Genomic DNA, 70,775 nt, shown 5'->3' with positions numbered 1-70,775 from the left:
GTACAGGGGGTTTGAAGGTTTGATTAAGTAGAGACCATGGGTAGAATTATCCAGGACCTTTACAAAGGACAGGCCTGGCTTTCCCTGTACCCTCACTGTGATCCTGAGAGGGATGGCCAGAGATAGAGACACAGAAGATGCTAGCAATGGACACAGAGACAGAGAGAGAGACAGGGAGAGATAGGGAGAGTCAGAAAGATGCAGAAAGAAAAGAGGAACAGGCTAATGTACATGCAGAGAGAGGAGAGAGGGGTGAAGGGAGAGAGAGGAGAGAGAGAAAGTAAAATTTGAAGATGTTTCTGTCTTTGAAACAGATGATCCAATTCTAATCAAATCTAAAATACTCAGCGACCCTACTGTGTTCTAACTTTACCATGAAGGAGAGCACAGCTCATAGCTCATAGACGCTTCCATCCTTAAACACATCCTTCCTGGCCCTGGAAATGATGAGACTATTACTAGTTTGTGAAGCAATGAATTTGTCCCTTCTCCCCAGCCAACACTAGCTTTGTTACTAATCACTAATAATTACTTTGTTTGCATGGTTCTTATAGACTTTCAGAATGTTTCTCTTTTCTTACTGAGAGACATTTGAAGGGGAGAAAGATATGAACATTTATTTTATTGTAAAAGACTAAAGATGTCACATTCTTCTGGCTTGGAGGATGGAGGAAGAGGCCACGAGCCCAGGGATGCAGGAGGCTTCTTGGAACTAAAAAGAAAAAAAATCAAGGAAGCAGATTACCAGGCTTGCTTTGGACCACAGTCATGACAGTGTGTGTTGGGGGTGACTATCAAGTATTGTAGGGCTCCCTAAAAAGTTTTAATTGGGAATTTTCATGAAAATCTTAGCTCTGTGTGTGTGTGTGTGTGTGTGTGTGTGTGTGTGTGTGTGTGTGTGTGTGTGTCTTCTATTTATAATGTGACTGCCTGGAAAATTCTGGAGTTCTGACAGTGGGCAGACATGAAGTCTGTCCCTGGTCTCCCGGGACAGGGGAGGAGGGTGGACGTCTTTGTGTTTCATACTTGATGGAGGAGCTGGCAAAGGATGGAAGAGAAATCTCGCAACCATCTTCTTAGCTTTGCCCTCGGCGCTGGGCGCCCGGCCTCCGGAGGCCGGGGAACTCTTTTCTGACGTTTTCTTTCATGATGGAGGAGGCGGCAGGTGGCAGGGGGAGGCAGCGAGGGTCGGGCCTGGAGGACTCTTGTGCATGTACACAAGTGGCTGGGAGGAAATGGGACCAAGTGACAAGGGTCCTAGTCATTGGCAGGATGGCCAGGGCAGTGGAGACCATTCTAGCACATTCTTTCCCCCACTCTGGGCCGCTTCCTCGGCTGGGAAGAAGGGGCCTCTCCAGGGGAAGCTCTGATGGGATCAGAAGGGAGATAATAACTCTCCAGGGTCCATAGGCAACCAGCAAAGGCCCCTTCCCCGTGGACTTGGGATCCTGGCTGCCGAGTCCTAGCTCCAAGATGGCCGTGGGGCTCTGAAGGCAGGATCTGTCCTTGGACGCCTCTGCTGTCTCCTCTCTGGTCCACTGTGTCCTGCCAGGGTGGAAGCCACCACACCGGGCAGCTGCTCCGAGGCCGCCCTGGTTCTGCTCGGCTTCCTCAACAGAGGATTGTTCTAGAGCGGACATGGGAGAGGCGGGGAGGGCTCTGTCCTCCCGACAACAGTGCCAGGAGCTGCAGGACACGGAGCGGCTGCCGGGACAGAGCTCAGCTGGGAATCAGAGCCGTCTCTGTCTGTGAGTCTAGTTCTGCCCCTGCCAGCTGTCGATCACCAGCCTTGTTCCCCTGTGCCTCAGTTTCCCTCTCTGTGAAGACAGGACTCTGACTTCCTGGGAAGGGAGATTTCCCTGCCTCATAGAGGCTTGGGCACAGCTGGAGTGAACTTTTGCCTTAGTCCCTACCCTCGGTGCTGCTGCTCAAACCAGCCTTTCCTGACTCTGTACGCACAGGCATTGGTGATTTCCTGTGTTAAAAACACAAATGTGCATTTAAATTTTCTGGCATCTTCTTATCCTTCCCTTCTGTGTCTGCTTGGTACCTTTGATGTGTTTGGGGGGGGACAGGGACAAATCACCTGTCACAAGAAGGACTATCTAAAGTCCCTTCTTAGTGGCAATCTCCTCCACCTTTCCCATGATCCCCTGCATCTGGGGGGAGGGCACTGACCCCTGCTGCCAGCGCATCCTTATCCCTTGGGCCCCTCAAGATGACATCTAACATAGTAAGTGGCTCCGATTTGTCCCTGACTGGCCCCATCTCCACCCTACCATCTCTTCCTGACTCCCTGCTGCCTTCAGCAAGTCTGGTGTGTGAGCAAAAACCACGAGGGATCTTCCCTGCATGTTTTCAGGTCTCCTTTGCTCCATGCCTCAGGAGCTTCCCAGGCTGCTGTGGCTCCAAGGGAAGCGCCTGGGGTACTGCAGGACCACAGTCTAGCTAGGGCCGCCATAGGCAAGCGAGGGGCCACTCGGCCCTGATGGTTGAACTATCTTTGTGTCATGGAGGTGGTGTCATTTGGGGTCACAGAGAGAATGCCACTAGCCCTTCTCTTCCCCCCTTCCCCCATCAGTCATGGCTCTTGAACTCAGGGCCTGGGCACCATCTATGAGCTTTTTTCCCTAAGGTTAAACACACCCTACCACTTTGAGCTACTGCTCCACTTGCATTTTCTGGTGGTTCATTGGAGATAAGATTCTCACAGACTTTGCTGCCTGGGCTGGCTTTGAGCTGTGATCCTCAGATCTCAGCCTCCTGAGCAGCTAGTATTACAGACATGAGCACCAGCCCAGATTAGTCCTCCTGTTAGAGCAGTGTCTCTTTTGTTGTTGGTGGTGGTGGTCATAGGACCTGAACTCTGGGCCTGGGCGTTGTCCCTCAGCTCTTCAGCTCAAAGCTAGCACTCTACCACTTGAGCCACAGCGCCGCTTCTGGCTTTTTCTGCTTATGTGGTGCTGAGGAATCGAACCCAGGGCCTTATGCATGCAAGGCAAGCGCTCTACCACTGAGCCACCTTCCCAGCCCCAGTGTCTCTTATTCTGTGCTGTCAGTGGAAGAGGAGAGGGTGGAAGGGAGAGGAGAAAACCATCCCTTCTCCCAGGTATGGGAGGGCACAGCTTGGCAGGATTTGGGGGAATTCCTTGCCAAACATTTCGACACAAAGCTGTCCTCTAGATCAAATAGATCAACAGACATCCCCACAGAAACGCCTAGTTTTCCCCACTGGCTGGTGTAGGGAAAGACCAGAGCACCATGGGTGTGTCACCCCCGTGCTGGCCTGTCACCGCATCGTCCTGTGGTTTGCTTCTTCAGAGCTGGAGAAGCTCTTTCCCTTGTGGGAAAGCCACCCCTCACCCCCAAAACAGAAAGTGAGCTTCAGCACTGAGTCAAGAGCCAGGGATTTGGAGTTTATTCCCAGGTCACCAGTAATAAAGACCCTGGCTCATCTCTAGGGCAGGGACCACCATGTCAGGTGCCATGTGGACTTTTTACCCCCCCCCCCCCCATCTTTCCATCTTCCCTTTACCATCAGCCACAACAGGGGTCTGCCTGGAAGAATGCTCTTGGTTCTCTGTAAATCGATTGCTCTCTGTGCCTCCAACCGCGGCCCCACGAGAGGCCATAATGAAGATCCCACTCACCCACAGGCCAGCCTGGGGTTTCTTCTTGAGACTCAATCCTCTGGGCCTGGAAGCCGTGCACAGCTGCCGCGTTCAGGTGGTCTGCCAGGCACATCACCAACCACCAGGCGGGAGGTCAATCCATTCGCCGGAAGTGAGCGGATGAGTGTGAGGCTGAGGCCGAGCTGGAGCAGCGCGCTTTCTTTATATGATCCCCACACTGGTTGGGACACACTCACGGAAGCTAAGGTAAGTTCTTGGTACACCTGCCAGGCTTGGGGGGGGGGGCATGGGGCATTCTACGGTCTCTCCACCTGTCTGCTGCTCTCAGAGCTGGGCCAGAGGGCGGGGGAATAGGCCCTGAGTCCATATCAAGGAAGGACCGACACAGTGAACCACTGCAGAATGCCCCTGCTTCTCTCCAGTTTGGGGCCGCAGATCTGTGGCCTCTTCACCCCAACCCCCACCGGGAACCAGTGGGCAGATCGCTGATTTGGAGTTCACAGGTGAAGCCCTGAGTGATTCCAAGACCACCTCGCGCCTCTGGGGGCTGCTACAGAGGACCTGGGCCTCTTTCGTCCCTCTTGCGGGTCCCCTGTGCTCAGCCAGGCTCTGTGTGGGGCAGGGGCAGGCCTGCGCTGGGGGAGCCCTGTCCTAGCTAGCCTGCTGGGAGCCTGCTCCCCACTCCCCGGGCTCCAACGAGAGCTGGAATCCAAAGCTATTTTTATTTATGAGGGTGTCGGGGGCCAGCCTCTGTCTAGACAGCTGGTTATCATTCGAGGCCATCCTGGAGTGTGCAGCCCCGTTTATTGAGAACAGAGGACAGTGTGCCGATGAGGCTCGTAAAAACAAGCTGGCAGAGAAGACTAGCGCGACCCGGGCGGGTGGTGGACACGGGATGTTTTCAGAGAAAACAGGAGAGAGGGGCCCTGGCGGCCGTGGTGGCCGACGGAGTCTGCACTCGGGGAGGGGGAGGCGGCAGAGCGCAGGCACTGCTGGGGACCACGGGGCCACCTTGTGTGGAGCAGGCCTTCTAGAACGGCTGGGACTCTGCAGAAAGCGTGGCTTCCTGGGCCTGGGAGCAAGTTCACACAGCCACTGGGTGCCCAGCTGCCTTGACCAAGTCCAGCCTAGGTCACCCCAGCTATCTGGGCTCCCCGGGAGAGCCATCAGAGCATAGGCACCCCAGTGGCTCGTGTACAGACTTGTGTGTTTGCCTAGTTGATCTATTTTGGGGTTTGTTGGCTCCATGGGGCCCCAGATCAGTATCAGGAACTCATAACGTGCTAGACAGCGGCTTGGTCTTTGAGAAGCTTCCAGATGGACAGAGGTGAGACAGACAGACATGAAAATGCAGACTGAGGGGCCAAGGGAAATGCCAACACTCCATAGAGTCTGCTTTGGGTGAGCCGTTGGCACGGAGGCTCAGCTCTCCCCAGGCCCCGCCCCGCCCACCGAGCGCAGGCCCCTCCCCCCAGGGCCCTCCAGCCCTCCCCGGAGTCCAGGCTAACTCACCCCATACCGACGCCCAGGGCGTCTATTGTAGATGTCTTCCAGCCAGCATCCTAGGTGGGGTCCTAAAAGCCCGAGGGTGGTAGAGACTTGGGGTCTCCCTCCTTTGCTTGGAGGTCTTGGGAGGGAGGTCCTGGGAGGCTGTGGCCTATGCAGGAGTCCAGTGAACTTGAGGTTGGCCCTGCCGTCCCTATCTGGGTACCCCAAGCTCTAGTCTTTTTTTTTTGGTCGTGGGGCTTGAACTCTGGGCCTGGGCGCTGTCCCTCAGCTCTTCAGCTCAAGGCGAGCGCTCTATCACTTGAGCCATAGTGCCGCTTCCAGTTTTCTGGTGGTTAATTGGAGATAAGAGTCTCACGGCCTTTCCTGCCAGGCTGACTTTGAACCGCGATCCTCAAATCTCAACCTCCTGAGTGGTTAGGATGACAGGTGTGAGCCACCAGCACCCTACTTCAGAATCCTTTTCTATGGTGGATGATTGAGGCGCACAGTGGGCTTCCTCAGCATTATGGCGGTCACTGCTGGTCGTTAGCAATCTTCTTTCTAGCTCAGAATGCTTTCAAACTGTTTGCACAAAGTTGGTGGAAGAGGTTTGGGAGAAGTTTCTCCATCAGAGGTAACGTACTTTCCTCCCTTGGCAAGCTTCTACACATCCTTCAATACCCCACTAGGGTAAGTCATGTCCCAACTGCATGGTGGAGTCCATCACGCCTTCCTCTGACTCACTTGAGGCCCTATCTCTCCTATTTGCTGTCTGTGACCACCCACCCAGTCCTTTCTCAGGTTTGCTCAACCTGGCGCCCATTTGCGCCTGGCACAGACACGGGGTCAAGACTTGTTTGCCAAGTGGGCTCGTACCGGCTGGGGTTTGCAGTGGCTCCTTCACGTCCACTCTCCAGCAGGGGCCTGGGGGGGTGCTGCCCCCCCCCCCAGCCCCCATCGTAGGCGGCCAGTGCGTCCTCAGGGCCCATCCTGCGGAGGTGAGCCTGGGCTGGGCTGCTGCCTGACCCCGGCTGCCCTCGGAGGAGGAACCTGGGAGGAGGGAGCCTCGACGGGGCGGCTGGCTTCCAGACCACCGCAGCTGACTGAGCAGAACATGCTGGGCCGGAGGCAGGGGCTCTGGGAAGGCGGGTGCTGATCCCGTTGCGTCACACATACATGGAGAGGCAGGGCTGGGGCATGGGGGCTGCGCAGCCGCACGGGGCACGCCCCCTGCTCTTGTCTCTTCGGATCTTGCAAGTCCATGCAGCCAGCTGGATGCCATCTGGACTCTGTGAAAGGCGCAGCCAGGCCCGAGGGGGCCCAGCCTGGGGCTGCCCGCTGACCTGGGCTCCTGGAGAGGCTGACCTGCCCAGGCCTGCACTGTTTTGGATTCTCTGGAGGGAAAATGGGAGCGGGGTGGGGGCCAAATGGCGTGGCAGAAGGCAGAGTTCCTTAGAGCTGCCTAGGGGCTCCTGTCACGCCCAGGGCTGAGGGCAGGGCCCCCCACTGGTGGCCCCATAGGGGCTCATCTCCAGAAATGAGGAGCCGAATGCTACCACACAGGCAGAGGCCTCTTCCTTCCTAGCGGATAAAACATGGCCAGGGCTGGCAGGGGACAGCGTAGCCATGGTCCGGATTCCTGAGCAGACTGGAGTGCCCCCAGATCCATCCCAGCTCCTCCCGCCTCCCCGCAGCCCTGTCACCCACACTGTCCACAGCCAGCGCCCTGGGAAAACCATTCCCAGCGGCCTCAGACAGGCACCACGCACCCCGAGTCATGCGACTCCCCTGCAGGGTGAAGGGGGGCTGAGCAACACCCCAAGATCCGGTGAAACTGGTCCTGCTGGTGCACCTCTGTCCCCTGGGACTTCCCTGATTCCCAGAGTTAGGAACTTTCTAGAAGCTCTGGGCTAAGCTATAATCCCAGCCCTGGACCCCGAAAGGCCTGTGTGTGGGAGGGGGAGGAGGGTCCTGTGTGTCTGTGTGCCAGTCTTGGGGTTTGAACTCAGGGCCTGAGTGCTGTTCCCAGAGCTCAAGGTTAGTACTCTACCACTTGAGCCACACCTCCACTTCTGGCTTTTTGGTGGTTAATCCGAAATGAGTCTCATGGACTTCTGTGTCAGGGTTGGCTTTGAACTGTGATCCTGCTGAGTAGCTCTGAGTACAGCACCCAAGGTAGCTCCAAGGTAGCATGAAGCAGCCAAAGGGAACTGAGAGGGAGGGGGGCATGGTAAGCACTGGGGGACCAGGCTCCTGCTCTGGCTTTGCTTGAGGCTGTCCAGGCTCTGTCCAAGCAGGAGGGCGCTGGAGGCGGCTGAGCACAGGCCCATGGGTCTGCGCCAGGGTCCTGAACCCGCCAGGGCAAGCCAAACTCCAGCGGGAAGCAAGTGAGCACCAGTAAGCAAGTTGTAAACCCCAGCGCAGACACAACATCTGGCAGCTGCTTCAAATAGTTCTCTGTCTGCAGTTGGAGCAGCTCTCGGTCTCCTGTAAATCAAACCATGTGCACAGACGAGCCCTGTGCTAGAGACGCAGGCACCCCCAGCCTCCCGAGAGCTTTAAATAGCCTCAAGGCTCACATTCCATGTCCTCGTAGCGTCCACTCGCCACAGCCCTGCGGAAGCTGCATTCCCCCAGGCCCAAGGTCAGATAACCCCGACTCCATGGGTCACATGATGCCCTGGGCCAGGTCTCTATTCCAGTGACTCCTGAGCACTAGCCACTGAGCTGTAGCTCCTCAGAGACGACAATCAGGACCACTGTGTATTAAGACTCATCGGAGTGGACGTTGGTGGCTCACGCCTGAAATCCTAGCTACACAGGAGGCTGAGATCTGAGGATCCTAGATCTGGGAGATTCTAATCTCCAATTAAACGGCAAAGAGCTCCAGCCTCGAGCGAAAAAGCCAAACAAGAGTGAGAGGCCCTGGACTGGGATTTGTACTTGTCTCCTGCTGTAAATCCTCCAGGTCCCGCCCCTCCCCCCCACCCTGGGTCAGAGATGTGAGGACAGGGCTGTATGAAAGTCTAGAAGGGTCCATGCCCTGATGTGGCATCTGTAGGTGTCACCTGCTTTTAGGAAAGCTAAGGACCTTTTGCTAAGGTTATCCTGGATTATGTGGGTAGGTCCTCAATCCAATGCCAAGTGGACAACCCCTGAGAACAGGAGGAAGAGGCCTCATGGAGACGGGCAGGAGCCACAGGAGCCCCAGAAGCTCAGGAGGGGGGCAGCCTGCACAGTTCTGGTGTCCAGTACTGTAGTTTGATGTCACCCAGCAAACGAATGTAACACGTTACATGAACACTGAGGAACAGCGAGGTCAAGCGAGGCCTCCCAGCTCCTACCTGCCGTCCGCCCCTGTCAGACTGATTTGGAGAAACGAAGTCTCTTTTCCATGCAGAAGGACAGAGGGCTCGAGCAATTGTCCTGCAGAGATGCTCTCCTGGGGAAGGGCTGGGAGGTCCTGCTAAACTCAGCACGCATGTGCACATGTGCACACACACGCATGCATGAATGCACGCACATGCGCAGGAGGGACTCCAGAGCTCAGAGGTGGCAGGGAGGCATCCCAGCTGCTTTTGGGGTTGTCAGTGCACTGTAGACATTGGCTCACGAATCCCCAAACCTTCTGAGGAAGAGGAAACTTTGTTCTCCCCGTTTTGACAAAGGCAGAAATGAAGACCAGGGGAGGGTGTCAGAGAATAGCTCCTTAAAAGGCCAATGGAAATAAAAAAAAAAGGCCAGACACAAAGGGCCCTTGGCAGAACAGACAAATTCACTGAGGCAGAAAGTTGCTTTGTGATTGCCAGGGGGTACACAAGGGGCCGGCGGGACCTCCCAGGTCCTGGAGGGGATAAGCACATGACATTGTGAACATGTCAAAGTGGATACAAGTTGTACATTATTATTATTATTATTTTAGTAGAACAGGGGTTTGAACTCAGGGCCTGGTGCTTGCTAGACAAGCACTGTACAATGTGAAACTCTTTTGCTTTATTTTCCAAGTAGGGTCTCACATTTTTGTGGGGCTGGATTCAGAGAGAGACTTCCTGAGTAGTTAGGATTCTAGCCATGGACCACTGAGCCCAGCTTCGTGATTGAGATAGAGTCTCAGTAACTTTTTGTTTAGGTTGGCCTAGAACTGCGCTCTCTCTCCGATTTCCACCTCTGGAGCAGCTAGAATGATAGGTGTTCACAGGCTGCCCCTGGCACTTAACTATGTGCTTTAAAATGGTGAAGCTGATATCATAGGAATTTCACCCTCACTCTAAATAAAAGGGAAGCTTCTGAGTGGACTTCCCAGCTAGGACAGCCGCATTGCCTGGGCAGTGGCTTGAGGATCTGATGACACTGTCTAGCTTCTGGTCCATCTTTTTAGGAACTAATCTCCTTGGGGAAACTGAGGCTCAGGGGAAGTGCCCCAGGCTGAGGTTTCCCAATCATCTGTCAGCTTGACCTTCCCTCCACCCCCCTCTGTTTGTTCCTAAGACCAGCTCTTTTGTGCCCTATGAGATGCCAGCATTGTGACAATGACCCTCCCACCCCAGAGCTCTGAGACCGTGATGGGCATTAGCTGGCTGAGATGGGTCACCCTGACCTTTCCAGTGTCTTTACCAAGAGACTTCAAGCTTCTCCAGGCCTTAGATCCCTGTAGGTCTCTAAAGGAAAGAGGGGTCTGCCCAGGTGCACCTAACTCCAGAACCTTGGGGGTCCCCCAGAGCAATGGGAAGATGCAGATTCCCAGACCCCACTTCGGGTCTACCAGGCTTCCTGAGATTTTGCTTCCTCCCCGAGTTCTTCTGGTGGTTTTAGATGTGGGGGCAGCAGTGACCCACAGGTGAGCCTCCACCTAGGCCCTCTGCTCATGGAAGAGTCTCTCTCTGAATCCAGCCCCCAGGCAAAAGTGTGAGACCCTACCTGAAAGAATAAAGCAAAACGGGTTCACGCAGGTCCCACCTCAGACACCATCTGGGGAAGGGAGGAAGGGGGCTGAGGAACACTGTCTCACACAGAAGACCTTGAAGGGGGCTAGGTCCAGGAGAGAGACCCAGAGGTCAGAGGTCAGAGGTCAGAGCCACTTTCCAGCCAGCCAGCCAGCCAGCCCTTGGCTTGGGTTTTCTACTGAGAACATTCTCTCTGCCTAGAAACTCATGATCAGCCCAGTAGAGACAGTAGCTACATTCTCTCTGCCTAGAAACTCATGATCAGCCCAGTAGAGACAGTAGCTGTTTTTCTGTGGCATGGGAAGAAAGGTCCAGGGAAAAGTTCCTTTACTCTTTTCTTCCCAAAAATTCAATGAAAAACAACAACAACAACAAAAAAAGAGTCTAAAAGAAGATCTCACTTTGGAGGCCCAAAGATCAGGAGGATGGGCAGACTGAGACCTGGCTTCTAGCAGCTTCTCAGTCCCGAGAAACCCTAGGAGAGCTCTGAGCTGCTTCCTCTGGCTTGCTCGCTCGGCCAGGACATCATTTGCTCATGATTTCCTCCCTGGTTACCATAGCCTTCCAGAAAACACAGCAAACTCCTGGCTCTGGGCAGCTCTTCATTTCAAATATTCCTTGTAGCTGGAGTCCAACCATGTTTGGGTGTCTGGATCGGAGCATGAACTAATTGCTCTGTCCTCGGCCCCCTCCCCAGCTCCCCGAAGCATAGTTTATGGTTCAGTAAAGTCCCGCCGAAGAGCAGGAGGGAGGCTGCTTAGGAGGATGGAGGCTGAGCTCTCTTCCCATCTATGGCCAAGCCCCACGGCCGCTACCTGCTCAAAGGCAGGGACTAATTACAATCACATGCGCCAAGTCTGCACAGATGGTTTTATTAATACTGCGCCCTTCAACACAAACCCTGCTCCCCTAGAAGTCTCTGGCAGTACAAAGGCCCTCATTTTCCCCAAGCCTCCCCTGCCGCCCCTTCAAAGGAGCCAGAGTTCCAACTGCAACCCAGACATGAACTCCAACCTAAAAATAATTCGAGACCACCCTTTTCCTCCGCCTGCGTCCAGGGCAGGATCCATCTAACACCCACTGGATCGTTGAGACCACCTGGGGGGGAAAAGAACATTTATCAAGGAGCCGCTTTATTTGCTCCCCCTTCCAATACTAACCCCCAATCATGGAAGTGCCGTTTTCCAGAAGTGCATCCATTTTTTTTTTTAATTTTTATTTTTGGCGGTTGTGGGGTTTGAACCTAGAGACTCATGCTTACTAGTCAGGTGCTCTACCACTTAAGCCACACCATCGGCCTTTTGGGAGACTGGTACTGGGGCTTGAACTGGGCCTCATGCTCTCGCTTGGCTTTTTGCTCAAAGCTGGTGCTCTACCACTTGGGCCACATCTTCACTCCAGCTTTTTGCTGGGAGTCTCACAGATGCTTCTGCCTGGGCTGGCTTTGAACCATGATCCTTAGATCTCAGTCTCCTGAGCAGCTAGGATGAAAGGTATTGAGCCACGGCTGCTCAGCACCATCGGACATCTTACACCCTAGCTGTGCTTTAGATGGCTAGCCTCTGACCCTCATCCTCAGATATAGTCAGGGCCACAGATTTATGCCTAGCTACTTGGTTTTTTTGTTGTTGTTTTTGGTTATAAGGCTTGAACTCTGGGCCTGGGCGCTGTCCCTCAGCTCTTCAGCTCAAGGCGAGCGCTCTACCACTTGAGCCACAGCGCCACTTCCGGTTTTCTGGCAATTTATTGGAGATAAGAGTGTCACAGACTTTCCTGTCCTGGCTGGCTTTCAACCTCGACCCTCAAATCTCAGCCTCCAGAGCAGTAGCTACTTGTCGAAATGAAGCCTTGATATTTTTTTTTCCCTAAGCTGACCTTGAACTTTGATCCTCTCAATCTCTGCCTTCTGACTAGCTGGGATCACAGATGGGAGCCACCATGCTCAGCTGAGTTTTCAAGACATTTGCTGACACGCTTACTTATTGAGATGTGGGGCCCAGCTCTGGGAGCCTCATGTCCCCTTGTTACTCTCCTACTACACAGACACATTCATGACCGGAGTGTCATAGAGGCTTGTCTAAGACCACAGCATGAATATTTGAACCCAGGTCTGACTCAGGAGTCCATGTGCTTGCGTCTGGGCCGACCTACACCACACTGAAATCATTCCCGTTACTCAGCAACTCTGAGAGGCAAAGAGCTGGCGCAGTCACAAATGGCGTGTCCAAGTCTCTCAGGGACTGGGCCACCGACAGTAGTGGGGAGATCCCTGGGCCAGGCCCCAGAATGCCGATTCTGTCTGTCTCAGATTCCAGGGGCCTGGTATCTACCTGTTAATGAACACCTCCGGGTGCTCCCAGAACCAGGGTGTGAGGACGCTGATCGGCAGGCACTCAGAGACACCAGCACCCTGGTCCTAGAAGCCTTGGGTCCCCAGGACAGGTGCTTCTCACTGTACCCCCACATTCTGACATGTCTCAGGACAAGTTCTCATAGGCAGCTGCACGTGTGCTGATGGAGTCTTTAGATGAACAGGGATCTGCTCCTTCTGGCAAGGGCTGAACCTGGCTCTGCTCTTAAAAAGCCAAAGGCAATGCAAGCACTGTGTGTGTGTGTGTGTATGTGTGTATGCGTGTGCACACACAGGAGCACACGTGCCAGTACTGGGGTTTGAACTCAGAACCTCACCTTCTCACTTGGCCTATTCCACTCAATGCTGATGCTCTTACCACTTGAACCACACCTTCACTTCCATCTTTTTGCTGGCTAATTGGAGATAAGAGCTTCATGAACTTTTCTGCCTGGACTGACTTTGAACTGTGATCCCAGGATCTCAGCCTTCCGAGTCGCTAGGATGACAGATGTGAGCTACCAGCACCCAGGCCAACACAAATTTTTGAATGAGGTCAATGACCAATGGTCTCGAGTGTGTAGAATCATGTTCTATGAGGCTCGGCGAGTTATCTTCATTAGGCTGCTGGGGTAACAGACTTCCCAAACCAGGAGGTGCTTCTGGAGCGTCTCCACCTGAGGTTCTGGTGGGCACCATGGGCAGTGTTGCTGGCTGGACTGGAGCGGGCCCGGCCACGCCTCTGTGCCCGCCCCTACGGCACAAAGAAAGGACTCCAAAGTGGTTTCATATTTTAACAAACTTTCCTTTATTATGTTACTATTATGAACCATCATAAAATAGAACTGGAGTTTCAAAACTGTACATGCCACAAGGCTCTGGGCTTAGGAAAGGGGGGGGGGGCTGAGGACCCCCGGGGTCAAAGTGACAAGTAGGGGGCTAGACAAGTGAACCCCTCCCTTGTGCAACATTTTGCTAGAAAATGACCCACCCTGAAAGTAGAACAATGGGATGAATCTTCAAGCGTCTGACAGGTGAGGCCTCCTCCCCGAAGGGAAGCAAAATCCCCAAATACAAAGGGGTACTATACATTCCTCACCCAGTCTTGGCACCAATTGTGTGCTTTAAAAAATATACTTCACTGGAAGAAAGAAAAAAATTTTAATGGTACCCTACAGCAGCTGCTTAAAACATAATTCTTACGGACAAATATAAATGCATATATATTAAACATTTCAAACAAATAAAGACATCTATTGTACCTGTGCAGGAATGAGCAGACCTCAGATCCTAAGAGAGTTGATTTCAAGATAAAGGAAACGGCGGGGCAGTGGCAGGAGCTGGGAGCTACGGGGGAAGGGGGCACTGCTGGGGGCTGGGACCCTTCCTGCTGGCAGCCCCTCCTGAGGCTCTGCGGGGGATGCACTTGGGGTGATGGTTTCTGTAAGGCTCAGCTCTGGTCTCCCCTGCGCAAGCTGAGTGTGGCTTCTGGAGCCCAGAGATCAACTCCTTTCTCTGCCTGATATTCTGGGCACAGAGCTTCTGAGGCCGCCCTGGGGAATCTCAGCAAGAAAAGCAGATGGAAATTTAAACTCACACCAAAAAAAAAAGAACCCCAAACAAACAAACAAACCCTAAAAAACAAAAAACAGAAAGCTGGCACAAAGAACAAAAGAAACTCAAACCGGTGCAAGGATGCATGACCTCCAGAGGTAAGGGGCGACCCCGAGACCCTGGGGCTGCAGCCGGCACGGGAGCTCAGTGACAGCCCCTGGAAAGCAGGTCAAGGGATGTGCACACAGACACCGGCCCCCATGCAGGCGGGCGGCCCCAGGAAGGACAGGTGTGGCACACAAGCCCTGGGAGGCGACAGGTGGGAGAAAAGCAAGCGCACACACCAGCGGAGGAGACTGAACACGCTTTCCTTTCTAAATGGAATAAATAAATGGCCTTCGTTATTGTTAAGAGAATAAATACAGGGTATGGGGCATGAGCAGCCAGAGTCAAGCCCGAGTGCTACCGCCTTGGGGAGATCCAACTTGGGGCTCTGTCTTGGTGTCCGTGGGGCAGACATCCTGAGCCTCACCTGGGCGGCCTGCCCCCCCCCGCCCCCTCCCTGCCCACTGCTGGCATTGCTGGCAAGCTCCAGTACCTCCCACTGGTCCCATTGCCTCAGAGCCCCCTCCCCGGCTGACTGACCCCAGCCTTTCCCCAGAGTGCTCACCGCAGCCCGCCCACCCAACAGCACACTGCGCCCATGGAGGCTTTCGTAGGAGTTTATTCTCCCTCTGGTTGGCGGAGGGGCGGTGACTCGGCAGGGGGCTGCTCCGGCCAGCATCAGGGAAGGAGAAGGGCCTGGCCATCCTGGCACCAGTCCTAGGGCAGAGGCAGCAGGGAGGATGAGTAGGAAGCGCAGGCTGCTTCTGCCCATGTCTGGGGCGGGCATCAAGTGCAGGGTGCAGTGGCGGTGGCTCCGTGAGCTGGCACCAGGGGGCGTCCTGGAGCGCGTCACTGGTAGAGGAGGTAGGCCTTGAGGGAGGCAGGCAACGGCAGTGTGGGGATGGCGCCCAGGCGCTCCTTCCCCAGGGCCAGGCGCACCGAGCGTCGGCAGAGGTCCATGAGCGGCAGGGGCTCCGCTGGGGAAACCAGGGGAGAGAGGGAGAGAGTGTCAGCTCCGCTCAGGATGGCTCCAGAACCACAGCCCTCACCAAGTGCACAAGGTTACCTTTGATTCATGCGGAGCTGAGCAGATCATTAAGGAATGTGATGCTCTTTTGGCTTTAAATGGATAGTGGCAGCTGACACAGAGAAACCACTCTGGGCTGGGAAGCTTGGCCAGCCTCTGCCATCTCTGATTGACTGACTTTTTTTGAACCGGTACTAAGGCTTAAACTCAGGGCCCCCTTAGCTTTTTCTTTACAAGACTGGTGCTCTACATATAAGCCACAGCTCCACTTCTACTGGTTAATTGGAGATAAGAGTCTCAGAATTTCCTGAAATGCGATCCTCAGATTTCAGTCTCCTGAGTAGCTAGGATGACAGGCGTGAACCATTAGTGCCTTATTTCATCTCTGCAGTCAATCAGAGATGCCATCATCATCCTCTCTATCATTGGACAGGAGAAAACTCACAAGAGTGTGAATGACTTGCCTGGAGTTGCCTGGCTGGGAGAGCCTGGTCTGGGACTCGCACCCAGACCATTCTGGGCCTCTTTCCTGTCCCATCCAGACAAGCAGTGTCCTGAGTGCAGGTCAGCCTGCTGGATGTAGGAGCCGGCTCTTGCTGGGCACACATCGGCATGGAATCCTGACCAGGCTCAGGAAGGGATCTCTGTGCCACTCAACTGCTCTCAGGGTCCAGTTTTGTTTTGTTTTGTTTTGTTTTGCAGTACTGGCATTTGAACTCAGGGTCCAGCATTTACTAGGCAGGTGCTCTACCACTTAAGCCATGCCTCTAGCCCATCAGGTACCAATGTGTGTGTGTGTGTGTGTGTGTGTGTGTGTGTGTGTGTGTGATTGCATGCACATACGCACACACATACATACATTCTAGCATTAGGGCTTGAACTCAGCCCGGGCTCTCTGTCACTTAACTTTTTCACTCAAGACTGGTGCTCAACCACTTGAGCCAGCTTTTGGTCATTTGTTATGGTTGCCCCAAGAAAGAACATATCCTCCTTCCTCTTCTTCCACCAGACATTGACCTCATCCCACCCAAATGACTCCTGGCGAGGACTAACAGCTCTGCAGTGCTGCGCCCAGTGCTTGGGGAAAGGAATGAATGGCAGATCTGTGAGGTCAAGGGAAAACGTCACATCAGGAAGTATCCCTGATTCAGTAATGGTCACGCTGCTCACCCTTAAAGCTGCCACGGCGGCTGTCGTGCCGAAGCAGCGGTCAGTGTTCACCACCTGCCATTACTTTGTCCTTCTTGAAGCTCTTCCTTCACCAACTACCACTCCCCTGGCTCTCCTCCAGCCACGTGCCATTTTCCTCTGCCTCCTCTTAAGCCTCCTGAACTCTAACAGGGCTTGGTCTTACTCCCTACCTGACCCTACCCTTATTCTGGTTATCCCATCATCCAGGGCAACAGCTTCTGATGTTATTATTCTATCATCCATTCTCTCACTCATTCATTCAGTTATTCTTGTGGTGCTGGGAAGGGAGCCCAGTACCTTGTGCATGCGAGCTAAGTGCCAGGTGAACGCTCCCCTGCTGAGCCACATCCCAGCCCCGATGGTCATGGTTTTATATGTCACCTGTACATAGATGGCATCTGACCCCTGTGCCCCAGACTCCAGGCCTTCAAACCCATGTGCATACAACAAACAAGCATCTCCACGGACTTCTACCCTTCAACCTGCTCCTTCCTCTGGCTTCCTCATCTCATCTCAACAGACAGCCCCAACCTTCCATTACACAGATGCAACCCCACAGTCCTCTCGATGACTCCCTCTCCTGTCTCCTTGATCCACTTAGATGGCACTTTCCAGAACCTGGCTGCCTCCCACCACCTCTGTGGCTGTCACCCTAGACTAAGCCTTGTTATCTCTCACTCGGACAACTATCACAGCGCCTACTCTTGCCCTACCATCAGCAAAGGGTCCTTCTAAGGCCTACCCCCGCCCCCAGTAAGGACACTAAAGTGTCGGTGCTGGTAGGCATACTGCAGTGGCCCTCAAATGTCCGCTCAGCATCCCTGGACCTGGCCATCTACGGCATCAGGTGTGGCCTCCTGTCAGCCATGCCTGACGAGGGCTGAGAAAGCGGAGCAGCCCAACAGAGAAGCCAGCCTAGGACTGAGGTGGAGAGGGCGCCGGTTCTCATCCCTGGCCAGGAGTGTCCTGATGCTCTAACACTTGGAGTCTCTGTCCAGATTCCAACAACTTATAGCCACAGTTTCCAACAACTTCTTCCCATTCACAATCCCCCACCCAAATCGTGTAGAATTTTCCAAGCAAGAACAATGGAAAACACATTCAACCTCCAGGCAGGACGCAGAGCGAGAGAGCATCTAGCGGGCGCAGGCCTACCCCTCTAGGACAGTGTGGGCAGAATTTCTATTTGAGAGGTTGCTCTCCAAGGGCAAACAGCTCCCAGGCCCCTCCTACCGCTCAGGGGCTATATCAGAGCTGGGACACACCAAACAGGCGTGCAAACTTGCAGCGCTCCTGGCTGCAGGCAAACGTTCCCAGAGGGACAACACGGGGCCATTCTCCTAGTTGGACACTGGTGGATCACGCCTGTAATCCTAGCCACTGAGACAGTTGAGATCTGAAAGTCAAGGTTGGAAGCCAGTCTGGGCAGAAAAATCCGAGAGATTCTGTATCCAATTAACCAGCTAAATGTCAGACTGGGGTCATGGCTCAAGTTATACAGTATCATCCATGAAAAACAAAACAAAACAAAAAAAGGCCAAGTGGGATCCTGAGGCTCAGCCCCAGTACTGGAGCAAAATAGGCAGGTACCAGTGCTCACGCATGTAATAGCTACTCAGGAGGCTGAGATCTGAGGATCAAGGTTTGAAGCCAGCCTGGGCAGACAAACTGAAGGCTCTTATCTCCAATTAACTTGCAAAATGCTGGAAATGGAAGTGTGGTTCAAGTGGTAGAGTACCAGCCTTGAGTGAAAAATCCAAGCAAGAGCACAAGACCCTGAGTTTAAGTTCCAGGACCAGCACACACAAAGAAGATAGATAGACAGACAGACAGACAGACAGACGGACAGACAGATAGACAGATAGATAGAGGCAAACAGACTGACACAGACACACAGACAGATAGTACTAGTCTAGGCCAGTCAAGGCCAGTCAGCCTGTCAATCCTGCCTCCTGTCTACACCGAAGGCTGACAACATCTGAGTCACTTGCAGGCAGGGTCTGGCGCCAGGCATCCCTGAACTCCTCAGTCCTGGGTAGAAGGTGTCAAGCCTCCCATTCCCCACCCAACACTGCCCATCCTTGCGCAGGGCACATTTGGCTGTGGACTTATGTCATTTATTTCTGTCACTTGAGGAGATGGACTCACAGAACTTGCTCTGCTGGTTCCTCAGTCTGGGCCTGAGGTGACTTCCTCAGGGAGGTTACCCGCGGTGTGTGCCTGGCTGCCCCTGCCAGAGGCCCCCTCTCCTTGGGGCGCTGTCTACGCAGGGAGGACCAAGCATCCTGCATATGCTGTATTGCAAATGTCTCATCCAGCTGTGGGCTCACTGTTAGCCCCTAACAAAGCCTGAACAGAGGCTGGAGAGAAAGGGGGAAGGACGGTTTCCAAAGAGAAAAGTAGACTATCCTGGATGTTCCAGTAGTTTCTAAGGAGTGCACTGATTCCTCTCAACAATCTCCCACCATTGTGACTAATCAGGTCCCTCCCAGGACCACGTCCAACCCCAGGAAAGAGCCAAATCTGAGCAAGTGAGCTCACTGGCTTTCATTTGTCTGAGAGGCCCTAGAGTGTCCCAGGCTGTGAAGAATATACTACAACCCCCCCCCCCCAACCCAAAACCCATACTGGCTACTGTTCTAGAACTTGGCAACTGCAAGCAAAGCTGGGGGTGGGTCAATCAGAAAGAAACAAACACTCATTCATCCATTCATTCCAGCATCACCCATCTACCTGCTCATTCATCCATTCAACCATCATTTACCAATCCATCTTCATGCACCTAACCACTTATTCCATCCATCGTTCATTCATCATCCATCTAATCATTTATTGTTTATCCATTCATCCATCATCCATCCATTTGTCCATCCAACCATTATCTATTCACTCATCCATCACTCAGCTAGCCATTCATTCATCCATCCAACCATCCATCACTTACCAATCTATCCATTCATTCATCCAACCTCTCATTCTATCATCTTCCAGCCATCTATCATCTTCCATCCACCATCTATCCATTATTCAGCCAGCCAGCTAGCCAAAATCCCTTCATTGAACCAGGCCCAGGAGGGTGGGCTTACAGTAATCCTTCATCCATCCATTCATCCCTCTACCCATTCATCCGACCAGCCATCATCCATTAATTCAGCAGACACTGGTCAGGAAATCCAGAAGACTTCCGCTAGAATTCCTCATTTAACCAGACGAAGGTAAAGAGTGGCCATTGCAGATGCTGGTACATCTACTTAAAAGACATTGTAAGTCCAGCAACTGCATAAACGGTGGGCCCAGTTCCCGGAGACGTGGGGAGGGTACTGACTTAGACGTGACGGGGAACACTTACGATCGAGTCCATTCAAGTAGCGCATGCGGATCTCGCAGTGGCCCCAGACAGCGCTGACTACAGGATACAGTTTTTTGCCTTTGAGTCCACGGAAAGCCACGCCCATGTACTGTCCATCCACAATGAAGCTCAGGGTCCCATCGTCCATGTCCAGGGCCACGAGGAAGGAGTCGGGCACGATGAACGTCTCATCTGGCTCCAGGAAGGCCGGGTATGTTTTGCTTGGCTGATTCTTGCCATCGTGGTAGAGCCGGTTGCGCCCCAAGTCCCAGCCCCAGGACTCATGGTTATTGCCCACAAGGGTCGTGTACCCCACAGAGTGTAAGGGGGCATCGGCCGTGGCCACGCCCACCACCGCATGCGTGCCTCGTTGCCTCATGGCCCACGTGATCTGCCACACGTGCAGCCCGCGTGTGTACCCCACTTTGCCCCTGATAGCGTCCGTGCTCTGGGCCACCGGATGCCGGTGGAAGATTAGCTTGTCGTCCTCCTTCACGAAGACGTTGAGCGAGCGGTCGTTGTTGTTCCACGAGTGGAGCAGCTGTACGTCGTAGGACACGGGGGGCATGTCCAGCAGCAGGTCTAGCCGGGTGGGCTTGCAGTAATCCAGCCCCTGGAGCTCCTGCTTCAGGGGTCGGTATGTGGGGTCCCGCATGTCCACTGTCTTGATTCCTCCGGTGACCTTCTGACCCATATCTACCTCGGCTTCACCTTCTCACCGTCTCCCAAGGCAAACTCATCAATCTCGGGGCCTCGGCTCCAGTTTTCTAATCGGGGCCAGGCAGAATTCCTCAGGAAGGTTGCTAGGAGACCTTGCGCGTTGTGGAGCACTCAGTATTGCCTAATGGATGGAAAGAGAAACAGGAGGCCGTGTGAGCAGGGGTGGAGGACGAGGGGGAGGTTAGTGAGGAATGCGGGCTACTCATACCCACACCCCCCGGTAGCCCAGTGTGGGGCAGCCGGGGAACTTGGCACAGGACGAGGTACCCCCGTCCCCGTGGCTACGTCGTCACAAAGCAAAGGGGCCATCTGCTCATGGTCCTCATGGAGGATGGGGGGGGCGGGGGAACCAGGCACTGCTCTCAAGGTACTGGGTTTGAGACACACGATGGCCGCCCACAGCTACCTTGTCAGGGCTGCACAGGGCAGGAGGCCAAGATGGCACAGAGCCGGGGCCCAGCCATGTAGCAGTAGGTAGCTTGAGTGAAGGGAAGCAGACTGCCCTGGCTGGCTATGAGAATATGAGACAGGACCGGGAGCATCACATAGCAGCAGGAGTCTGAAGGTGCCTCATCCCAGCTCCCCGTCTTCTCCAGCACAGCCGCCCCTGATGGAGGGGCCATCCAGTCACCCCGGGGGAAGGAACCCTCACCAGGGAGGGCTGGGTGTGCACTTATCTGGAAGGGCCCGGAGGACAGCGCCACAGCGGGGCTGCAGCGGCCCCCGAGCAGTTCTCTCCCACCTGGACTGCACCACCAGCAGCTACTTCAAGGCCCGGGTTGGCTCCACTTCAAATGGCACCTGAGCAGAGGGTGGCATCTCCTAGTGCCAAGGTGGTCTGAGCCAAAAATTAGAAGATCCACTGTAGCTCTGCTTTTCCTTTTTACAGTACGGGGGCTTGAACTCAGTGCCGGTCAGTGCTCTACCACTTGAGCCACAGCTCCATTTCCCATTTTTTGGAGGTTAATTAGAGATAAGAGTCTCACAGACTTTCCTCCCCGGGGCTGGCTCTCAACTGCAATCTTCAGATCTCAGCCTCTTGAGTAGCTGGTATTACGGACGTGAGCCACTGGTGCCCAGGTCCACTGCTGCTTTCGCCTGCCTGTACCTTTCAGCTCAACACAGACGTGTCACCCTTTGGGTCTCACCAGCCTCTGGTGAGGAGGTCTGACTCCATGATGCCTTGCTTTTTAACATAGGTCCTAACTTTTGCCCAGACTAGCCTCAGATTGCAGTCCTCTCATCTCTGCCTCCCAAGTACCTGGAATTATAGGTGAGAGCGACCTCTTTCTGTCCATTTTAAAATGCGATCACACAAATGTACCCTTCTTTCAAGTTTCCAGAGAGCTTGGCTGGCTCCCTTCCTATCTTTCTCCACCTTTTTACCTTCTCAGGAAGGCTCGGCCTGGCAGAGTGTCCGGGCCCCCACCCACCCCCAGCCTTGTGTCCCGGGCTCTCAAGCTCTTGCAGTGCAACGGTGGCCTGGAGACTAAGATTTCCCCCGAGGGTTCCCAAGCATCGCTGCTTCATCTGCAACTTGAGTGTCATCTGTGCGTCACACTCTTATCTACAATCAAATGGAGACCATGTTCCAAGCAGGCCTGGCACCCTGGCATTTTACTTTAGCTCTTACATTCTGGAGATGTGTTCAGCCACTGCACAGAGATCCCTGTTACCTGGTCTTTCTGCTTGCCACACCTGGTACAACAGCTGAATGCTGCCTTTTGGCCATGGCCCAAGTGTCTGGAAGCCGGCTGGGCAGGAGCAGATGGAGGTTAAGGTCTCTCCTAGGCTAGGCTTCTGTGAGGTGTAAATAAATGAGGGTACTGCATCCCAGTCAAACTTCAGAAAAATAGACAGTGGGCTGGACCTAACGCAGAGGCATAGTTCGCTGAACCTGGCTCTAAATCTGTGCATAGTTCCCGGAGCTGGGGATGGAGGAGTGCGTTACTACAGGTGTCATGAGGGCCGAGTGACAGACGGGGCCACAGGAGAGACCGACGGGCTTCCCTAGACTAGGAGGGACCTGAGCGGGGTGCCAAGCGGCCGGCAGGAAATGGGCACTGCTACAGGTGCTGCTCTGGGTTAACCCATTTCCAGCTGTTCTGGGGAACAAATGCCAAAGCCCAGGCCTTGTAGGAATGTCAGGGCCAGGGTCACGAAGTGAGCAGATCACCTGTCTCTGAGAGGTGAGAAGACAGCTCCTGTCTCCATGCAGACGCCAGGCCACAAAAGGTTTGACCGGACAGCTGTATGCTGCAAGAGAGGACAGAGATGGCCTGCCACTGTGACCAGCCCCAGCGGTCACAGCACACACAGGTGTGTACATAGCACATGTGCACATGGGTGCGTGGGTGCATGCACACATGCGTGCGCATAACATGCATGCATGCACACGTGCGCACAGGTGCATGCACGTGTACATGCTACACACACAAAGCCATGACAGCAGTGGCTGCCCTGGTGAAGGAGCAGGGCAGAGGCATGGAGGCTGGGCGGTTCCCTGGCCAGCAGCTCCCGCTCCCATCCCCGAGCAGTTCTGGCATGCCCCATGTACTCAGCCGGGGAGGATAAGGGACACCTGAATACGGAGGTCAAGCCCATGGTGGCATGCAGGCCAAGAACACAGAATGCTACAGAAGCAAGAACCAGAGGCAGGACACGGTGGCTGGACAGCAGGGGCGTGTGCACTTCAGGCACCAGCCCTGTCTGCGGTTCCCTCTATTCCACCAACCCCATCCCCACTAGTGCCGCACACGGACCTCTGGGCTCACAGCTCAGGCTGACGTTCACAAAACAAAATCTTTCCACCCAGTGTTCCCTGACAGCTACTCTGGATGAGAGCTGTGTGTCCCCTGAAGAACTTCCGGTGGCTGCCTGGGCTCCCAGTCTCCCACTGCTGGCTGCTGAGCGCCTCTAAGGCAGTCTGGTCCAAAGCTCGGCACTGCCGTCCGGGAGGGAGGCCTGCTTTCGGGGCGGTTTGCTGGGAACATGGCTCCCATGGTTCTCCATGGGAAAAAGGTAAAGCCCTCACAAGTCACAGGCTCCTCCAGCTCCTTGCCCCCTCTGACGGGCTGGGTGGCAGCCAGACCATGAACCCATTGCTCCCTACTAGCGCAGGGAGTCAAATACACTTCCGGTTTCATACGTGGAACACCCTTGGCCTGGGCCATGGCTCTCACCCTGCCATGATCTGAGGTGGACCACCCATCCCTCAGTGGTTCTCTCTGTCAGGGAGGGGCAGCACGGCACACGTGGGAGGGGGACAAGGCTTGCTTGTCTGTGTCCCCATACCAGTCATTCCATGAGCCACAGAAATGTGGCAGGACAGAATCAGTAAGAGCTGAGGGTGCCTGGTGGTGCACAGGGGTAAGGGATTGGGAAGAGCGGAAAGGATGAGGGCGAAGGCGCCTCCTACACAGGTGCGGGGTGTGTCCTGGGACAGGTGCCCCTGGGCATGCAGGTGCGATGTGGCGGTGCCCTAGCCTGATGTCCCCAGGCAGGGCCTGCACCAGGGCCTGTGGAAGAGACTCAGCCAGAATCTCATTGCCACCAGGCCACGAGCAGCCCTCAGGGAGAATCTAAAAAGCAGAACCATAGATTGCAAAGAACAGCGTTCAAAAAGCTTCCCTTTGTCCATGTTTAACTACAGACACACATAAAGGCTCCGAAGACTACACACTGCGCCTTTCACTGCAGTTAGTCCTGGGAAGGGGTGAGGGGAGACACCTGTACTTAAACACTGTGCTGGGGTTTGAACTCAGGACGTGGATGCTGTCCCTGAACTTTTTTGCTCAAGGCTAGTGCTCTACCCCTTTAGCCACAGCTCTACTTCTGGCTTTTTAGTAGTTACCTGGGGCTAAGAGTCTCATGGATTATCCTGCCCCAGCTGGCTTTGAACCATAATCCTCAGATCACAGCCTCCTGAGTGGCTAGTAACACAAGCATGAGCCACCAGATCCTGGCTTAAACTGTGTGTGCGTGTGCGTATGTGTATACTGCTCCTGGGCTTGAACTCAGGACCTGGGCACTGTCCTTGAGCTTTTTCGCTCAAGGCTAGCACTGTAACACTTGAGCTCCACTTTCAGCTTTGTCTTAGACTTTCCAGCCCAGGCTGGCTTTGAAGCACGATCCTCAGATCTCAGCCTCCTGAGTAGCTAGGATTACAGGCATGAGCCACTAGAGCCCAGCTATATCAAAGCCTTTTTTATAAAAAACAGCATATCTTAGGCTGGGAAGTGGCTCAGCGGTAGAGTGCTTGCCTTGCATGCATGAGGCCCTGGATTCTATTCCTCAGCACTATCTAAGCAGAAAAAGTCAGGAAATGGCACTGTGGCTCAAGTGGTAGAGCGCTAGCTATGAGCTGAAGTGCTGAGGGGCAGCACCCAGGCCCAGAGTTCAGGCCCCACGACCGACAAAAAACAAAAAACAAAAACAGCATATCTTTTTATTGTAGATTCCCAGGAAACCAATTCATAGCCAGTTTCCTCCAGGTGCAACACAACATAATGATGATTTTGCAACATCAAGCAACCAAATACAGCAAAGCTTTTTTTAAAAGTATATGTATGTCAGGTGCTGGGGCTCATGTCTTTATTCCTAGCTACTCAGGAGACTGAGATTTGAGGATCATGTTCCTGCTAGCCTACACAGGAAAGTCCATGAGACTCTCATCTCCAATTAACCAGCAAAAAGCCAGAAGTGGTGATGTGCCTAAAGCCATCCTTGAATGAGAAAGCTAAGCAAGAGTGTGAATCCCTGAGGCCAAGCCCCAGGATAAGCATGCACATGCACATGTGCATGCACACATACATGCACATGCACGCACGCACACACACACAGAGTGGAATATTATGCCTACAATTTCCATGAAGACTTCCAATTGTGCTGCTTCTAAATCACTCATTTATCCAGTAAAACCCAGGGCAGCTGTCTGTCTCCACAAGCCCCACACAGCTGCTCAATCCCACAACCCAGCCTGGTGGGCTGTAGCTCAACTCTGTGCTTGTCCAGGGCCTGGTGAGGCTGCTGTACCACATATGCAACAGCTGCTCGGGCCTTGGCTGCCCACCTCTGGAGACGGGAGGAGGAATAAGGACCTCAGAGGGGCAAGCCTTTCAGCCCTGGCTCCGACTGGACTGCCTGCAGCCCTTTGACCTTCCCTTGCTCCAAAGCACTCCAGGATCAGTAAGCCCTGAGCCCCACCTGTCCCAGAAATCCTTGGTTATGCCATTTGTTCCTATGGTTGGAGACACTACCAGGGTAACTGGCAGCCAATGGATGGGTGGGCAGAGGACGCCCAGAGTGGCAGCCACATGCCCACCTCCTGAAGCTCGGCTCCCCTCACAGCCTCTGACCTCAGAACAGCAAAACCATTGTTTTGCTACAAGACCAAGAAAGACTAAAATTCAGGATGTGGAACAAGGTGACCTATTTATAAAGCCTCCTTTCACCTGCAGATCAAAAGCCCTCCTTCCCTCCCTCCCCAAGGTCCCCCTCCCCCATCACCTATCAGTGGTTGCAGCCCAGGATTTTGTAAAAGAAACACACCCCTAGCTGTCTGCCATTATGTGGAGCATGGCCTGGCTGAGTTGCAGCCTGTCTAAGCTGCCACCAGCCCGCCCCTCTGGATTACTTGCTAATTAGGGTTCCAGGCTGCGGGAATGTGGCAGGCTGTACAGTGCTCTCAGGGCATGCTCTGTACAAGCCGGGCCATGGTTCCACCACCAGCAGGGCCTATGCCATAGGGTTGCAATCCCCCCCACCCCCCCCCCACACACATACACTGCCCATTAAGAGAGACTCCACAGTAAGGATATAAAATCGCTGCCCCTGGATCCAGCAGAGAGGATTGGATCATTCTGGAAAGTCTGACAAACGGTTTTGGAGAGAAAATTCCCACACAGTCCACAGCACTAGCCTCTGACCTCAAAAGACCAAAAAATGCACCTGCCACCGACACCTACAGCAGGACGGAAATTACTCACATACTTTCAGAAAGGGCTTAAATCAGTTGAGCGGTGCCCCTGGGAAACCAGAGTGCTATTCATACAGAGACTGGAAATTAAAATACAAAGTTAGGGTTGCAGCCTAGTTAGAGCGGCGATAAGGAGCCCCGGGGCTGGAGGGTCCCGAGAGACACCGCGGTATGTCACCTTCAGAGGCGGTAAGGGCACCGATCCTGCATGGCTAGGACACCTGGTCCACACAGAAACAGCATACCCCAAAGAACAGAAGTAGCAAGACAAGGGAGAGCGGTTCATGGCCATCACCCTACATCAGAGGAAGAAGGATGATGATCAGGATAGAACGTATAGCTGTAACACGAAGACAGGGGAGAAGGATGAAAGGGATGACATTGATCAAGATGTATTGGCTCATCCTAGCTACTCAGGAGGCTGAGATCTGAGGATTGCGGTTAAAGCCAGCCTAGGCAGGAAAGTCTGTGAGATGCTCATCTTCAATTAACCACCAGAAAATTGATAGTGGCACTGTGTCTCAGTGGTAGAAGAGCTAGCCTTGAGAAGAAGAACTCAGGGACGGGGCCTAGGCTCTGACTCTAAGCCCCAAGACTGACTAAAACAACAAACAACCCCTCCCGTCCCCCAAAAAAACACACCACCAAAAAAACCTCCTGACAACTGTATGGGCACACAGTAGACAAATAATACATGCAGCTCCTCAGCCCTTCCTGTCCCCTTCAAGGCCAGGGACACCTGCCAAGTACAAGCAAATACTCAGCTGGGAATCTCTAAGGCAGGCCCGAGCCTAGCTCCCAGAGGCGGCCCTCAGGGCTCATTTGTCAAGAAAGCATCTATCTTGGAGCAGGAGAAATGAAAAAAAAAGCAGGAAGACAGGAAGGTCCTGGACAACTCCACACGCTCAACCCCCCAAATTCAATCATAGAAAGCCCTTAGGTCAAAAGCAGAAGTCCCTTAAGCTATCCACAGAGGTCCCTAGACCCCTGGGAACGTGGCAGAGGTACAGATTTTTGGCTCCATAGACCTTTTGAATCAGAAACTAGGAGTTTAGGGAATGCTATGGTTTGAGAAATGACAGATCTAAAAGAATTAAATGTTCAAAATTTTAAACACATTTTAGAATCTGCAAAGTCTTACTCCATGGTGTGTGTATTTGTATGTATGTGTGTGTGTGTGTGATTGTGTGTGTGTGTGTATGTGCGCCTGTCTATACTAGGGCTTGGACTCAGGGCCTAGGCACTGTCTCTTAGCTTTTTCACTCAAGTTTGGTGCTCTATCACTTGAGCCACAGCTCCACTTCTGATTTTTTTGTGTGTGATTAATTGGAGATAAGTGTGTTGTGGACTTTCCTGTCTGGGCTGGCTTTTAATTGTTATCCTTAGATCTCAGCCTCCTGAGTGGCTAGGATTATAGTCATGAGCCACCAGCATTGGGCTAGGCAGTTTTTTTTTCCTTTTCTTTTTTTGTCAGTCATGGGGCTTGAACTCTGGGACTGGGCGCTGTCCCTCAGCTCTTCAGCTCAAGGCTAGTGCTGTACTACTTGAGCCACAGCACCACTTCCGGTTTTCTAGTGGTATATTGGAGTAAGAGTCTCACAGACTTTTCTGCCTGAGCTGGCTTCGAACCACGATCCTCAGATCTCAGCCTCCTGAGTAGCTGGGATTACAGGCACCTGGCTGGCAGTTTGTTTTTTAACTTCTTATTCTATCTTGATTTGAACTATTTCCAATGCTACACTTACCATAAAAAAAAAAATCTCAATGCAGAAATGTATTGAGATTGTATTGAGAGTTCCTCCTTTTTTCTAGACTATTCTGGGGCACACATGCAGATTCAAGAACAGTCATTTCTGGCCAGGGATCATGCTACACAATAGTGCTCCACAACACAACACAACACAATAGCCCTTTGTGTGCTATCACTCCTTTGGTGACATTTCCTTACAGTGGTCACCTGAGCCCTCTGCCTGGACAGTGGCCAGATGTGGGTGAGCACTTCCCCCCAGCCAGGTGACTTCAAACCCACGGCTTTTCATTTAGCTCACAATCCCTTCCCCACTCATCCTCCAAACCTTGGCTCTCGGGGTTCCCCACCACTGACCTCTCCTGTGAATGAAAATTCAAACACCTAACTAGCCTACCTCCAGGCTTTCATCTTTGCCACGCTCCATTGCAGGCTGGGGCGCTGCTGGGACTGAGGTTTGTCAAGTGGCCCTCAGCTGGACGGCCGCCAATGACTTTGGAGAAGGGTCTAAAAGGAACCAGCGGTGCGTGGACTCGTGCAACCTGTCACCTTTCCCTGGGCTGCGTGGGCAGCTGGGAAAGGGGTTTAACTCCATAGGCTGCAACAGCCTGTAGGCACTTCCTCTTGGATGTTTGCATGCCCATCAGCGAAGTCCTGAGTACTCTAGAGGGAGGGCCCCGGCAAACTCAGAGTCACTGGTCCTATGCTTCTAGGCAAGCGAAGTGTCTGGGGCCAGATTCTCATAGCACTAGCTTGACTCATGCAGAATAAGGCAAGGAGAAAGGATGTGACTTCCAGCCAGCACAGGGATGGATATTCCCCGGCTGTCAAAAATAATCGCTAATGGGAAGATTCACTGTAGAAGAAGCAAGCCAAGCCAGGTGTGGCAACACATACCTGTAATCCCAGTACTACATAGTGAGAGCTTGCCTCAAGAAAATAAAACATAAAATATAGCTATAGTACTACCCTATGATCCAGCCATACCACTCTTGGTCATCTACTCAGGACATTACAAGTCAGGTTGGTTACAATAAAGACACCTGCACGTCCATCTTCACTGCTGCATTATTCACAATAGCCAAGTTATGGAAATAGCCCAATGAGTGGATCAAGAAAATGTGCCACTTATACACAATGAAATGTTTGTCATTTGTAGGGAAATTGTTGAACCTAGAACAAATCATGTGAAGTAAGTCAAGCTCAGAGAGACAAATGGTGCATGTCCCCTCCCATATGCACAAGTTAGACTAACATACAACTGAACACGACAACTTCCATGGGCTCTATGCATTTACACACGAGCAGGCTGGAGGAGGATCGCCCACAGGTGGAACTCCTCTGAACATCGACGCTATTATTTATCAAAGCAAATTCCAAGAAGTGGAAGCATGTTTTTTTCTGTTCTGTCTTTCATTTTTGGGGGTGGGGTGGGGTGGGGACGGAGCACAGGAATGGAGGGGAGAGGGGTGAGCAAATGCAGTCACTACATTCAGTACACACTGTGTAAAATATACACTATGTAACCTGTGGATAGGGATGGGGGGGTGGGAGAAAGCGAAGGGAAGGGTGACGTTGCTCAAGACGCACTGTACTCGTAACCTGACTTAGGAAATTGTAGCCCTTTTGTACAACTCCTTAATAGCAATAAAAAAAAACAAGCAGCAACACACAAGAACAGTCATGTGCAAGGAGAGGAAGAAAGGAACACAAAGCACAAATGCTCTGCACGTGGCATGACAGTCTTGCGAGTTTCCCCTCTCAGTTCCTTCACTGTGCTGTAGGTGTGCGCCCACATGTCCCCCACAGTGGGATATATAATAAACAAGCTGTGAGGTGTCCTAGGGCAGGGTAGTATTCAGCCATAAACAAGGAAGTAGTTGTTCTTGTTCTAATGTAGATGGACTGAAAACTTTCCACCAAGTCAGAGAAACCAGACACAGTGGTCAGAGAAGGTGGTGCGGAGAGTGACAATGGGCGGGGAAGAAGTCTGGGGATGTGTCAAGTACTAGTGAACTGTCCTCTCTTTATACCAACATGCTAGGTGAGCTTCACCTCTGACTATGAGACAGGCCCACCTGCCCCATGCCCACGGGGACAGGGGCCGGTGCAGGGAGGGAAGGGCAGACCTCACAGGGACCTGGCTGGTTCGCTAGGGTTTCACACCGAGACAGGACTAATGACGTTCAGATGTGGGAGTTGAGCGCCTCAGGCCTGAGTGCCGCAACGGGGATCTCCACCCTCCTCCCCTTTCTTTTCTGCAAAAGAAAAAGTGCAGAGCTGTGGTTTGGCAGCCCTGCCTCCTCAGCCGGCACCTGTAGACTGAGTTTCTCTGGAGGAATCTGGCATGTGTGGCTGCATCTCGTGCCTGTACCCGAACTGCAGGAGGTGGGGTGGGGTGGGGTGGGGAGCCTCGCTGGTGTGAGAAGAGATGCCAGGGCAGACGGCGCCCACCACAGGACCAAGGGGGGATGGGGGCTTCCTCACAACTGGTCCATATCCTGAGGCTGCTTGAATGGACAAAGCCCTGCGCTCTGATATCAGGAAATAATCCCAGCCACACAACTCCGCTCGCTATCCCTGCCAATGCTGGCACAACCTGGCTGCCAGCCTTGCCCACAGCCAGGAGGCCCGGGGCGGAGGCACAGTTGGAAGGGACTTGTCACCACATGCAGACTTGTCAGGGGTGGAGTGATCCATTCCCAGGAGGATTACTTCTCCCAGGCCCATCCCCTCGGCCGCTGCCCACACTCCCTTTGGGGCTGGGCCTCCCTTGTGGGGAACGCAGGACCGCGGCCTGAGCAACACTCGATGGAGGAAAACTCAGCTACCAAGTGCTTGCATCTTCAGCTCCAGACCTGGGTGACCAGGGCCTGTCCCCCCCTCGGCCCACCGAAGTGGGGGTGATGGCGGCTCGCCTCATTGGTTTTAAGGGACCCCAGAGACAGAACAGCCACCATTGGTGATGTGTTCATCATTGAGTTGCGCAAGGAGCAGGGAGGAAGCAGGGTGGTCTCCTGGGACGGGGTCTCGGGGTGCCCCCAGTGGTAGCATGCAGCCGTGAAAATCTTGAAACTTTTTTTTTCTGGTCCTAAATTCAGCAAAGCGCAGCCTGGAGGCGCCATGACTGCTCTGCGGCCACCCCAGGCTCATTAATGGCTGAAGAGGAAGCCATCGGGCCCTGCTGGCAGCGGCTTTGTCTGCCTCTGCCGGGCTCTTCCGCAGAGCTGCCCCTGTGGACTGCACCCTGGGTGAAGGCTGGCAGTGGCGGCGGGCTTTGGGGCTCTGGGGCAGCCCGGGCTTCCTGACCTGTGCTCTCCAGGCCAGGTGGAAAGGGGCTGAGCACTGGAAAGTCTCAGGAAAGCTACTTGGATGGGAGATGCCTCTGTTCCATTTCTCATGTCTTGAGAACACAGGGAGAAAGGGGGGAAGTGGAAAAAGGGAAATTGGCTCAATATCCATTGAATGGGCTAGTCCAGGAGGCAATCCAGGAGGCAATCACAGCCAAGAGAGGAAGCAAGGATAAAGGCAGCTGGGGAGACAGCGACAAGTCCACGGTCAGCCACTTGAGCGTGACCTGTACCCCACGGCCTTGAGAGGTTCACACAAGTGTGTGTTTCACGTGCTTGCTTTGTAACGTTTGGGGGGGGGCATGCGTGCAAAAGGAATTTCCTGAGCAGGCTGGACTCCCAGGAACGAGAACAGCGCTTCAGAGAACGTCCCTGGGTCCCTGCATCCCGGGTGACTGGGGAGGGTCTGCCTCACCCCAGCTCCACACCCAGGGGCAGGGGACCTCTCCCCCGACTCCCCCAGGCTCCTGCTGCAGCTTTCCCACCTGGGCACACACTTCTGCAGGACGTGATCCGTGGTGCCTGCTCCCACCAAACACATAGAACACACCGACCAGTCCTGACGCTGTCCAGTTTCCGTTCTCATATCAAAAGTGCCTCTTTTCTGCTGAGACAGCAAGACCTGCCAACAAAGCAGCCGCTGGGACCCATGTTTTCGCAACACAACGCGCTGACAGTGAATCACTGAGGTTTAATGAGATCGGCAGCTGAACTAGTGGCAGAACCCATGTGAACGTCGCACTGTGGAGCCCGGGGTCCTGTACTCTGCCTCTCCAAGCCCTACATGGAAAACCAGACACGATGGAGACCTTGCGGGCCTGTCTGACTCCCTGTAGCCCCTTTAGGGCACGGGATCCGGGTGTTCATCATGCCCTGTGCCTAGTGGTGACACAGTACAGATGTGTGGCCCAGGAGCTTTGTGGAGATGAAGCCTCAGGATCCACCTGACCTGTGTGACCTGTGGACTGTCAGCATGAGTCCTTGGGGATCCTGAGACTTGGAGGAAACCCACACATCAGGAAGAAAGCAGGTAGAGCCTCATCTCCCTGCAGAAAGCTGGTCCTGAAGTACAACAGACTGAGGACAGCGGAGGCAGGCCCTGTCCCAGGTTAGGGCTCCTGGCCTACAGAGGTGGGGCCCTGGGGTCGCTGAGGGTCTGGGAAGGCAAAGGCCATGAAGACATCATCCGGAGGCTCCTCCTCCACTCACCTTCCAAGCCCCACAGTCTCTCGGCCTCCTCTACTTCCCCAAATATTCCTTAGACCAGCTTGCCAGCATTCCCTCCAAGACACACCTGCTTACAAAGCGTTCTCTGCACTTGAACCACCACCACCCAGATCTCCCATGCCATCTCTGGTTGGCCTCCATGCTGCCTCATAGCTGGCTCCTCCTCCAAATTGCCCCCCAAGATTACCTCAGGGGCCTAGTTCCTGCTGGAACGGGGGGCCAGTGGTTAGTCACCGCCCCGAGTTCTGGCTGACACCTACAAGCCTGCTCAAGACCCAAACACATCCAGTCAGTGGCCTCACAGTCTCCCAGAGACCTACCAGAGGATCCAGAGTTCTGGAATGTTCTGGGCAAGTGTCTTGGGAAAGAGCCAGGAAAAGAGCCCATGGGTCCTTTCCGCTGGGAGAGAAGGAAAGAGGGATGAAGGCAGCTCCAGCGCCTGGGCAGGGTGGCCTGGCTGGTAGCCGCGCTCAGGGTCCCCAGGCCGGCCTTGCCTGGGTCGCTGGAGCAGCCCTGGCCCCAGTGAGTTCCACCGTCACCAAGGGGAAGCGGCCCTTAGTTACCACTGGCCGAACACAGAAGGCAAAACAAACACTGGAGCCAGGGCAGGCCTCGCTCCTCACTGCTGGGAACGATTATGGCTAATCAGCCCAGAGGTTTTAAAAGCCCTCCAGGAACGGGAGGCCTGTGTGTAACTTGTTCCTTTCCTGTACCCCTGTACCCTTCCCAGGACCTAGAGACCCCCCCCCAGCCAGCCCCCTCAGGAAAGTGGGGGAAGCCAGGTCTGCGCAGGACACTGGCACAGCCCTGTGTCACGAGCTGCCCACCAGGACCATGTGCTGTTTGGAGGGAGGAGGGGAGAGTGTCACCGTATTAGTGCTCCTGATATATATATATATAGTCAGGCACCAGTGGTTCATGCCTATAATCCTAGCCTCTCAGGAGGCTGAGAGCTGAGGATTGTGATTTGAAGTCAGCCTGGGCAGGAAAGTCTGTGAGACTCTTTATCTCCAGTTAATCAGCCAAAGGCTGAAAGTGGAGCTATGGCTCAAGTGGTAGAGTGCTAGCCTTGAGTAAAACAGCACAGGGACAGTGTTCAGGCTCTGAGTTCAAGACCCAGTACTGGTACCAACAAAACCTCACCAAAACATTGTCTTTGGAAACAAACGCTCTGCCTCACTGAAATACCAGGGCCTCCTGCCCTAATCCTCATTTGTCTCAGAGGGGCCTAATGACCAACTCCTCCTGCCCTCCAGTGGCAGAAAGGGAAAGGCTGGGTAGCAGGGGGTGACGGGCGTGGAGTTTCGGGTGCTGGGAATTTAAAGGGCACACTTCTAGTCAGAGCAGAGACCCCTCCCCCTCTCATTCTGCCCTGGGTTGGTAGAGAAATTTCTTAGAAAGCAGGAATAATTAGGGCAATAAATAGGATGACACAGAACTAGAAATGTGGCCGGCAGCCAGATGGCGTGGAATGGGAAAGCCAGCACAGGGGCTCTTCCCAGCAGGGACCAGATAGCGGGCAACACATCAGAGGGCTTCCTCTATAGTGCAGCCCACCCTGGTTTCAAAGCAATGGAGAGCCAAGGTCCCCCCTTCCCAGCGTGGCTACAGTTCCACTGTCTGGTGACCATGGCAGAGAAGGGCAGTTCCAGAAACATCGTAGCCAGTGCCCTTTTGGTGTTTCAAAGTGGGGATCGGCCAGTTGGCTAGGAGGCTCAAATGTGGGACATGGTCCCCAGATATGTCCTTGAATGACATTGGAGAGCACACCTCTTCCTTGGCTTGTCTCCCTTCCCCTTCCTTTCTCTCTTCTACACCTCCCCCCTCCTCTGTATTCTTGCTTCCTTCAGGCCTCCATTCTGTCTTCCCTTTTTCCCCCTTTCCCTCTCTATTTTGATTCCAGAGAAATAGATTGAAAAACCACAAAGGTACAATTAGAAAATATTTAGGTTCACAGAAAATTTAAGTGAATCGATAACCCACTGGCACTTCAACCTGGCGGCCTGAGAAAGCCTTGTTCATTTTCCACCTGCAAAAAATGACGAGGATAAATAAATACTGACCCTACAGGTCCAAATCTTCAAGAGTCCAACAGCTCCCAGTTCGCGTCAGACTTCCCACTAATGCCCGATGCTCACACAGCCATGTGGGTGGGCACTTCTGAGGATGAACGGTGACATATGTAAAGGTGGGTGTTCAGCATCAGTGAGAATCAGTGGTCAGATCTTAACACACAATCTCACATTCCTGCCACTGACAGAGGGACCCAAGGGCCCCAGCACTGCTTAAAGCAGAGATGTCTGATCATCAGCCAGTGAAGGTGTTTCCTTTTGTCAAATGTTGCTGCTGCTGAGGAAAGCAGTATGGCCCTACCTTTAAAACCTCCAACTACAATGACCACAGGATCCAGTGATTCCACTTAGAAAGCAGGAACGCGACACCCATGTTCACAGGAGCCCGTGGTAGAGGCCCTACCACTGAGCATCCACGGGGGAGAGTGTGGATTGACTCTCACAGCAAACAGAACTCACTCCAAATAAAGGAAATTCTGATGCTTGGATGTCCTTAGGGCATTAAGCTTACATGAAATAAACAGTTAGAAGACAAGTACTGAGTGCTCCATTTCTATGGAGTCCCTAATGTGGTCATATGCATAGAGAAGGACAGTAGACTGGGGGTGGCCAGGGCTGAGAGAGGGGAAGCTAGTGCTAGATGAAGATAGAGTTTCAGTTAGTGAAAATGAGAACATTCTGGAAGTGGCATGTTGAGAAGGGCTGTCTAACACTAGGAATACCCACTGTGTACCCTTCCACAGGGTGGAAATGGTCAGTTCTATGAACTGGATACTTGCTATAATAAGAAAGATTTCCAGCCAGGCCCCATTGCCTGTCACTTGTAATCCTGGTTACTCAGGAGGCTGAGAGCTGAGGATGGCAGTTCAAGGCCAGAACAGGCAGACAAATCCAAGAGATTTATATCTCCAATTAATCAGCAAAAAGCCAGAAGTAGAGCTATCAACCAAGTGGTAGAGTGCCAGTCTTGAGCAAAAAAGGCCAAGCAAGGACAGGAAGGACTGAGTTCAAGCCCTGGTACACACACACACACACACACACACACACACACACACACACACACACACACACACACACACACACACACACACACACACACACACACACACACACACACACACTTTATTTGAAAATAAAAGAAAAGCCTGAGACATAGAAAATAAGTAATAAAAGAGTAAATACTGTTCAAAATGGTTAAGAGATGTGGCTGTTCCCCCCTGGCGGGGCGCCCTCTGCCTCATTAAGCTGACCAATGGCTAAGGTCACCCACCCATCGGCTGCTTTCCCAGCAGTCCTGCTGCAGAGGACATTTGGCTAGCCGAGAGAAGAGGTCGCCATGTACTTGGCTGGGAGTTTCCTTGGGCCTCTTTGCAACCTCTGTTCCTTTCTGTGGGAATGGGAGCCAGGCGGTCACCATCCCCAGGCTGCTTGCTTCCAGTCCCTGACAGTTGAAGCCTCTGAAGCAGGGCGCATGCTCAGGAGCTCAAACGGCAGGTACTTGCAGATCAGATACACTGAAGGCCAAGCCCCCAGTGGCTAAGAAGCTGGGACCCCTGTTCCGTATTTTCAGGGCTCCTTCAGGGGAAGGCACTGAACGAGGTGGATGGTGGGTCTCACTGAGGGAGGCCTTCAGCTCTTGCTGGTGTCTAATGTGCCCGCCAGGACAGCTCAGCTCAGCGGATACTTGCTGGTAAAGGAACATTGAAGTCAAATCTGAGAAACAGAGCCTAGGAGGGATCAAGACCACTCCGTGGCCTGCTGCCCTCTCCTGCTGCTCCCCTCACCTCCTGTGGCCTCTTCCCCATCTCTACCTTCTAGCTGCAGAGCCAGCTGACTCAGGCCCAGTTCCTGTGGGGAAACTGCTCTTCCAAGGTCATGAATTCCTAATCGATAAATTGACCAGGCCTAAAAAAAGTTCCCTCTGTCCTTCTTAACTGCATCTGAAAACCCTGCCGGTGTCCTTGATGTCAGGCTCCCTTTCTTCCCTTCGGTCCCCCCACCCCCCGCCCCTACACATACATTCTATTCAAGTTCTCGGCCACACAGTCTTCTGGCTCCTTTGCCCAGGTGGCTCCGTGGACCATTTTGTCTCAAATTGATGTGCCCTGCTCCTCCAAACAGCATCTTTTTCAAGGTGACTCAAAGTGGTCCCTCCCAGCCTCCACACATCTGCCAACTCCTGTCCTCAACCTTCCCACCACCCAGATCCACAGCCTCACCTCCCTGTTCCTCCTCTTCTCAGTGGCCTTCATGAACACCAAGCATAGACTTTTCTGCCTGGGTTGGCTTTGAACCACCATCCTCAGATCTCAGCCTCCTGAGTAGCTAGGATTACAAAGAGTCAGCCATTGGCACCCAGCTTAGGTTCATACCTTTTTTTTTAATAGTATGCTAACCTTAGGTATCTACCCGGAATATTACAAGTCAGGATACCATAAAGACACTTGCACATCCATGTTCATTATTAGCCTATTCACAATTGCCAAATTATGGGAACAGCCCATACACAATGGAATTTTACTCATCCATTAGAAAGAATAAGATTATGTCATTTGCAGGGAAATGGATGGACCTAAAACAAATCATGTTAAGTGAGGTAAGCCAAGCTCAGAGAGACAAACAGCATATGTTTTTTCTCATATGTGGAAACTAGATCTATTCTATAACTGGACATGACAACCTTAAAAAAATAAGTTAAAATAACAAGACTAGGGGAGTGGCTCAATGATAAGAATACCTACCTAGCAAGTGTAAGGTCCCGAGTCTAAACTCCAGTACTGCCCCAAACAATAAGCACAACAAACAACCCAAAACTCAGGAGAGAATGATCACAAGATCAACAATTGTCCTCTGGGCATTTCCAGAGAAATGCCAGGAGAGTGTAGAAGAGACAGTCATACACCCATGCTCACAGTATTATTAAACACAGTCCAAAGATGCAAACCACCCAAGTGTCAACAGATCAATGAGTGAAAAACTAAACCAGGCTTGTACACACAACTGAATCTAAGTCAGCCTAAGAAAGGAAGGATTTTCTGACATACAACAAGAATGGAACTTAAGGTAGGTACTGGTGGCTCACACCTGTAATCCTAGCTACTCACAAGGCTGAGAGCTGAGGATCATGGTTCAAAGCCAGTGAGGGCAGGAAAGTCCATGAGACTCTTATCTCCAATTAGCCACCAGAAAACCAGAAGTGGCGCTGTGGCTCAAAGTGGTACAGTACTAGCCTTGAGCAAAAAAGCTCAGGGACAATGTCCAGGCACTGAGTTCAGGCCCACCACCACTAAAAAGAAAAAAAAAAAGGATGAACCTTGAAGATAGCATGGTAGGGAAGAAGGCCAGTCCCCAAAAGACCAAGTATGACTTTGCTCCTGAGGTCTCAAGACCTGAGAGACCAGCAGGACTGTAGAGGAAGGCTGCCAGGAGCTGAGGGTGAAGAATAGAAGCTGTTAATGACCACAGAATTTCAGCTTCGCAAGATGAAGGTTGTAGAAATGTTACACACTGTGGACGTACTTAACATGGCTGAACTGTGCACTTGACACGGTTATGCTGGGAAAATTTATTTAGGTGCATTTTGCCACAATTTTTATAAAAAGGACAAAGAATGCATGCCAGGTGTGGAATGAGTGAGAGAAGGGGCAGACAGAAGGCAGAAGGTGAGGTAGGCAGACACCAAAGCACATCCTCAGATGCAACCATGGTGACCTTAAGGTGGAGGGATTCTGGGAGATCTGCACCTCTTTGTATTTACACATATAGTTACATGCATTTGCATATCATAATCAGCTAGATTCCTCACAATGAGCATGAATTATCATGTTATGAGAGAAAATTACACACAAGACAGTAGAAAGATCGAAATCCCTAAACCCTGTATTTTTCCAGGCAGAACTGTTAGTGCTAAAGGGCTCAGGTGAACAGACATGTGCTTCCTGCAAGCATCGCATGCACAGCCTCCTTGAACTTGACTGTCTTATCCTGACATTCCTGCTGCCTTGTCTACGGGGCTAAACCCTGAACCTGAGACGGTACCAAAGGCTGTGCCCACGCTGCCCCTGCCCTGCTTCATTAGACAAGGGCCTTCTTGAACTCTAGAGACAACTGTGGTGGTCACACCTGGGGCAGGAGCCGCCACGGTCATCTAGTCAATGGGCCCTGCTGGGCCCAGTGTCAAACACATGGCTCAGCTCTGCCCAGGACCCACACCAGGGACTCCAGCGGCTCCTAGCTCTCTAGCCAGGATAGAGGTCACCAAGTGGGAATTCAGAGCTGATCCCATGCTGTTACTAACGCCTGCCAGCCTCCTTGGGCCCAAGGTTCCCTATCTACATAATGAAAGGTCAAAGGAAATCAGCCTTGGGACATGTATCCTTTCCTAGAGAGTCACAAAGACCAACAGCATCCTGCAGGGCAGAAGCTCCCAGGTTCTACTGAACTTCAGCAGTTCCCAGACTTGAAGAGGATGGTCTCTCTGAAGCCCCTCTTCACAACATCCAGAGGGGTGCCAGTTCGAGGACCTCCAAACCTTGTTGGCTTCACTGCTCTGGGTTTCTGTGAAGTGGGCCTCCCTTTCCCCTTCCCTTTACAGCTCCTTTACCATAGCTCTGAAGACGGCGCACCTGCCCTGCAAAGCCCAGGCCGTCTGTCTACCAGCTTCTCCACAGCTCCTCCAACGGCAGACCTGACTGCGGCACCCCAGGATGAATCCACATCCGGGGTGGGAAACAGGCTGGCTCTGAGCCTCTCTGAGGCCTGTCCTTTAGACCAGGGCTGGGCAGACGATGGCCTGGGGGCTAAATCTGGGCCCTGTCTGGTTTTGCAACATGGCCAGGCTCCTTTGTTTACCTCTCATCGGGGCTGTGTTCATACTGCAGAGTTGTGCAGCCACCATGATGCCATGTGCCCCACAAAGCTCGAGCATTTACTGTCTGGCATGCAGTTTACAAACCATGGTTGAGACCTCAGGACTTCACTGTCCCCTTTTTCTCCTTTTAGGTTCAGGCTCTGGCAAGAGGACCAGCTGCTCCCAGAGAGCGGAGAGGACCCTGCTGTCTGCCAGCCTGCCCACACCCTCCCTCCCCTCCCTCTACGCAGGGGGGACACTTCCCCCCCTTCCTAGGCCCCTCAGGGCCCCCCACTTCTCACTTCCTCCCCAGTCCAGGCCTCATTCACACAAGAGCTATCCTTTTTCTATTTCCTTGCACTGGTTGGAAAAAGACATAGATTGATGCATACTTTAAACTCACAATAATGCTGCGGCAATAGGTTTCTATATATCATGAAACACACACACACACACACACACAACCAGAATTAAAGTGGAGGAAGGAGAAATCAAGCTAGCCACTCTGGAGGCCAAGGCTCGGGGGCCAGTCAGTCCTGTCAGATGTGCTAACCACACACACAGTCACTCCATCTCTTCAAGTCATTCCCCTGCACATGGCCAAAGCAAAGACCCTCAGGTAGGAGGAGGAGGTGGGGAGTCTCAGGACGCAGGTGCCTGGAGACCCAGGCCCCGGCAGGAAAGGGCTGCAGGCAGGAAGGGAAGGCTTAGGGACCCCCCACAGGAGGCGCCAGCTGCTCCCGGGGTGTATCCAGGGGGATTTTTATGTTTTGACTCAGAGGCACTAAGTCTTTCCAATTAAGCCGAGACAGACTAAACTGTGGAAGGAGGAAAGCCCCTGGGAAGTGGGGCTTGCCGCTCTGCCGGGCTGGCCAGCAGGCGGCTGAGTGTCTCCAGGGACTGGGGAGAAGGAGTCCTTCACCCTAGTGGCCCCTTTGGGAACATAGACGGGCAGCGTGTGTGTCCCAGTTTCTCGGGGTTCTCTAACCTGGCTTCTGCTCCTGCATTGGGCCACACAGATGCCAGCCAGCCCACCCAAGAGGGTATTCAGCCATGCGAACAGGGCCCTGGCGACCCTCGGCCAACCTTCATGCCCAGTATGGCTGCACCTCTAGCCCATGCAAGGGGCAATCAGGATGGCTCCATGGGCACCAGACCCAAGTTTCTGGGGACACTGCTGGGGACGCTGCTTGAGTGTGTGTGACCACGCCGGCTCTGTCTCTGTGGCAACCATGAACTGAACACCTGTGGCTCAAACCTGTAATCCCAGCGACTCGGGAGGATGACATCTGTGGATCTGGGTTCAAAACCAGCTCAGGAAGAAAAGTGCAAGAAACTCAAAATATCCAGCAAAAAGCCAGGCTAGAGATGAAGCTCAAGTGGTAGAGTGCCAAAGTGAGCAAGCCAGCCCAACAAATGGAAGGCCCCAAGTAAACCCAGTTACCAGGCAGACGCAGAGGTGATTGGCCCATGAAGCAGTGCTGGGACTAGACAACAGTCTAGACCAACAGTCCTGTAAGGGGACTCTTCTCCCCCAGGGAGTCTTCCTGTGAGCACCAAGGATTCAACCACCCAATGGCAGAGAAGAGTAAGTCCTGCCCCCACAGGAATGTGCCACAGGACCTCTGGGATGCCAGCAGCTGGCACTCCCACACCCCTGGGGAGAGATGGAATAAAGGAGGTACAAGAGGGGGCCGTTACTTGACTCCATAGATCCTCTCCTTCCCGATGCACTGTCTCTGCAGAGGATGACCTTCCATCTGACAGAACAAGACTTCTGGGGTCAGGCACAAGACTGCAGCACGCTGGTGGTAAGAATGGGTGTTTTCTCCACTCTTGAGAAACCAAGAGAGCAGAGAGGACTTGGCTGCATCTTCCGTCCCGTGTTTATGGAGACAAAGTTCACCAGGAGCGAGCTTCGTAGCAGCCCAGGCGGCGGGACCACCCAGGTGACAAGCGGGCTTTGACACACAACTGGCTGCTTCTAGAAACCAGCTCTGCGGGCCCACCACCAGCCTTGGTTGGCAGCTAAACTGGGGAAGTGAGCAAGGTTACCCTCAGAGCTGACAGCTGAGAGGATGCCGGGATGGAATAATGTCAGCTTCATCGGTGCCATCCAAAACACATGCGTCCATCTCACACGGACACGGGCACTGAAGCACATGGAGCCCCCAGGACGGCAGACAGTGGCCACGGGGGAGCCCAGGGCCCTCTCCTGGGGTCCTCATGGATCCAGCCAGACCCTCACCCAGCCTGGCCTCCACAGGGCCTGGTCACTCATCTAATCATACCCTGTCCTATGATCTTGCCTACCAGGTTTCGACTATATACCAGGCACAGCTCGAAGACCACAAGGGCCACCCCCCCTTCCATCAAGCTCTGTTTCCAATCGCCATATCTGATTCCTTTCCAGATGCCCCAGACAGTGGTGGGGGAGGGGGTGTCCCAGTACTCTGTGCTTCAGAGTGGCCTGCCTCCCACCTGCCCCCCGCCCGGCCCCCATCAGGATAGCTGCTACGTGGGCAGGGACTCCATCCTGTTCCATGTCAGGACGCGGTGGCCGGCACAGAGTAGTACTGGAGCTATGCTGCTGCATGGGTGCGGGGCTCTTTCTGTCTCACGCTACCATATTCCACAGAAATGTTGCTCTTAGGGGTGGGACAAGTCTTGGAGCTTTCCCGGTTACACCTCCTTGATTAAGGGCTGCCCAGGCATCCGTCTATCCCCACCTGCTATGGAGTCTTCCTCCATCCAATCTGAAGCCCCCGGCCCCAGACCTGGTCAAGAGACTTCTTGCTGGAGGGCCTGGCCCTAGGCCACCCAGGCTCTCTAGCAGGTAGGACCTGCCCGTTCCCAGATGCAACAAGCAACTTCAGCCCTTCCCTGCCACCATGCCAGGAGTAAAGGTGCCAGCTCAGGCCCTGATGATCGAGGAGGGCCACCCTTTGAGACACCCAGACCTACAGAAGGAGCAAAGGCACAGCCATGCAACTCATCTGTCCTTGCAAGCCAGCAGGGCACTGCCCCTCCAGACAGGGCCAACCACTGGCACACACTGGCTCCCAGACACCTCCCTTTCACCGGCCCACGAGGCCCTCAGTCAGTTTTCTAAGAAAGAATATGTCTGCTCTGCATCCAACCACACAGGCCCTATGGCACAGAGAACAGACTTGTCCCAAACGTGACCTCCCAGCCAGTGCTGGCTCTAAGAAATTAGGGGTCACAGTGCATGATGGCTCATGCCCTTCCCAGAGCGTCTGGGCGCCAGGAGACACTGGCTGGCTGCTGTCTCCCACCAGGAGCCACACACAAAGTTCCCTTTATGGGAACAAGACAGGCTGGGCGCTGGCAGACCCAGCATCGGGGAAAGCCAGGTTTGGACTTTCTCCAGGGACACAACAGGCTTCTGTCCTAGTTCTTGACTGTCCCCACCTGGCCAGTGTCCTCAGCGGGCACAGATGGTAGGACCCCAAGCCCTACAAAATAAGCCTTCTATGGTTAGCCAGAGACCACAGACATATCGAGGGTAGCACAGCCTGGATGCTAGATGCCTCACATTTCCATCAGGAGCCCATGGGAGAGCTGGGCATGGTGGTACAGGCCATGCTCGTGGGTGCTGGTGATAGACTCGGTCCTGCCCACCTGGGGCCCAGCCTGGCTGCATCAGATGCCAACTTCCTGGCTGAGAAAAATGTGGACTTTTTTTTTCTTTTGTGCAGATACGAAGGCATTGTCTCTTAGCTTTTTTGCTTAAAGTTGGTATGGTACCACTTGAGCCACAGCTCCACTTTCAGTTTTCAGGTGGTTAATTGGAGATAAGAGCTCATAGACTTTCCTGCCTAGGCTGGCTTTGAACTAAGATCCTCAGATCTCAGTGTCTTGAATAGCTAGGATTATAGGTGTGAGCCACTGGTGCCCGGCTGAGAAGGGCTGCCAGAAATTTCTGAGGGTGCCCAGATCACATTTCTCATGCCAGAAATGACGATCTCAACAGACACACACAAAAGATTATGAATAAGAACAACCTCCCCCCACCCCACCTCACCCCCAAAAAATAAGCAGGAAAAGAAGGATGGCCTAGAAAAACCTAGGCATTGTGACATGGATGGGGCCAGCAGGAGACCTGGAGGAGGAATTCCACAGCTGAGTTTCCAGCAGCCAAGGAGCGCCTGGAGTTAGGAGCGTGTGAGTAACCTCCACTTTGGAGTCTGTCCTCTGCTTTTCCTTTCTCAGGAAAAAAAACTGGTCGCTTGAATTTCTCATTGCTCTCTGGGAAGCAGGATCTGAGTGGAGGTGTGGGTAAGCCCATGTTCCCAAGCAGGGCTCCGGCCATCTGTGGGCAATGGTGTGGAAGCTTAGTCTTCATTCCTCTGGAGACCCAGGTATCACAGCAACACCACTGCTGAAGTGGCCGCAACCTGGGAAGCCAGGTTAAGAACCTGCAGAGGCCGTTTCTCCAGAATCTACCAACAGGGGAACTCTATGCCCGAAGAGCAAGGGCAGCCACGTGTGGGAAAGAGATCCGCCTCATCTCTGCCCATTCACATCCTGATTCTGTGAAAGTTAAAAAGTAAGGCCTCCTTAAGCCATCCTGATAAGACAGGGCTCCAATGCAGGCAGGGGCCTGTCTTCTGACATTTAGGGTCTTTCTGCTCCCATGGTGAGCATCTTCTGAGACTGCCTGAGAACTCTGCCAACAGCCTCAAAGTAAGTCAGAGGAGAACTGGAAAACCCCGTGATGTGTGGACGCCGTGCCGGGGAGGGCGCGTCAGGCTGCCAGCTGCCCTCTCTGTGGCTCAGCAGGAACTTGTCTATTTCATCCAGGCACTTGAAACCACCAGGCCCGCCAGGGTACTTCATAGGACCGGAAAAGGTCAAATGCTCTGACAGAAGGTCCTAAGGATGGATTTCCCCTTTCCAATATGGCAGAAAGGAGGAGGGGCTGAGGGAAGGCCCATCTGGAGGGTGACGGCTAAAGCAGCTAAGTCCTCGAAGGCCAGAGCTGGGAAGAGGGGACCACCTGGCCCTCCATTGCTAGCATCAAAGAGTGATGGCCAGACACCGTCACCACAGGGAAAGGTCACATCTGGGTCAGTGCTGGCGGCACGGGAAGGGAGTCACCTATTTCCAAGGCCCAGTCGGGAACCTCCCTGCAGACCCAGACATCTGACACAGCCAGACAACAAAGGGAAGGGGGTGGGTGGGAAGAGCCTCAGGAAGGGCAGGGTGGGGCTGAGGGGTTGGGGGTGTCTGGTGACCTAACAGTATTTCCCTCGGTGACACCAGCTCCTGCCTCCTATGGTCATCCGAGTGGCTGAGGCACAGCACAGCTTATAAACCAGTCTCTCTACACCAGCCACCTGTGTGCTGGCTCTTCTGGCTCTCCAAAATACCTTGTCAATCTTGCCATGGGGGAACTAGCAGGTGGTCCTGGCCTCCTCAGGATCCAGTCCAGCAGTGACACTACTTCTCAAAAGGCTTTGAAGAAAACACATTACCCTGGACCCTCTTCAGACATACCATTTCTTGATCAGCCATCAAGATTTTAAATCCCAGCCAGGCGCTGGTGGCTTACGCCTGTAATCCTAGCTACTCAGGAGGCTGAGATCTGAGGATCATGGTTCAAAGCCAGCCCGGGCAGGAAAGACTGTGAGACTCCTATCTCCAATAAACCACCAGAAAACCGGAAGTGGCGTTGTAGCTCAAGTGGTAGAGCGCTCGCCTTGAGTTGAAGAGCTGAAGGACAGCGCCCAGGCCCAGAGTTCAAGCCCCACGACCGACAAAAAAAAAAAAAAAAAGATTTTAAATCCCATTTGCCAAAAAGCTCCAACCACAATACACCTCAGGCAGGTGAATGAGTACTTTCCCAGACAGGAAGAACAATCAAGAATCTGCTGAAAACTTGCAAAAATGAGAGATTGGCACAAGCTTTGGAGTTGACAGCCCTGAGTTCAAATCTCAGCTTTCATCCAGATCCAGCTATGACTGGCCATTTTCTGGGCCTCAGTTTCCCCATTGCAGACAGAGGATCATAACCCTGTGACATTGTTACCCACTCATCCCTGTGACTGGTCAATGTGGGGTGCTGGTTAAACTAGTAGGACAGGCCCAAGACACAGCCAGATGATCAGGGCAGGCTCTCAGGGCTGGGTGGTTAATAAAGGGCCTGCAAGCGCCTTACAGGACACCAGGCCGGGCATCGCAGTCTCTTGCCCATTGTGTCTGTAGATATACATGACCCCAGCAGCTGTGCCCTTGTGTTAAACAGAGCTGGCGTGGCTTCCCCCGCCCCCGTCAGCATGGAGCATCGGCACTGAGAACCAGTGCAGAGCCCTGCATAAATGGTACCTGCTGGGATGAATCCTGCTGCTAGGATTACTTTCTGTCAGCTCTCCTTTGCCCACAAAGTGCCACAGAAGACTCCAACTTAAAAAACCTTTCCCATGCCCTTGGCAGTGCCCTTGCCCATCCAGCATCCTCTGTTCCTCGCAGAGTCAGTCACAAAATACGCATCTTACCACCTCTGCCAGCAGGCTGGTCCTATAGTCTGTGGACCTTCTGGTAGTCACTAACAGCACATGAAAAATGGCAACTTCATCCCCGAGAGAAATGAATGAGCCATCCATCCCACATCTATTTCGTTTGTTTGTTTTGTGTCAGTACTAGGGCTTTAACTCAGAGCCTTGTGTTCTTGCTTAGCTTTTCTGCTCAAGGATGACACTCTACCACTTAAGCCAAAGCTCCACTTCTGGCTTTCTTCTGGTTAACTAGAGATTAGAGTCTCATGGACTTTCCTGCCTGCGCATTAATCTGAGCTCTGTGGCCCTCTTGCATCTGTATTCCTGCTGCTCATTAGCTTCCTCTTACCTCTTCTCAGATGCACCCCTGCAGAACTAATCACAGAGACTTTTCTCCTGGCACTGGCTCCGGGGTAACCAGAACTGATCTGGGTGGGTTTCAATGCAGTCTCATAGGATCTGCGCTCCCCAAAGAAAGGAGGCCTTGGGCTTGAGGGCCACCCCATGCCACATGGCATGCTTGGAATTCCATGGCACACACACTTCCCTCATAGAGTTCCTGCTTCACCCTTGGTGGACCACTAACCTAGAAACTTGATACTCAAAAGAGCGGGCTGAGCCCCAGGAATGCATGATGAAGGCTCCCACCAGCGACTGTAGACTAAACTAGGAAGGCTTAAGAGCTTTCTTCACCTAAGTGTTTTTAGAGAAACTTGTTTTGTTTTGTTGAGGGTGGCAGAAGCAGCTTGAAAATAGGACTATTTCCAGCATCTGTAATTACTGCGCTGTCTGTCTTTCCAGAATCCTCAGCAAAGTCTCTTCCATAGCCACGGCCTGAAGAGACCAAGTCAGAAACTTGGGAACTCAGAGGTGCCAACAGGCGGAGGAGAAGCCAGATGGCCTGTTTTCTGTGGGTTTTTTCTCTTTTTTTGGGGGGGGGGGGGAGGGTCTCCTGGAGCCTCAGAGGGCTCAGTTCTTCCTGGCACCAGCAGTTCATGGCCAAAGTATACTGTAACTCCATCCTATCCCTGAGAACACCAGTGACATAAATGAAAAGCTCCCCTGGGAGGAAAGAAGAAACAGAGCACTCCTAGTACCTGTCCCCAGGGCAGGTCAAGGTCAGCCTGCACAGGGAGAGGCAAACTAGGGTGCGGACCTGCCCACCAGGCCAGACCCCATCTTTCATTCTAGGTCAAGGGATCCAACCTGTGTTGCAGCACATGGTCTGAGGCACATGGGCTGCAGAGCAAGGTGGATGGAGGCCTGAGAGTGACAGCTAACTGATAACCATAGAGTAGGAGCTGAGTGTCCACCCTCCGTGGAGAAGGTGGTTCCATTATCTGTTCATCCATTCTCTCGGTCATCAATGCATTCAAGTTCCTACCAGGCACCTGCCACGCCCCAGCCCCTAAGTTCCAGCCAGTGAACAGTGGAGTGCCAGAACCCCAACAGTGGTCAGCCAAGGTCTCTGTCTAGGGTGTGTTCCAGCACCTTCCAAAGTGCCTCTGGAGCTCTGTTCATGCCTTCAGCCCAGGCACTGACAGCAGGAAGCAGCCCTGGCCCTGTCTCCCAGCTCCCGAGATCTTCTGAATGGAAAGGGGGTGGGCGCCTCCTCCACAGGCAAACACCCCCACCCCCACCGGCGCACTGGGGACACTGAGGTGAGGACTCTCCTGGCCCTCTGGGGCTTCCCAATGCTACCTGCTGTGCACATTCCTGGTGAGAGAAGGAAAGCCCCCCTCCCCCCGGATTCTCTGCCAGCAGAGCAAGTGGACATGGCAACACGGAGAGCCAGTCCCAGCCCAAGAGACAATGACGGCTGATCACAGCTTTGGGTCTGATTTCTTCCAGCCGAGACCCCCTGCCTAGAACAATGCTTGGCCTTGGTAGTGTGTGCACATATTTGGAGGAGGCAGTTTCTGCTGCGCAAAGAAACTAATAGGTACTGGAAACAGAAACCCGCACCGAGCCCCCGGACCCGTCCCGAGCGGCGAAGTCTGCTGTAGAAGTCCCGGCAGCCTGAGCTTGCAGGGGGTCCGTCCCCTCCTCCCTGCTGAGCAAGGAGAGGGTCCAGGCAGGCAGCCAGCTCAGGACAGGGCCCAGCCTGGGACGGGAACGGAGCAGCAGGGAGGTCGCTTCCTGCCTGACTCCTGGGTGGAGGGCTGGGGAGGCCAACAGCAACAGCACGGCAGACACAGGAAGGTGAGCACTGGAAGCCCCTGGTTCCAGCTCCCCTGCCAGGAGTGTGCTTGTCCCCTCACCTGCTCAGCCTCAGGAGTCCCAAGGGAAGGCAAAGGGGCGCAGGACCTGTGAGGCTGAGGGTGTCCTGCCCGGGGGCTTCACAACGCGAGAGGACTCAGGGCAGAGGGCGACACACAGTAGTCTCGGACTCCTTTCAGGATGGGCCAGGCCACAGCTCTGGGCAGTCATCCTGCGTTACGACTACCAGGTCATGTGACTGTCCTGTACTGGGGAGTCCCCAGGGACAGAGACCCTGGCCTGGCAGAGGCCAACAGAATACAGAGTGACCCACCTTGCTGCACGCAGAGAACAATTCTCCGGACAATCATCACCCATGAGGCACCAGCCACACATCTGTCCGTGGTCATGTCTGTGGCATATCTGCACCATGACCTCACACCCATTCTACAGGTGTGGAAACTAAGGCTCAGAGAGGCTAAGGAACTTGTCCATGATTCAAGGCAGAAGCCAGAGTCAGAGCTCATGATGTTTACAAGACACTGAGCAGGGTGGCCCCGGGACAAATGAGCATCACAGGAGGTGTGTGGGTCCTCATGAAGAGCACTGTCCCCCTCCCTCCCCGCCCCCCAGGCAGTCTGGTGGTGCTTACTCTGCCAGGAGAGAAAGAGCAAAAGGCCATGGGAAGAGAGAATTACTCAGCCAGAGGAGTCAGCCCAGGCACTGAGCAAGGTGGGGAGGGTCTGCTGCCGCCTGCCTGCCTGGCCAAGATGTGAGGCTCCAGCCCTCACCCACCATTAGCCAGACCCCAAGGCTCTGCCCACACCCGCCACAGGAAACCGTGGCTCTCCAGGCCGAACTTCACAGAACAATCATGCACTTCCCCAACCTGCCCGGAAAGGAGGAAGGCGCACAGCTGCTTCCTGTCCCCACCTGGCTCGTCCCAGCCCACCACTGTCCACACTGCTTCCTCTGGTCTTGGGAACAGTCAGGCCAAGCTGGAACACAGTGGCCCTTAACACACATGTAGAAGAAATAGAAGGTCAAAGGAGAACAACAAGCTCTCATCCAGCCACCAGTTGACCAGCCGGGGCTCTAAAAATACCAGTACTACTACTACAATCATCCCCCTCTCCCCACCCCCCCCCCACACACACACATAGGCAACCAGCTACAAATGGCTTTGAAACAGTCTTTTCCAGCCTGGTAGCTGAAAATCTCTGATTAGGCAGGCAGACAGACAGACAGACAGACAGACAGGCAAGCAGGCAGGCAGGCAAGCAGGCAGGCAGGCAAGCAGGCAGGCAGGCAGGCAGGCAGGCAGGCAGGCAGGCAGGCAGGCAGGCAGGCAGGCAGGCACGCGCCCACGCAAGCACGCACACACACACCCTTCCAAATACCTGGAGACATTGATTTTGATGATGATATTAAATACGTAGGATGATTCCAGCTTCCTCCCTCTTTCCTCCCTCCCTCTTTCCTTCCTTCCTTCCTATCTTCCTACCTTCTCTTCCTCTTTACTTCTCACACATCCTAAATCCATGACCTCCACAAGGCCTCCCCAGATTCAGCTGCTTAGTAACCCTTGATCCCCATCAAAATCCCAGACAGCCCTGCTTGGCCTTCGCTGCCGGTACTGCCCTCTGGCAGCACTGGGTGATTTGGAAGTTAACCGCCAGACAGCACCTGAAGCAAACTCTCAAAGGCAGACTGAGGACCTGAAATGTGCCCGCCTTCCCCCTGGAGTGCCAGATCCCAGAAAGCAGAAGAGAAACAAGTTTTCCTGTGTTACCTCATCCCATGGGGTCCTTTCACCCCCAGGCTAGAGGGGGAAACTGAGGCTCAGAAAGGTTAACCAACACACCAATTCAAAGAGGCAGGAAGTATCCGTGCTGGAAGGCAGCCATCTCTGACTCCCAGCCAGGCTCAAAACTGCTCACAGCTCCCACTTCCAGACTAAACACGACTGCCCAGGGTGGTGGCCTCCAGAGACCAGATTGCCTCTGCCACGCTAAAAAAGGGCCACCTCTTCCCCAGATGTCGCGGAACAGCTGGCCTGGGTCTGATCCCTGAGGTGGTGGGACACGTGCTGGCTCTGTGCCCAAATTCTCCTGCCCAAGTCCCCTGCCAACAGAGCAGAGTCTTTGTCACAACTGGCGCCCTGTCACCTTCCAGCAACTAACAGTAATTTGCCCTTAGTTTCGGGCACGGTAGAGACCCCCCCCTCCCCCCCCCCCCGCCTCCAGAGCTCCACCAATGCCAATGCCAACACCAACACCAACACCAACACCTGCTCTGCTTGACTGATGCCTGGGGTCCGACCAGGTGTGATTATCACCCGGATGAGGCTGCCCCGGCCTGTGCACACAGACCCAACGTGCACCTTACCTGTCCCCCCAGAGCCACCTCTCCCACCTCCCCAGTAGGATCTAAGAAGCCTGGGCACATGCCCCTCTAAGAGCAGGTGGCTGGCCAGCTGGGCAGCATGTCCTTGCCAGGCTGGGCTCCTTGGGGTGCCATGGGCCCCCAGGGGGGCGGGTGAGGCTGCTGTCTCACCTGGTAGCAGCTTCCTCTTCGCTTGGCTCCTGTCCCCCTGCCCAGTCTCAGGCAGGGCCTGCTGTGGTCCCCGGGCCACCGGGGAGGCTGGGGCTCAGCAGCCCCCCTGCTGACCTCTGGTACCTGGTCCAGCCTGTAAATGACTAAGCGATTTCTCCCCAGAGCTGTGTGCCAAGAGGCCGTGCTGGCTGCAGAACTGTCCCAGGATGCCCGGAGCCGCACGCGTGGAACCCGTAATTATCAAGTCCTCTTCTTGGGCAAGAAAACCCCTCCATGTTTTGTTTTATTTTCCCCTTAAATGAAACAAATCCACCCACATAGTTACTGGAAGCGCAAGCGTGTGAAACGAGCCCTCTGCAGATCGAATTAGTGAGCAGCCTTGAGGGGCGGGCAGCTCGGGCTCTGGTAGATAGAGCAGCCTGTGCCCTTCAAGAGGAGGTGACCCAGGGGCCCTGCCTGCTCCCCCTGCGCACCCAGGGCAGCGGATGCCGGCAGCAGATCTATTCAGATGTCAGCTGTGCTCTGGGGTCAAGTTCACGGGCACTGGATGCGGAGAGCACTGCAGAGCAATTAGATCCTGCCCCAGCAGTGGAGCCTCTCTGGATCTCCGTTTCCTCATCTGCAAAAGGGATGGACTGGTGTGGTCACCAGAGTCCTGAGGATAGATGAGATGCTTTGTGCTGGCAATCACGAAACGCTGGCCCCAGTGGGGGCGGGGCGGGGGGGTCTTAGGCCCTTGAACCTCAGAGCCAGCTTGAATCTTCTTCCCGCAGAATCAGGCCTGTACTTCGTCTCCAGCACCGCCAGGTGTGCAGTGGGCAGGCCAGCTGCCAGTGGGAGTGGTTAGGCCCCCACCTTCCTGGGCCGGAGCTGGTGACCCTACCCCGCGGCTTGGTCTCGCCTGTCATCTTGACAGAGGGCAGATTCATCCTACAACGTTTCATTTTTCAACTAGTGCACTAGTATGACTTTAAAAACAAACAACCCACTGCATTTATTTGCCAACTTTTTTAAAGCCAGGATTCTTGACTTAGAGGAGGGAAGAAAAGGTCACCATAGAGCCAGTGAGCCACAGCGTCCCAGGGCCACCCTCGGTAGGATATGCATGTTTGCCACAGGCCCCTCCCCTGCCCTACGGCCTGCCTTCCTGCCCCCTGCGGACTAGACAATTTGTGATTCACTTTAACATCCTAATTTTACTTAGGAGCACGACCTCAGCCACTGGCCCCTAGAAGGTGTCCCTTGGGAAGGTAATTAAAGCCTGACACTTAGGGCTGAAGTTTCTTAGGGAAACATGAGACGATGTAAAAAGACCTATGCCCAGTCTGGCTGAGGGAAAGCCAGGGGTGAAGTTCTTGTTTTCTCCAAGTCTTTCTGCGATTCCCTAGGCAACAGAGCAAGGGTCAGGACCCTGCTCTCTGTCCCCACCTTCCTCCTCTCCTAGGTAAGAGTCTGGGCAGCAATGCCAGGCTGTCTTGGCTCTGGCCAGGCAGCAGGCAGGCAGCAGCATCAGATGGGGCGAGCGGCAGCCCCAAGTTCATCTTCCCATCTAGGACAGCTTCGGGGAGCCCTCGGTTTTCCAAACCAGCTAGCTGTTCTGTGTATTTATGGATTGCATTTGTAGTTGTGCATTCTGTAACTGGGTTCAGTGGGGCATGGCCGGATATATGCACAGCCTAGCAGCGGCACTGAAAATGTCCAATAGGCATTTGCAGAATTTCCAGTCATCTGTTCTGAAGGGAAAAGTATGAGACTTATGGTCTCCATTTCTGTCTCTGTTCTTTTTTGAGGGGATAAAACGGGCTTGGGCTCAGACCTCACACTCACAAGGCTGTCTTCTACTCAAGCCACATCCCTAGCCCTTTTGTGCTTTGTCAGATAAGGTCTCATGCTTTCCACTGGGGATGGGAGTGGGGCAGGGAGGGAGCGTGGTGGAAAGAATATGGACTCAGATCATGATCTTCCTTACCTGAATTATACTCTACACATCACACTCAGCTTGTTGGTTGAGACGGGGTCTTGCTTTTTAACCCAGACTAACCTCAAACCACAATTCTCCTGATCTCTGCCTCTGGATGGCTGGAATTGCAGCAAAAATGGCACAGCACTCACACTGGGCATGCCAGAACTCCCAAGCTGCAGCACCGCAGTGGCATTTTCTCTCACCACCTCCCCAGCACCCTCCTGTGCCAGACAAAGACACCCTTCCATCAGAACGACCTCTCCACCCAGTAGCCCAGGCGCACCCCAGCCCAGGGCCTGGGCCACAGGGTGCTATAGCAGCTGCTGCCTTCTGGCCTGCTCCTCATCCTCCTTCCTGAGTCTTCTGGCTCACAGGTAGGCAGTCTACTGACAGTGGTTCACAGCAGACTGCCCACATCTGAGTCCAGCTTCACCCACAGTATGACTCCAGGCCTGTTGTTGGACTGTTTTTGTGGTTTTAGCTCCTTAGTTGTAGTTTTCTCATTTGCACAACAGGCTGCATTTGACCAGGTCCCAGCAGTGAGCAGGTGGGGGTAGGATGGAGGGGGTCCAGAAGGAGGCTGGGCACACACCCGTGCTCCATCAACGCAGCCACCTGGCCTCACCCTGAAAGCCCAGGAGAGAAAGGTGGTCTGTGCATGGCAGCCACCCCCCCCCACGTGGACAATCAGCACCTGCCACCCACGGTAGCCTTCCCCGGTGCAGCTTTCCCTGGGGACTTTCCAAAGCCAGTCACTTGCCATGAGTCAACAAAAGTTCATGCAACGATCACAGAATTCAGCTCATCTAAGAAGTGTCCACAGCACAGGCCTGGATTGCTACTGGTGAACTTTCATCCCAGTCCCCACCTACAGGACATGCTGCAGCAAGAAGAAAGAGAGTTCAAGGACATATCCGTGGCGGCCTAAGTGTGCACGGGTCCTAAAGACCTTCCTCCCAGACATTCACAGCAGGTGAACTGTGCTGGGTGTAACAGTGTGAAAACAGATCCTGTGCCAGCCTCCCACATACACCAGAGCCCAGCAGCGCCCGCCTCGGCTTCCAGTACGGCCAGGCAGGCCCTGCTTTGTCCTACAATGTTGAGAGACAAACAAACATTGGCCACGGGAACTAAAGCTTTCTCCTCCCCAGGTCCCCTGCATCTCAAGACAAGGGTTGGAAACAGGAGGCCAGTGGCTCACATCTGGGAGCCTAAGTACTCAGGAGGCTGAGATCTGAGAAACTGACATTCAAAGCAGGCCCTGGCAAATGAATCCAGGAGACTCTGATCTCCAAATAACCAGCAACAAGTTAGAGTGGCTTAAGTGGGAGAGCACCAGCCGCGAGCAAAAAAGCAAAGCAAGAATGCAAGTTTTTGAGTTCAAGACTCAGTACTGGTTAATAATAATAATAATAACAGACTTGGGGCTGGGAAGGTGGCTCAGTGGTAGAGCGCTTGCCTTGCATGCCTGAGGCCCCTGGGTTCGATTCCTCAGCACCACATAAGCAAAAAGAAAAAAGCTGGAAGTGGTGCTGTAGCTCAAGTGGTAGAGCGCTAGCCTTGAGCTGAAGAGCTGAGGGACAGCGCCCAGGCCCAGAGTTCAGGCCCCACGACTGGACCCCCCCCCCGCCCCAAAAATAATAATAACAGACTTAATGATTAGCTGAAGACAGAAAATCAGTACCATGTTTTCTACTTTAAACATTGCTAGTTTACCTGGCTTCAGCTAAAGCACAGTCTAGGCCTCGAGAGTAGTGACCCCATCTTCCCAGGATGTAAATGTCCTCAAACACCCCATGTCAGCAAACACAGTAGGTAAAGCCGATCTCACGCCTGACACCCAGCCACCCAGCTCTCAGAAAGCCTGGATACTGCCTGCTTGCCCTGTCTCTTCTGCTCTAATCTAGTTTACCAGACGCATTTTAAAGAGAGGCCCGGGCAGGGAGGCTGAGAGAAAACCATTTCAGTTAGCCTTTAGGGCAGTGGTCTCAGTCTTTGAGTTGGGGCAGCAGTACTGGGGACTGAGCTAAAGAGCTGGCACTTGCCAGGCAAGTGCTCCGCCATTCAATCTACACCTCCAGGCCTTTTGCTTTCAGTTCGTTTTTCAGGTAAGATCACTCACTCTCCCCCATCCAGCCTCAGACTTCAGTCCCCCTGCTTTTGCCTCCCTTGAACTACTGGTATTTTCAGCAGTTCAAACTACTCTCCTCCAAAGTTCAGTCTTGAATAGAATCCTGCCCCTCAACCTCGGAAAAAGTCCAAACTAAGTAGGATTCCTCTGGTTCAACTGGCTCTGAGGTCTCACAGGAACTGGGGACAACGGTGCAAAGGAGCCAACTTTTTCAACAGCTCACCTACAAGAGCCCTGGCTGACCCTTCCTAGGATTCCAATGTTATTCATAAACGTGAGAGCACTTTCTAGGAAAGAGGATATATGGTGCATATCAAATGGATGAAGGACCAAGCAGGAATTACTGATGGTGGGTGATCAGGGGCTGGAAGCCGAGATATGTCTCTTTTACTGTCTGTGCTTGAAATTTCCATAAGAAAAATATTCAAAATGAACCTTGGCTGTGACGAGACATGTTGGGGGAGAAGGAAACGCAGCCATGGCGAGGATCGGTGATGAGACAAGATGAGGCGAAGAAGACATACGGTCCCTGGGTCAGCCCTGCCGGGGCCTCTCCCTCTGTGGAGGCGCCTGGGCAGAGCCGGTGTTCAGGGGACAGTAACCGAATGATCAAAGAATTTCAGAAAGAAAAAATCCCACTTACTCCAAGCTGTCCAGACCATCTCTAGTGTGGCTGGTGATAGCCAGACTGGCTTCGAGGGACCAGAGAGAGCAGGAGAGGGAATCCATCAAAGTCACCAGTGGGTTGCGGGAGGGAGCAGAGCGGGGAAACGTGTCTCCCAGGGCACCACATTTTCCCAGAGGACCCTGACACTTTCATACAATGCACCGCAATCACCACCTAGAGCCCTGTGCCAACTCAGGATCATTTTTCAACACAGGGTGATCTTTCTCACCAGCTATGTCTCCAAACTGAGATAGGCTCAAAACTTGTCTCCAAGTTCTGATTCCCGAGTCTTCCCATGTGTGCAAAAATTCAGCCCCTACACACAGAAGTCCCACCCAGGGTAGGAGCTCAATCTCCTGTCTGAAGGAGGCTTCTCGGTGCCACACATCAGCTAAATCCCACAGCGGGGCCAGCTTCCTCTGTGACCTTCCCACAGATGCCTGTAGGGGTGTGTTTCTCCAATCCTCACCCAGGAGAAGATTCGGGTCAACACAGCAATACCACCGCAGCCCGACACTGGAGCCTCCGTCAGACCTGCAGCCAATTTACCAAGTAGACACCAATGGCTTGACCGGGAGAGCCCCAACACGGCCAAAAGGAAGGATCAGGGAGATGAGTGGGGTCCCCTAGGGGACAGTGACCATGCTCTAAATGGGAGAGGACAGATGAAATGAAGAGAAACCAGTCTAGCTTGGCCACGTATCTCAGAGGCATCTTGGGAAGTAAAAGGGAAGGAGAGAATGCAAGAACTCCTGGACATCTCCCCCTTGCTCTGCAGCTCTGAAGCTTTGCCCCAGTGATCCCCAAGGTGGCTCCAGCCCAGAAGGAACCTTCTTGAACAATCATCAAAGGAAGCGTGGTACCCAGGCATGCCTGGGCCCTCCCAAAGCTCTAGAAGCCAGCTGATGTTTCCTGCACGTGGCTGTTAAGCTACCAGCTAGCTCTCCAGGGCCCTGGGCTGCTTCACACCCCTCTCAAGCTGTGCCTGGCAAATAAGAATTGTCCCATCCATGATGCCAAGGGGCTCAGAGTCACAGCAGAACACAAGCTGGGAAGGAGGACCGGCCTGTCACCAGCAACCCTGCATTACTTCCTGCAACTTGGCCATCTCTGAAGCTCAGTTTTCCACCTGTGGATGGGGAGGTGACACCCACTCCCAGGGCTCTTGAAAGAGTGACAGGGCATCTGCGGCGACCTGCACAGTGCCTGGCACACAGCAGCCTTTCAATAAAGACTCTGACTACCACAGATGGGCTCTTAGATGCTGATCTGTCTCTCCTAACACTTCTTCCTGACTTGTTCCTTTTTAGTGGCAGAGACGAGACTGGCTTCTGGCTCTCTGCTAGGGTAACCCTGAATTGGTGCTAGTTTTCCCATCTGTAAGTTGGGGTGGCACTAAGCCCCTGGGTACCATGGACACATAAAGGCTGGGTGGCTTTATGACACATGTCACCAAGACCCTGCCTGGTGCGTCAGGGTCAGCTGGCAATGGCGGCGGGCCTCGCCCTAGTAGATGGCCCACAGTGCCATGCCCCCATGAGGGCACTGGGCCCTTCAATGCTGCCCCTGCTGCCCAACCTCTCCCTCCCCCCGTATGTGTCTCTCTCTGGCTCTCTCTCTGTTTCTCGCCCCCCTTGCTCCCCTCCAAAGATTGAACTCAGGGCCTGTGCTTGCTTTTCCACTTGAGTGGTGACTTCATAATGTCCCCCTGCCCAGCGAGGCACCCCACGCCTGCCAGTCCACCTTGCTTGTCTCGCCCACACCCTATCATTCTCCGCCTCCTCCATCTGGGCCAGAGGGTTGAGGTGCCACTGTTAGTCAGACTGTATCACTGTGACAAAACTCCTGACAGAAACACCTTAGGAAGGAAGGGTTTATTCTGGCTGGCAGGCTCAGGGTTGGGGCGTCCTGGCTGGGAGGACATGGCAGGCAGCAGTTCACCTCATGGTGGCCAGGAAGGAGGGGTAAGAAAATGCGTGTGCTTTCCGCTTTCATTCCATCAGGGCTCAAGCTCTGTGATGCTGAGGTCTGTGTGCAGGCCAGTCTTCCCCTGTTGGTTACATACTCTCTGGAATGCCACTGCAGACACTACCACTAATACCAACCATCACAATCAGCCACACCTCCCTCACTGACTCTGCTGGGCCCCAACTCCTCTCTGGGGTGAAACCTGCTGCCAACAGAGGAAAGAAAGCCAAGCAGACCCTACGGGAAGGGGATTCCTGGGGGGAGCCTGGAAGGCAGCCATCCTACTGCCTGGCCATGGCAGCACAGTAACAAGCCATCTGTGACAGGCCGTTTGTCTCAGCCTGAAGGAACTGAGGGCAAAATTCACTCTCTAGAGCCCCTGGGACTCAATCTTGAGCACCCCGCTGTGATCTGGCCTGCTGTCAAATTTTCCCAAACCCTCCCTTCACCCCTCCCCATGTCTGAGGAGCTCCATGAAGAACTAATCCCATCTTCCATGCTCCTTGAAGTGGCATAACTGTCCCCATGGATGTGGCTTTCTCCCATGTGCCACACACAAATCCATCCCCCTTCCTGGCTGCTGTCCCCACCCCGCCCCAAATGCTCCCCTTCTCCCTAGCATCCCAGTCCACGCTCAGGACACTCTGGGCACCACTGTCACTAGAGATGGGTCCGTCTCTCCCAATGAACACATGGTATCTGGAAGCAAGACCCTGCACTGCTTCTGTCTTCTGCCAGCTCACAGGTAGAAGCCCCATGAACGCTTGAATGAAGGGTGAGTCCAAGTTGTAGGAGGAACTGGCCACCGTGGAGAATGATAGAGGGGTAACTGATCATGATATATAGTATATGCAACAGGCATTGTAAAACGCACCTCCCTTGTACAACTCATTGTGGTCATTTTTTAAAGAAAATAATGTCTACATTTTTCAAGGAAAGAAGTGTCCATGAACCTGGGCAGTGGAAACAAGTCATCCATGATCTCTGCTGAGCCATTCTACTGGAGAGGCCTTGGAGAGAGAGGGGCACGAAGAAACGCGAACAGATGTGTTAACCAAACCTGGGAGATCTGGGAGTGGAGGCTGGACGGTGGCTGGCTGGTGGTCAGTATTACTCTTCCTATCCCAGTAGCAGGATTGGGGACCAGTGCCAAGAGAATCCAGCGCCATGGTGCCCCCAGCTCCATGGGCAGCCTCACCTTAGCTGCCATCAAGGCAAAGCCCATGTCCACTCCCGGAGCTCCCACAGCCCACCTTTAAAACCACCTCAGAGACGCAGGGTACTGGTAGCTCACGCTTGTAATTCTAGCTACTAAGGAGGCTGAGATTAGAGGTTCAAGGCCAATGAAGGCAGGAAAATCTGTGAGACTCTTATCTCAAATTAACCACCAGAAGGCTCACTTGGAGCTGTGGCTCAAAGTGCTATAGTGCTAGCCTTGAATAAAAAAGCTCAGGGACAACTCCCAGGCCCAGAGTTCAAGTCCCATGACCAACCAAAACACAACAACAACAATAACAACAAAACCTCAGTGGCACACAATGAAGCCAGGTGCAACTTTGAGCAACTATAATAAAAAAAAAAAAAAAAGAGACGGAGTGACCTTTGACAGCTGAATGGATGGACAAAATGTGGCTCACCTACAGTGGCGTTTCAGCCAGCCTTGCAGGGGTAGTTCTGACACAGGCTGCAATATGGATGGATGCGGAGGAGGGTGTGCTGAGACAAACCCATCGCCAAGGGGTGCATCTGGCACAGTTCTGCTTAATGGAGGCACAGAGCAAACAAATCTGCAACCACAGACAGAATGGGGGTGCTGGGGACACTGGTGTTCATTGAGGGACTGAGGTGTCATTTCAGGAGGGATGAAAATGCTGGAGATGAAGGTAGTAATGGTTCACAGTCATGGGAACGTGCTTAATATCACTGGGTTGTATTTTGTTTGTATTTTATCACAATTTTAAAAAGAGACAGAATCATGAAACTGTAAGCCAAGGGAAGCCTTCCCAGATGGCTCTGGGGTACCCTGGCACTAGGTGTCAGATGATCATCAAAAGTGGCCACCCAAGGAGCCCGGGCAGCAAGACACCAAAGGGCCCCTTCCCAGTCCCAAAGGCAAGCACCACCAAGGCTCCACCCCCGGAGCTGTTAGAGACAGCACCAGCGGCTTCGTAAGCAAGAGCCGGGCTGGTGTACTTGCCTTCTCCTCCCAATCTCCTAAACGAACTTCACAAATTCCCCAGCCTCAGAAATTTGGTTATAGCAGCAGAAGATGCCATCCCTGTGCATCGTTTGCTCTGTCTGGGCCCCTAGGTGATAGGACAGTCCTAACCACATTGACGGCTGATCTTCCACCACCAGAACCAATTCACACCCCAAGGCAGTGGCCACCACACTTGGGTTTCAGTGACAGCAGCAGAGGGATGGGCCCAGGGCCTTGTGAGCGTTGAGAATAATGGCCGTTTTAGCAGATATCCAGGTATCCCCCAATCCACTCAGCTGACACCCCAAACCAACCCTCACAGCCCACTCCTTGTCAACTGGGCACCCATAGACATCTCAAATCATCCTAACGTCCGAGTAAACACCACACCAAGATCATGGTCCATGTAAGCATCCTACCTGTGACAAACACAGCCTAGTCCCTTACCCAGAAGGAGGCACTGTCCCTAGTGCTCCTTGCTCTCTTCTCAGATTCTGTAACTTAACTACCATGATACAAAAGTAATCATGGCTGGCTAAGTGCCAGTGACTCACACCTCTAATCCTCACTACTCAGGGGGCTGAGATCTAAGGATCACAGTTGAAAGCCAGCCCAGGCAGAAAAGTCCAAGAGACGCATCTCTAATTAACCATCAAAAGGCCAGATGTGGTGGTATGGCTCAAGTGGCAGAGCACCAACCTTGATTGAAAAAGCTAAGAAAATAGTTTAAGCCCCAGTACTGGAGCAAACACGCAAACACACACACACACACACACACACACACACACACAAACACACACACACACACACACATCATGATTACATATGGATGTAAATTCATATTTTGCATGTTAAGGAATAAGAAAGACAAGAAAACAAAGGAATCTGCTGCTTACTATATGCATATATTTCCCAAAACACATTCTCAATGAAGTAGAAAGATATCCCCACAATCACTCCTGATTTCTCTAACTGTTCATGCAGACATAGCGAGAATTACAAATCCCTTCCACACACTCTGTTCCCATCTCAGCAAATGACGGTTTGTTGCCAGAGGTCTGGCCCATTCACAGTGCTGCCTGGGTTGCTCCACCTGGACCCTGGATCCTGGTAAGGCTGAGATGCCCTGAGGACGGCCCTGTACGTCAGTCATGCCCTCCCTCGTCTGCACTGTGGATCAAGCACCCCAGCCAGCACCTTGCTCCCTCTTTAGTCTGCTGCCTCAGGAGGCATGAGGATTCCCAAGCGACTGAGTGGCTGTCACGCCTTTCAGTTCAATGGACTCGCTGCTACGGCTCCAGGTGGAAACACTGCCCCCTCCTCCCCTTGAACAAGACCTCTGGTCCAGCAGAGCAGAAAACAGGAGCACGCATTTTGCTTCTCGATGAGTGGCACTGCTCCCATTTCCACCCTTGATTCTTCAGCCCATGAATCCTGGCTGTAGAAATAACGCCTTATATTAGCCTTCTACAGAGCCTTACCCCAACACAGCCAAGGTATTGCTACCTAGCTGGCACCATAACCCTGTCTCCAACCCTCCACCATTCTACCAAACAAGCCGCCAGACCAACAAGCATGATGGGAGGACGGGCAAGGGCAGTGAATTCCCTGGGCACCAGCCCATCACCACACTTCTTCAGCTGTGAAGCCGTTCCTTGTCAGCACAGTTCCTTGCGCTGATACTGTGTGGGATACCACAAAGGAAATGGGGGTGGGAGAGGGATTCTGGAATCCACAGATGGTAATTTTGGCAGAAGGCTTGTGTGCAGGGAAGACAAATCTATCTTCGGAGCAAGTACCTGTGCCAGTAAGGATAAAGTGCTGTCCCTAACATGACAGAAATGGTCCAGTGGAGTCAACCTGCCACGAGGTGCTGGCTGGTCATCTCAGGGTGGATCGGCTTGGTGCTGGTCTCTGCTGTACTCGGCAGTGGCTTTAGCCAGAGCATCCGTGGTGACTGAAAGTCCGTATTTTTTTAGCACAACTTCCCTGCTTGTCACAGGGCCATTTAGGTCCCGAGTCCATTGGGGATGACAAAGGTAGCTTGGGAAAGAGTATCCACAGATGGGTCGTACCATCCATGTGATAACTGAGGTCACCTTCTTATGAGCATTTGTGGGGGACACAAATGTCATCCTGTCCTTTGTCCACTCAGAGGTCTAAGTTGAAACCTCTTCCCCCAATATCTTTGCAACCGATTTTCCTATGCTACTCCTCCCAAGTCAAACCATTAGCTCAGGACCCCAGGTCAGTATATAACATGCATCTAGCCTCTTCTCCATCTCCTGATAACAGGGAACTTGACCTGCCCCTACAGGAGCAGGGTGGGGACAGAGGTGGGAGGAACCATGGACGTTTATGTCACTTCTTCATGGAATTTGAACCTTTGGGACTTGCTCGGCCTGATCATGGCACCCTGCTTCCACTTGATAACACAGGGAGTGCTGTTATGCACACCCAACTTTATGGGTTTGTAGGTTTGTGGGGCAGACAACACCCAGGTAGCAGGGGCAGCTCAGGTCAGGTGGCAATGTGGCAGCCCATGGTCCAAGGCTCACATTCCACTGAAAGCCTAATGGCATGCCAAAAGTCATCTCTCAAAAGGAGAGTAGTTAGTGGAGATGCTGGCTGAGCCTTGCTACAAAATCCCAGAGGCCTGGGCTATGATTCACTTACAGAGACTGCCAAAGGCTCCTAACAGCATCTGCCACTTCAAGAGCCATTGGAGCTGCTGGTCACGTGATCCGAGAGGCAGCGCATCCTGCACAGCAGCTTGGACCTGTTGCAGAAACTTCTCCTAGGCCTTCAGACCTCGCGCATCTTGGGGTCACTAAGCAGCTGCGTAAGAGCAACACTCAAGTGAGGGGGCCTTTAAAGTCCAAATAGGTCCACTAGTATCAGCTTCTTTCTTCGGGGGGGGGGGAGGGGGCAGGGAGAGGCACAACTTGCCCTTCCCCTTAGAATGGGTGCCTCCGCATGCCCCATTCCACTGGACCCCTGGAAATGTACCAGAATTTCAATGTAACTTCTTTACCATCTTCTAACATGACGATGCCTTATCAGCTAGGCACTGGTGGCTCATGCCTGTAATCCTAGCTACTCAGGAGGCTGAGATCTGAGCATTGAAGTTTGAATCTAGCCTATGCAGGAATGTCTGTGGGACTCTCTTATCTCCAATTAACCATAAGAAAACTGCAAGTGGAAGCAAGAAAAAAAATCTAGAAGTGGAGCTTTGGCTCAAATGGTAGAGTGCTAGACTTCCTTGAGTGAAAGGGGACAGTAGCTAGGCACCGGTGGCTCACGACAATGGGAGGCTGAGATCAAGCCAGCTCAGGCAGACGCTTATCTCCAATGAACCATAAGAAAACTGGAAGTGGCACTGTGGCTCAAGTGGCAGAGCACTTGCCTTGAAGACCTGAGGGACAGCGTCCAGGACCAGAGTTCAAGCCCCAAGACCAACAAAAAAAAAAAAAAAAAGAAAGAAAAGAAAGAGAGTGAGAGAGAAGGGAGGGAGGGAGGGAGGGACAGCACCCAGGCCCTGAGTTCAGCCCCAGGACTTACATTACTGACTTTGCCAGTTGGAAGCAAACTGCTGGCGAGCCCCATGAACGGATGGGCAATGAGGCATTTGCTGGGTGAATGGCTACCAAGAGACATGTGCAAGGAAGTTTCACACAGTGCAGCAGCTGCAAGTGGAATTTTTCTTGGTCCAATGGATAGCCAGCATTGTCACTCTCCAGGGTGGCTATGTGTTCTAGACAGGCCAGGTGGGATGTGGTGGGAAACTCCACTCCTAGCATCTTTCATACCCTTGGGAGACACGAATCTCTGCCATCCCATGAAAGTATCGCCTCTGCTTCACGATATTCCCAGTGGAAGCTACCATTTTCCACCAAGGAGCCAATGTGAGAATTCTGCCAGCTGCTGGCTACATTTCCTCCAGTCGTGCTGCTTCCAGGACTAGAGAAAGAATCTCAGGACATATCTGGGGACCATGTGACCCATTGTGAGTTGGACCTGATTTAAAGCTCCACTGATCACATGATCTCCATCAGCCCCTCCCTAACCAGAAGTCCACCTTAACATTTCTGGTCTCCTGGAATTAAGGTCAACTCAGAATTGGGTTCACCAGTCCCAGAAGGTCTGGTTATTTCTGTTTCCCCAGTGCACTCACCCTGATCAAAGGCCATAAGGCCCTTTGAAGAAGGCCAATGGGAAGATGAGCTATCAACTTATTAGTGTACTTGGGTCGCCATGCACAGAGGCACGGCCTCTCCTCATTCACAAGTCCAGTGTCTGCTCAGTGGCTCAGGCCTGGAAACGAATGGAGGAGTCATGATTCTCTGCTTTTGTGTATGTATGTAGCCAGTCCTGAGGCTTGATCTCAGGGCATAGGCTCTGTCTCTGAGCTTTTCTGCTCAAGGCTAACACTCTACTACTTGTGCCATACCTCCATTTCCGGCTTTTTGAGGTACTTAATTGGAGAGAAGAGTCTCATAGACTTTCCTGCCCAGGCTGGCTTCAAACCTCAATCCTCGGATCTCAGCCTTCTGAGTAGCTAGGATGACAGCTGTGAGCCACCAGTGTCCAGTGATTCTCTGCTATTATGATTTACATGGAGATTTCAGTTTTCTGGAGGTTTTGTGCAGCTTGTAGAGTCAAGAAGGCAGTTCGCTTTCCATCCACTTCACTTCTAGGAACGCGGTGATTAACTCACCAGCACCCTTGTCTGCACAAGTCAGACAGCTCTGATTGCTGCTTTGCTTCTGCTGCCCATTACAGTAATTACTAATTACGTCTACCTTGCCTTTGGAGGTAGAGTGCTGCTGCTTGGCCCCCATCACCCCAGGATCCAATTATTCCCACTGCATTTCCAAGTTCTAAGTGGCTGCGGTTCTCAGGGAGGAACAATCATAGAGCTCTTCAAGGGCACAGAACCTTGCCTCTCAAATCCATTTCCCAGGGCTTCTGAAAGTGTCTTGAAGCCCCTCCCACTGTGTGGGTGGGTTTTAAGTGGCAAACCCACTCTGGCATTCCAATCTCCCTCAGCCTATGAATCTTTTCCTCATCAAACCCAGGGAGCTTCTACAGTTTTACTCCAGTCACTGTAAGGTAGCTATTTCTTTTTTCCTCCCCAGTGCTGGGGTCTTGACCTCAGGAGTTTGTGGTGGCTAAGCAGACATTCTACCACCCCTTGTTGTGTTAGCTATTTTTTTAGTAGTTGTGTGTTTTCACTTAAGTCGACCTGGGTACTGGTGGCTCACGCCTGTAATCCTAGCTACTCAGGAGGCTGAAATCTGAGGATTGCAGTTCAAAGCCAGCCTGGGCAGGAAAGACCGTGAGACTCCTATCTCCAATAAACCACCAGAAAACCCAGAAGTGGTGCTGTGGCTCAAGTGGTAGAGCACTCGCCTTGAGCTGAAGAGCGCAGGGACAGCGCCCAGGCCGAGAGAGAGTTCAAGCCCAACGACCAACAAAAAAAAAAAAAGAATTTCCACATCAACAAAGTCAACCTGACCTGACTCAGCCCTCCCCCACCAGTCCCTCCCTGTCCATTCCCAGGTTCCTGCTGTGGGAATCAGAGAGCTCATTAGTTCTTTTGGAGTGTGGGGCACCTTTTTGGGGACAGTGAAAATACTTTGCTCCTTGTAGGGGGGTGACCAGATCCAACAAGTGGAAAATGCAGATGCCCACAGTACACAGATGCTTATTTAACCATCACTGTGATCCCAAAACAGCCAGCTGCTGCAGGCGGCTACTCCTGGCTGACCAGGCAACGCGTGTACCACCAGGTCAGGCGGAGGCTGTGTCACAGGTAGGTGCTGCCAAACCTGGATGTTATGAGTTCTCCTCTCTGTCCTTCCCAAGTGTGGGTTCCCTTTGTTTTCTAAGAGGTGCTTTGGTGAGGTAGAGGCTTCCAGAACCCTCCATCTACAGCAGAGTCAAGAGTGTTAAGCTGGGACTGAGGTCTGGTCCACAGTTTATTGACAAATCATTTCCTGGTGCCCGGGCCTGCCATGGAGCTCCACGCCCACATTGCACAAGCCTCAGGCCTGGATGGCAGGCAAGGCTGGGCCTGGGCCTGGCCCTGGCAGTTTCTCCTGGCCAACCCTCCAGAGAGGCTTGGGGAGCCCAAGCCTGCTGCCGATGAGGTCTCTCTCACCATCCCTGGACTCATAATTCTTCATGTTGGGCAATGAACAGAACATTACAACAAAACAAGCAGGAAGCTACCCAAAGGCGCCAGGGAGTTGCAACAAGCAGATCTCCTCTGAGAGCCACGGACCTGCAGAGCCTCCCTCGTCAGCACTGTAACTCACCTCCGAGGAGCAAGAGCCTCGCTCACCCTTACCCTGGCCCTAACCCAAAGTAACAGGTAACCCCTTTGGAATGCAAGTTGAAGCCACTGGGCACTGGTACTCAGGCTGAGATCTGACGATCACACTTCTCAGCCAACCTGGGTAGGAAAAGCTGTGAGATTATCAACTCTAACCAGTAAAAAGCCAGAAGTAGAGGTACGGCTCAATCAGTAGACATACAGTCCTGAAGCTAAGGGAGAGCACAAGGCCCTGAGTTCAAGCCCCCAGTATGGGCACACACAAAAAGTCATAAATCTGGTACTAGAATCTTCCATAAAACTGGTCTACCGTGACCATGATCAGTGCACACACTGCACTCTCTTAGCCACACATGGCAAGCCCCTGGCTTGGAGCAGAGTTTCACAGTTAGGTTGGGAAGGGGAGAGCACTGCACAGAGTGAGATCTCATCCATCGGCCGGCAGGGGAACGGCAGGCCTGTGCCCCTCTGGAGGATGGAGACACCGGGGGCTGCCCTTATGCTGTTGTCTGATACGACTCAGAACAAAAGATAAATCGATTCATGCACAACAGCCACATCCTATTTCTTGAGAAGTGGTGCCCAAGTGCCAGACTACACTCGTGAACACCCTAAGAATCAGAGCAGTTGCAAAATGCATCGCAGGCAAGTTTCCATCCAGGTGCAGGTGCAGCACAGAGCTCACCCCACATACATCAGCCTCAGTGAGCCACTTGGCCCCAGGAGCCGGGAGAAAGCAGACATCTGTGCTGATTCCAGGGCAAAGAGTTTTATGCGGCAGCCATGGGGAGCCCTGCTGCACTGGAGCAGCCCGAGGAATGCAGCCTCGCCTAGATCCAAAGTGACATCACTGGGGCCCAGGCAGGACCAGGCCCTGGAAGACACTGCCTCTGTTGAAGCCTGCCCCTGGCTTGTTCCCTGCTGTGGCTCAAGTCACTACTGCTTCTAAGGTGGCAGCCAGGCTGAGCAAGAAACTTGAGCCAGGCCCTGGTGGCTTACCCCAGTAAATCCTGGCTCCTTAGGCTGAGATCTGACCGGAGGATCACAGTTCGAAGCCAGTCCAGGCAGAAAAGTTGGTAAGATTCTTATCTCTGGTTAACCAGCAAAAAGCTGGAGGTAGAAGTGTGTTGCTCAAGTGGTACAGCTCAGAAAAAAGCCAAGTGAGAGCACAAAGCCCTCAGTGCAAGTCCTACTATGGCCCAAAATAAAAGAGGAAAGTGTGGGAATGTCTCCATGGCTGAGAACCTGCCTGGAAAGTGCAAGGCCCTGACTTCAAACCCCATCACCACCAAAAAGTAAAGAGGAAAACTTGTGAAAGTGTTACATCTCCTACACACACACACACACACACACACACACACACACACACACACACACACACACACACACACACACACACACACCACACTCCACCTACCAGATAAATTACTCCTGACAGAATAAAAAAGCAGAGGGGTGAAGGAGGAGGAAGGAAAGCTTCAAATGATCTAATGCAGTCCATCACTCTGTGACCGCCCGCCTGGCCCATGACCCCAGTGCCAGGGCCGGTAAACCAACAGCATCAGCCAGAACTTGGGGAGTCCTGGTGTACAGCCCCATCTGTGCAGTTTGAATAATTTGCACACTGTCTCTGGGCATCTGCTGAGACAGGAGGGGTAGCCTAGCTAGATGCCCAGATGCTTCCCTGACTCCGTGATTCCACTTCATCTATGCAACCAGCCCCTCTCAGAGCTGCTGGTTAGGAGCAGTGAGAAGTGAGAAGCCAGCCCTGCTCCCTTCCGGGCTCCCTGCTCTCCTCACACTCAACAACCCGGGATGAAAGCCTCCGCCCTGCTCCCACCCTGCACCCCCTAGACAGAAAATCCTTCCAGGGACACCAAGCCTTAGTCACGGGGATGGCGCGCTCACCAAGAACACCTGTTAAAACTCAGCTCATGAGCAGTTTGAGGCTACCGGCTGGAGAGTTTAATTAAATATTACTCACTCAGGAAGCAGCCCCTGCCAGCTCACCACCAAACTGTAGTTGGTTTTCAGAGAAAAAGAGAAAGAGCAAGGAGCCTAGCCACCCCCCCCCCTTCCCGGGCTGGCACTGCAGGGGGGCCCCTGAGCAGTGACGGCTGGTGGTCCAATACAGCCCCCCCCCCCCAGCCCTTTCCAGAAACATGCAAGAGCCCCCGTTAACAGACAGCACACACAATGAAGTCACACGCGCACACACACAGAGTCACAGACGCACCCACATTCGCAGACACACTCAGGCAAGCATCCACAACTCTCTCTCTCACACACACACACACACACACTCACACACACACACACACACAACTTCCGGGCAGAGCAAGCATCCTCAAGGGCACATCTGCCTTCATCCACTCCATCTTGACCAGGACGGCCACCGGGTCCCCGCACGCACCCCAGGCCCCGGCCGCCCGGTCCTGCGATTCCACCCACGGGCTCCGGCGGCTCGGCTTTTCCCGTCTTCATCCATTTCCTGACGTGACCCCGGCCTCTCCCTCCGTTCGGTTGCCCGTTGCCCGGAGAAGCCGGCTGGGCGGGCGGCGCCGGCGGCGGCGTCTCCCGGGGCTCCGGGGAAGCGCAGCGGGCCGGGCCGGGCGGCCGGCCGGGCGGGGACCCGGGGCCGGGCGGGCCGCGCGGCCAACCCGGTCCAGACTAGCGGAAAAGCGAAACTAACTTGCCCGGCCGGGGCTGCGGGGCCGGGGTCCGCCCGCGGCCCGGGACGGCCTCGGAGCCGGGTCCGGGCGCTGGGCTCCGGGAGGTCCCGCCGCGCACCCCAGGCCTCCGTCTCCTCTGCGGCCGCCGGGGCTCAGCCCTGGACGGCCAGGGGCCGCGACCCCCGGCCGGCGTCGCCCCGCAGGTGGGACCGGCCACCTCGACGCGCCGGTCCCGCCGCGGCGGCGCTGGGCGGCGCCCGCCCCCCTCCCGGGACTCGAGCCTCGGCGGAGCGGCCGCGGCCCCGCGGGGTCTCCCGGGCTCCGCCCCGCGCCCGCCCGCCCGCCGCGCCGACCCCGCGTCCGCCCCCACCCCGGCCCCCCGCGCCGGGCCGCGCGCGCCCACCCACCGGGTCGTCGGCGTCCGGCGCTGCCTACCGCGCCCGGGGAGGCCGTCGCTCTCCGACACCCTGAAGGCTCTGGGCGCCCCGGGCCGCGCCCACCGCAGGGAGCGAAGTCGCCTCCTCCCCGCGGCCCCGGCGCCAGCGCCTGGAGCCTGGCTGCTGCTGCGAGCGCGCGGGCCGCCCGAGCGCGACTTGGATGCGGGGAAGAAAAAGCAACGGACGACTTTAAAGTGAAAAAAAGCCAAACGCGCCGTGGGCGGGCCCGCCCGCCCCGCCCACCGCAGGGCCCGCCCCGCCCACCGCAGGGCCCGCCCCGCCCACCGCAGGGCCCGCCCCGCCCACCGCAGGGCCCGCCCCGACACCGGCCACACCCACCGAGCCCAGGCGGCCACGCCCATCTCCCGCCCCACACAGGCCCCGCCCACAAGCGTTCAGCGCAACTGCGGGCGTCGTGTGTCGCGCTCGGCCCTCCACTCCCACCTCCGGGTCCCGCCTCCCGGCCCCGCCTCCCGGCCCCCGGGTAGCAGCCACTGCCCAGGCGTGGCCTCTGGAGGCTCTTAGGGGCAAGGCCGGGTCTAAGGCCTCACTAGCAACCAAGGGAGAGGGGCCAGCCTCGGCAGTGCCGGCCCCGAGAGGGGGGGCCAGGCTCACTCATTTAAACATGGGGAGCCCATGGGAAATCCCTCTGTAATCTGAGGGACTAGAGACCCGTATGTGAGCAGATGCGTACCCATAGGTAATGGGGGTGTCAGGTCTCGGGGATCCCCAGGGCCTGGCACCCGAGCACCCACAATGCATAGACGGCCCAAGTTTAAGGATGTCTGCGCTCCCTGAGCTGTGGGGGGTGAGGGGGGGGTAAATGAGTGTGAGTTTAAGAGTGAATGAGTGGGGCTGGGAAGGTGGCTCAGGGGTAGAGTGCTTGCCTTGCATGCCTGAGGCCCTGGGTTCGATTCCTCAGCACCACATAAGCAAAAAGAAAAAAGCCGGAAGTGGCGCTGTAGCTCAAGTGGTAGAGCGCTAGCCTTGAGCTGAAGAGCTGAGGGACAGCGCCCAGGCCCAGAGTTCAGGCCCCATGACCGGACCCAAAAAAAAAAAAAAACAAGAGTGAATGAGTTTGTGTGTGTGTGTGTGTGTTCGGGGAGGGGCAGAGACAGGGTTCACCTCGCTGTGTGGCCCAGGCTTGAGATTTGCAACCTTCCTGCTTCAGTCTCTCTAGTTCTGGGATTACAGGCATTTATCACCAAACCAGGCTTAGAAATTGGTTGAATGGCCTAGCGCTGGTGGCTCACTCCTGTAATCCTAGCTACTCAGGAGGACAAGATCTGAGGATTGTGGTTCAAAGCCAGCCCAGGCAGGAAAGTCAGTCAGACTCCTATCTCCAATTAACCACCAGAAAACTGGAAGCTGCGTTGTGGCTGAAGTGGTAGAGCACTCACTTTGAGCTGAAGAGCTGAGGGACAGAGCCCAGGCCCAGAGTTCAAGCCCCACAACCAACAAAAAAGAAAAAAAAATGGTGAATGAATGAATAAACAACTTCCAGGACAAGTCCTTGCTCTGAAGACTTGGCTCTGGGTGTCTTGAG

The 70,775-nt window shown here is 53.8% G+C and overlaps 1 protein-coding gene across 2 annotated transcripts; it reads right to left on the bottom strand.

Moving 5' to 3' along the window:
• Nucleotides 1–14,517: 14,517 nt before the first annotated feature.
• Nucleotides 14,518–69,398, bottom strand: Spsb1 (splA/ryanodine receptor domain and SOCS box containing 1). 2 transcript variants are annotated; one of them, XM_042695763.1, is made up of 3 exons: nt 69,200–69,398; nt 19,640–20,480; nt 14,518–15,049 (listed from the first exon to the last, which is right to left on the bottom strand). In XM_042695763.1, exons 2-3 carry the CDS (start codon nt 20,331–20,333, stop codon nt 14,922–14,924), a joined length of 822 nt encoding a protein of 273 aa, XP_042551697.1. In that variant the 5' UTR covers nt 20,334–20,480; nt 69,200–69,398; the 3' UTR covers nt 14,518–14,921. The 2 variants fall into 2 exon arrangements, with proteins under 2 accessions (XP_042551697.1, XP_042551698.1); XM_042695764.1 differs by having other exon boundaries at nt 69,228–69,398.
• Nucleotides 69,399–70,775: the final 1,377 nt, after the last annotated feature.

The sequence above is a fragment of the Dipodomys spectabilis genome, unplaced genomic scaffold, assembly GCF_019054845.1.
Source record: "Dipodomys spectabilis isolate Male_0828 unplaced genomic scaffold, ASM1905484v1 ptg000188l, whole genome shotgun sequence".
Taxonomy (NCBI): domain Eukaryota; kingdom Metazoa; phylum Chordata; class Mammalia; order Rodentia; family Heteromyidae; genus Dipodomys; species Dipodomys spectabilis.
The sequence above is the reverse complement of the archived record's forward strand: the minus strand, read 5'-3'. Positions and strand labels throughout refer to the sequence as shown.

Bases quoted from the DNA above. Each gene is read 5' to 3' on its own strand.
- Spsb1 (XM_042695763.1), bottom strand. From the start codon at position 20,333: ATGGGTCAGAAGGTCACCGGAGGAATCAAGACAGTGGACATGCGGGAC. The intron at 15,050-19,639 runs GTAAGTGTTCCC...TGGTTTCCCCAG, and splicing joins CTACTTGAATGGACTCGATC to CGGAGCCCCTGCCGCTCATG.